Raw genomic sequence first — 72089 nt, 5'->3', positions numbered from 1 at the left:
GCTCCCCAGTGCCGGTGTATAATGATTCAAAGCATATTGCAAAAGCAAACCAGGAGTTTCTCAAGACAAATAAACTGAATGTTCTTCATTTTCACCTGATCTCAACAAAACAGAACATGCTTTCAGTTGTTAAATGCAAAACAGCTTGCAGAAAAACCCTCAAACAAGCATGGGAATCAATGACTGAAAATAATTTTCAAATGGAGTTTCAAAAATTATAATCCTTTTATTTAAATTTGTTCGTTTGTACCTTTTGAGCCTCTGAAATGAGGCAATATAAATGTCTTTCATTCCAGAACAGTTATTGCAATGCTTTTTTTCTTTTTTTTAAATACCACTTGAAGTAAAGTCTACACTTTTTTACAATTTCACTATGGGGTGATACGACACAAAATTAGAATAACTGTCTCAGTGACATGACACTAGTTCTATTTGAATATTGGTTTCAAGATTGCTGGAGTACCTGGAAAAGAGCTCCAGCCACATTCCTGATAGAGTGATGAAGAGGTCAGAGGACACAAAGAAAATAGGGGAAAGAACCAGTGTTCCCTTCCCCCGAGTCATATACACATTTTAAACACCTTTATATGTTCCAGGATATCTGTATTTCCCTTTATGTGCCACCTTGTTTCTTTGTAATTTCTGTGGATTGCATCTTCCACATGCCCTGGATGAGACTACAAATGTGTCTGATGAGAAAACATCTCAGATAATTTAGTCAAATGTCTCATCTCACACATGCACATGCTTAGTCTTATCGCAAGGAAAGGGTGGCAAAGCAGGATACCACACACATATTATAGACAGTGCCCAATCAAATTTGTAAAGGAGATTTTAGTGCCAGATATAAGTTATTGCAAAAGTTTCATATACAGTGGCTCGCAAAAGTATTTGTGAACTTTTCCACATTTTGTCACATTACAGCCACAAATATGAATCAATTTTATTGGAATTCCACGTGTAAGACCAACACAAAGTGGTGCACACGTGAGAAGTGGAACGAAAATCATACATGATTCCAAACATTTATTTTATTTTATTTTTTTTACAAAGAAATAACTGAAAAGTGGGGTGTGCATAATTATTCAGCCCCCTGAGTCAATACTTGGTAGAACCACCTTTTGCTGCAATTACAGCTGCCAGTCTTTTAGGGTATGTCTCTACCAGCTTTGCACATCTAGCGACTGAAATTCTTGCCCATTCTTGTTTGCAAAACAGCTCCAGCTCAGTCAGATTAGATGGACAGCGTTTGTAAACAGCAGTTTTCAGATCTTGCCACAGATTCTCGATTGGATTTAGATCTGGACTTTGACTGGGCCATTCTAACACATGGATGTGTTTTGTTTTAAACCATTCCATTGTTGCCCTGGCTTTATGTTTAGGGTCGTTGTCCTGCTGGAAGGTGAACCTCCAACCCAGTCTCAAGTCTTTAGCAGACTCCAAGAGGTTTTCTTCCAAGACTGCCCTGTATTTGGCTCCATCCATCTTCCCCTCAACTCTGACCAGCTTCCCTGTCCCCGCTGAAGAGAAGCACCCCCAGAGCATGATGCTGCCACCACCATATTTGACAGTGGGGATGGTGTGTTCAGAGTGATGTGCAGTGTTAGTTTTCCGCCACACATAGCGTTTTGCATTTTGGCCAAAAAGTTCCATTTTGGTCTCATCTGACCAGAGCACCTTCTTCCACATGTTTGCTGTGTCCCCCACATGGCTTGTGGCAAACTGCAAATGGGACTTCTTATGGTTTTCTGTTAACAATGGCTTTCTTCTTGCCACTCTTCCATAAAGGCCAACTTACTCGTGCACCATAGAGAGCATCCTGGCGGGAAACATCTTAACCTGGTTCGGGAACAGCACCATGCAGGACAGACGAGCTCTACAGAGGGTTGTGCGGTCAGCTGAGCGCACCATCCGCTCCGAGCTCCCTGACCTGCACTCAATCTACAGCAGGCGGTGCTGGACCAAGGCCAGGAAGATCGTGAAGGACCTCAGCCATCCCAACAACAGACTGTTCTCTCTGTTGAGGTCAGGAAAGCGATTCCGCTCCCTGAAGACCAACACAGAGACTGAGGAGGAGCTTCTTCCCGCAGGCGATACGGTCTCTCAGTCACACCACCACACAGTACTGACCCACACATATGGTTCTTACACACACACTGGACTTTCTGGACTTTGGTTTTGCACAACACTGGTCACTATATTCTTCATTTCCGGTTAATACTTGTACAGCTGCTGTTATTGTGTATATATTTATTTATATTTAGATTTATAGTTCTATATTGTGTATTGTGTATTTTGTTGTACAGTTATTTTATTTTCAACTTTAATTTATATATTTTATCTTATTCTTCCCAGTTAAATTTACCCTTCATTCTAATTTGTGTTGTACAGTTATTTCATTTTTAACCTTAATTTATATTTTATTCCTTCCTAGTTAAATTTACCCTTTTTAATTTTTCATATTTATTTCCTTTCTTATTCATAGCCTTTTCCTTTTTTGTTTTCTTTAGGTCACGAGCAGTTGTCCAAGCATTTCACTACATATCGTACTGTGTATGACTGTGTACGTGACAAATAAAAATTTGAATTTGAATTTGAATTTGAACTTTGTGCAGTGCACAGCTAATAGTTGTCCTATGGACAGATTCCCCCACCTGAGCTGTAGATCTATGCAGCTTGTCCAGAGTCACCATGGCCTCTTGGCTGCATTTCTGATCAGCGCTCTCCTTGTTCGGCCTGTGAGTTTAGGTGGACGGCCTTGTCTTGGTAGGTTTACAGTTGTGCCATACTCCTTCCATTTCTGAATGATCGCTTGAACAGTGCTCTTCGGGATGTTCAGGGCTTGGGAAATCTTTTTGTAGCCTAAGCCTGCTTTAAATTTCTCAATAACTTTATCCCTGACCTGTCTGGTGTGTTCTTTGGACTTTATGGCGTTGTTGCTCCCAATAAGCTCCTAGACAACCTCTGAGGCCGTCACAGAGCAGCTGTATTTGTACTGACATTAGATTACACACAGGTGCACTTTATTTAGTCATTGGCACAGATCAGGCAATGTCTATGGGCAACTGACTGCACTCAGACCAAAGGGGGCTGGTAGCTGGTAGAGCTGGTAGAGACATACCCTTAAAAGACTGGCAGCTGTAATTGCAGAAAAAGGTGGTTCTACAAAGTATTGACTCAGGGGGCTGAATAATTACGCACACCCCACTTTTCAGTTATTTATTTGTAAAAAAAAAATGTTTGGAATCATGTATGATTTTCGTTCCACTTCTCACGTGTACACCACTTTGTATCGGTCTTTCACGTGGAATTCCAATAAAATTGATTCATATTTGTGGCTGTAATGTGACAAAATGTGGGAAAGTTCAAGGGGGCCGAATACTTTTGCAAGCCACTGTAAGTAGAAATAAATGTACTTTTCACCTTTTAAAAAAGTTAACAGTTGTATCCATGCATACGGGGTGTTTTAACAGCTTGTTATTCTTGTTTTACATGATAATTCTGTTTAGTTTATATAGTTTACGTATCTTACGAAAGATTGGGGCTTAACGCTTAAATTTTTGTCCAGGACAGATACACACCCACACATACACCATAACAGACACCATCCTCCCAGGAAATGTATTGCTGATGGGTATGATAACATGAGGACCATATTCCTTCTTTGACAGATTGCAGACTAGGAATCAACTCAAACAGGATTTCAAATGAGAGAATAAAGGAGACACAGTGAGGAGGAGAGATAAAATGGAGAACATAAAGAAGCAGAAAATAGAATGTAGAAGAGAGAAAGAAAGAAAACTGAAAAAGAGCCATGGACTGGAGATCTGGAGTGATAGAGACATTAAGCCAGGGTTAGGTGAAAACAAACATTCTGTTCTCAATCACAACAGGACGTTTTTGTTTGTCCTCTTCTTTTCTGCTTTGTCATAGTACATATCCTTTGCACGTCATCCAGTTTCTGAACTGCTTAACACTGTGTAATGATAAAGAACATTGAGCAGCAAAGGCTGCCAGAGCTTCTCAAGCTGCTTGTAGGTTTGGAATTCTTCTCCTTCTTCTTCTTCTTTCATGCACTTATTTTTACCAAATTACCCTTCCATCTATTTACACAGCATTCCTTTCCACGAATACACATTGTTACACTTTGTTCTGCTTTGAAGAGTTTAACTCTTGGCAAATTACATAACAATTTACCACTCCATTAGATGCAGCCTTCCCTAGGTAACTTACTATGTCTTTGCAACATTTAATTTTCCAGTAAGTATTAAGCCAGATATCAGTTTTTTGATAGCAATTGAGCTATTTTTGACTACTTAAGTACAGTAAGACTTTTGGATAACCAAATCTACACCAGCTGGCTTAACAAGGTCCATGTCAAGTGTAGGGAACCAGGATATACTAATGAGAAATAATCTAATGGAGCAAGCTATACATAGACAAGGACTAACAATTGATGGAATAGTACTGTCCTGACCAACCCAACCCAAGGAGAGAATTATGGAACACATGTGGGAATTATGAATGAGCAGAAAGCCAACATCTACCCTGACCAAGAAGCACCTGGTAGCGTATTACAATAACTTTAATAGAAGACAGCTACTATCGAAGCTGGAGATCCAGAGGCTACAGCATCGTGGGAACAATACTGAAAAGTATGGACATAATGACCCAACCCTGGTAGAAAAGAGCAATGTAACTGAACTAGATCATGCTCAGCCACCTCCAATCACAGATGCATCTACTGAGCTGATGATGGAGATTCTAACCAAACTCCCTCAGCTCACTGACAAAGTCCCATCAGCGAAGATGCTTGCAAATGTGAACACTGCTCTGTGCACAATCCCCACAACCCATATCGCTGAATTCAGTGAGTGCATATACAACACTACCACAGTAATACTAGAATCACTTGGGTATAATTTCAAGGATGCATGCAGAAGAAGGCCACCACAGAGAAGAAGCCTAAACAACAAGATCAGGGAATCCTGGAAGGATCTTAGCTGGTTAACTAAGATACAGAAGAGCATCATGGCATTCATGTGTTACAAAGAACACCAGTCCATCAGTTACTTAGGTATTACTTAAGTTACTTAAATACTTTCTTAAGTACTTTCTCTCTGTCTTACAGAGTGTTTTGTGGATTTACTAAGGTTCTGAAATATTAAGTATTGCAGAAATTTGCTGAAAACGTTAAGTTTTCAGTGTAGTGGTCCTAGACCAATTCACATGCAGTTACTTACACAACATACATAATGCTGCAAAGATAAGTAAATGTAACTTTACCCGAAATATGTCTGTTTAAGTTTATAACTTGCTTTCAGTGTTAATTCGGTTCCTTTAAAAAAAACCATCTGGGGCTAGTCGAGTTTAGATTGGCATAAAATGCCAGTCACTGGTGTAAAAGTCCTTAGCAAATGTAAACTATATTGTACAAACATACTTACACACTCACATGCCTGAATGAATCCATTTGTGTACACTCCTGCCACATTTACATCCAACGTAAATATTCACACAAACAAACAGAGCTGCACTGTTACCCCTTGAGGAGAACCTCATACTATATTATAAGTCACATGCAAAGGGTATATTGGAATCACTCCTTTTATTATTATTTACACCAGTTAATCTTTTCAAAGGCAAAATCATGAAAAACTCAAGTGGGAGAAACATTTTATGGGTCTTGCCCCACTTCTATGTTTCTGGCTCATATGTGAAATTAGATACACCCAGTTAAATTTCAAGACAAGACAAAAGAGCCTCTTGAAGCCATGTCCTAAACCCAGTCCAACCTGAGTCGAAGAATTTCATCTTGAGACATCATTTGATTCAGTTTTGGATTTAAATCAATGTCATGTGTGAGGAGTCTTTGCCAAAAATCTTGTTGATGTTAAATTGCAAAGCTTAGGTTTCCTATGTTTCCATGTTTTCTTTATTTAGCCATGATATTTTAGGCTTGAATGTTTTGATATACGTTCATATCTGAACACATCTCAATCCCAATATTATTACCTGATGAGCATGTGCAGGCTGATTGACCATAGCCATCTAAAATGTGTTAAGGACGGTCTTAATTGATTTTGATGCTGCTTTGAAAATCATGAACATCATGAATTTACATCAACTCAGGCTTACAAATCACTGAATTCAGTGAAGCTGAAATATAAGATTTTTGCAACCACATTCCACATATCAGGACACATGAGGTGATGTAACTTGTTTGTGCCAAATAGATGTGCCAGATGTCAAATAAGGTCCAGGCCTTAAAACCACCACATGGTTGCAGGAAATGCCTTGGCCTAATCTTTGCTGTTTGGATCATTAATACATTTTGAGTTACTTCATCAGTCTTGTAAAAGGCCTCCTCTCTGGTCTTTTGTTCCTGGTTTGATTCACTTACATTTCTTTGTAAAGCGAATGCAGATACTTTGTGAAATACTCATAGCATCAGTGTGAATGTAGTAAGAATATAAACTGACATTTGAGCTCAGTATTACTGAGCTCAGACTTCAAACTCACTTTGCTCACTATGTTTTCTGTATGTCTATAACATTAATGTGAATTTAGGAACAGTGATAGGAGTGCACACACCTTTGGTGAAAATTTAAGAACAAACAAAGAACAAATGTTGGCTAAATTGCATGTAAATGTCATAAAATACAGACATAGAAATATACCGAATGGAAAGAATTGTTGTCCTGTCCCATAGGTGCAGACCAGTGTACCTCAGTTTAAGTGATTTTCCAGCTTATGTTCAAAAGTTACTTCATGTGTAGACCAACACTGTGCCTATTTTTAAACATGAACTCCCAGAAGGATCTATATCAGATTTTTATGGTCTGCATGTCTGGAAGTATGTGCACATGCTTGTCTGCTTGTGTACAGTATGTGTATGTTTCTTTGCTCTTGAGATTTTTTTAAAATTAAAACAAGACATATACTTAAGAAAGTAAAGAAATTAAGAAAACTAATTTCTTGTTCTCAAGGTATACAGAAAGTACGGATGACTTTAAGAGCTACTTAACCCAAGGCAAAACAACCCAAAAACCTAATTTTAAGCTGAAAGCTATTTGTCTTCTATTTGATAACTGGTTTATCACACAGCCGGAAGGCCACAGATCAGTTATGAATTAACATTCTATTAGATAGAATATATATTCTATTGAACATTTACTCTTTTGTTGGTTTTAAACCTGGACTATCAGAAATGTTTACTGTACCAGGAATTTTGAAAAGTAACTATATGTAACCATATCTTAAGTGGGAATCAGATTTTGACGTCTATTAGATTTATGTCTCCTTTTTCTTGGAAGACAGGAAACAGGCACTACTCATTTTAATGGAAAATTTTGCTTCTAAGAATAATAAAAATGGATGGGCTTAAACTACAAAAGTGGAGGAGAGGGTCACATAAATTTTAGAGTTATCTCATTCTTTGGAAAGCAATTTCGATATAGTCCAGGGTTTTGGGGGGTTTTTTGGTACAAAGCTGATGGGGGGCCCCAAGAAATAAACAGGAAATACATCATCCAGAGAAGTGTGCCCTTGGGAGGAGAGGAGTTTCCTGAGGTATGCTGTCCATTGTGCTATGCCCATGCTTGCTCTGTGATTTCTGAATCTCCAATTCAGCTGTGTGATTAAAGACTTCCAAGCACTTAAGTGACTATTACTGTCTGTCATTTTTGTTACAGACACAATATTACAAGTGTTGGACAGAACTAAAAAAATAAAAAAGGTTTAAATTAATGTAATAATCAAATTTGGCACCCAATAATGGAAAATAGCTAATGGGGCATTCTTTTCATTAAAAAAAAATGCCACATGCTAAAGAACCGGGAAATGTTGTTAAAGCTCAAACAGTAAAAGATTATTTTTCTCACAGCTGGAGGTCATGATGGAAAAGTTCATTGCTTGGTGAGTTTCCTTTATTTCCAAGAAAAACAAGGCATTTTTGCTGCACTAAGGGGAGGAACTGATGTCTGGCATTCTGTTTAACCTTCAACGTCCACAGTAACTGTTAACCTAAGACTTTATCCATCAACACAAATAAGGTTTTCTTCAAACTGTATGCATCAAACATGTGTGAACAAATAAGAACTCTTAACTTTAAATAGGTTTCTGCATGATTGCCAAGCTAATGTGACACAAAAAAGGGTTGACATTATTAACACTATCTGAAGTCAGACATATTACTGTTTCTGTATTATTATTAATTTAATATTAGCACTTCTTAGCTGTAGAAAACAAAGGTTTTCTAATCTGAACCGATGATCTTATAGTGTTTTTGTAGCAGCACAGTCAATGCTCTACTTGTGTCTCCTTTTTTGAGTTGTCTCCAGGAAACAGAACACTTTCCCTCCAACCAAAAAAGGATTTTACTGCTCAGTCATATGGATTATTTCAAGACAATTGGATTGTGAACATAGAACAAGTCCTCTGTTTGAAGAGCTGGATTAAAAAATGACCCTCCTTTGCTCAAATCCTATTAGTGCTGTACACAGCTGACAATTAAGAAGCAGTCTATGTTGGTCTGGCCTGACTTTTATTAGCTTAACAAATTTGATGAAAGTTTGTGGTTTTGACCTTTTTGCTGCATTAAGGTAGAACTAAAACTATTCAAGCCCATCATCAAAAAATGATCAATTATAAAATGTTAATCATTAAATTATGTCATTCTGAAGCAGAAAACAGTATTTTCTTAGTCAGTGAAATTATGTAATTTCCATTTTGCAAGTATGTTTTCCATTCATCACTACAGTCAAACAAATCCAGAAATTGTATGCACCTTCTAAATGTGTTTGTGAAGTAATTTTTGTTAACATAAACATTGCCATACTGTTGATGCCATTTATTGAATTATCACTGTTAGCCTAAGTATGCAAAAGTAAGCCTTTTGTTGTTGTTCTTGTTGGGGGAGGGGGTTGTTTTTTTTTACTACACCCCCAAATTCATTCATCTATTAAAAAATGTCCTTTCCATTTTTTTTTCATATCATTGAAATAATAATAAGAAAACAAAACAGTGATCTTTTCTCTGTGACCGAGCCAAAGCAGCTTTTGCATAGTTTTGTTACTGAAAAGGCCTTTATAACATATAATCAGACAGCATGTCAAAGAAAAGCATTAAGGACTTTAAAGATCCATCAAATGAAATAAAATATTTTGCAACTCCATTTTAACCTTTTGATGTTCCTTTAATCTTTTTATTCTAGATGTTTAATGTCTCGTCTGGTTATGGAAATATAGAAATGTATCCCAGGGCATGTCAGTACGCTGTGCAGACAACAGATGGGTTGCATTCAGACTTCATGCAAATGGAAGGTAGAACAGACTCTTGCAGTTCTTAGCCAGAGAGATCAGTGAAAGACTGCTTTTCAGCCTGATGTTAATGGTTATGAGTTCCAGCTTACGCACAGTGCTGTGTCGCTTGTTTAAAATAATACTTAAAGAAAAAAAAAAGTTCCAATTTTTATTTTAAAAATCTGCATTCTACTAGAACTTTTCTATGAGCACTTTTTACACAACTCATTCACACAATGAAGCTACGCCTTTTAAAATCTCAATGTAGCTGATGATCTCCTGAAGAGCAATATATTCAAGCTAGTGAAAAGATGAATCACTGTTTGATGAATAACAGTCACTTCAAAATGGAGAGTGAGGTTAGTATCATCTTTTCTCTTGATAACACACAAATCAAACCAAACAATATAAACAAACTCACCATGGATATTATGTAATGGATATTAATTTGGGATCATAAATTGCCCTTTGAAGGTTTTGGTTTCTTTGCTTTTATTGAAAATGCACTATTTAGGACGGTACCTACATTTGCCACCTGCCTCCATGACTAGTTGGAACACTGGCACCCCAGTGCTGTGATCCAGTTCAATTAAACTTAAATTTAATTCAGATCATTTTTATATTTATAGTGCCAAATCACCGCAACAGTTGCTTCAAGGCTATTTATATTGTAAGGTAAAGACCCTGCAATATAGAAAACAGAGAAAATCTAATCCAGATGCCATCACTGTACCTGCTATAAACACATAGTGGTTATTTTGTCATATATTGAACACTTAGCACTGTTTCTATTTGTTCTGCGTTTACTTATCAGTGTTGTTAATAGTTTGTAACAAGTCTTGTGTTTGTAAAATTGGCAATCGTTTGTTTGGTATACTTTGGTTCTTTGTGATTGGACCTGCACATGTAAGTGGTAGCTTCTTTAAGTAATGAACTGCAGTTTCCTTTAGCTTTGCTGCAATATGTGAACCTTGCACCTTGAGACTAGGTCATACTCTAGATTACTGCCTCTTGGCACATTGCATACATTCTTTAAATAAAAGTGTTTTTATTCATTTTGTCTGCTTCATTTACATTTTATATTATGACTGATAGCATTCCTGTCAAGTCAGAGCTGATGTTGGATATTCATAAATGAATAACACAATAACCACTCCATTTATTTAACCATTTATTTTATTTAATATTTGTTTATTGTCTATATAATAATAACATTAGTTTTCCTTTGCATATTTCATGTTAGGAGATGTAAAACATTTTCCTTAAAGGTTCAAGGTTCTTTATTTGTCACATGCATAGTTATACAAGTATAACACACAGTGAAATGTAGCCTGACACACTCCTCGACATGTGCAAAAAAAAAAAAAAAAAAAAAAAAAAAAAAAAAAATATATATATATATATATATATATATATATATATATATATATATATATACACATTGGGTATATATATATATATATATATATATATATATATAGTATATACATAAGGATTTATAAGCCTGAATGGATTCACATGAAAATATATACAATTCTTCCATCCATCTGGCTATGAATCACTGTGACTGACTAAATCATGTAGACTCTCCTTACATCACCCCAGGCCTATCACCCAGGTCCTTTTGGTTGATTCTAAATTGTTTGGAGACCTCATGTGACATTCAAATAGTACTCCTTAAGACAAAAAAAGGCGACTATTACCGTATCTGCCAATACATGCTGCCCCCCAAGCTCTATACAGCAATTAAGAGCTAAACAATATTAGAACCTTCTGTTTCACCGTGATTCTCATTAACCTATGTGCTACTGAGCCTGTGAATTATCTTAGTGGCCTGCAAGATAATAGGGTAAGGGTGCTGGATGTCCTCCAGCCATGCTTTTACCTATGAATTGAAACTGGTCAAGCTAAGGAGTTCCTTAAAAGTAAGATATCTTTATGTCTGTTTCCATATCAACTTTTGAACAAGTGGGTGCCAGTCACAGGGTTAATGTATAGACAGAACCAATTATAGCTATGGACTCTATGGCGTTGCAGTCCAAACACACGAGTAAAGGTAAAGGTAACTGTGCCTTATTCATGTCTACAAATAAAAAAAAAATCAGCCATGTATTTCTGCTAATTATCTTGTGCAGCTGATTGAAAGGGTATGTACTATTCAGCCCAGTTATGTGTGTGACACAATGGCCAAAGAGGGTTTTTTTAAATTTACCTGTATGTACCTCTGTGTACTATGTACTATTATTTATTCAGGTATTTTTAGTGACCTGAAAAAGATTACTGACCTGATACCTCCTGTGCAGACACAATTAGACCAGTATCAGACTTATTAGAGCATCCTTATTCATACATGGTGTATGTTTGGTGGGCAATGAAATACTGAAAATAGTAGTTATGGAAGTGATGGCTTGCTTACTCACTGGAATCTTTCTTAAGCTTTAGCATCACCTTTCCATCAAATTAAATAAGGTTAAATGTAGACCTTGTCATTTGCAGTATGATTGTGCTAGTATTGGAAACAAACCTCTAGAGTACTGTCGTACTGCTGGATGTAATATTATCCTATAAATACTCTGGTTGATTTTACTTAAACCACTCATAATCATCCTGGGCAGTGCTCAGGAAGCCTAGAAAGCGATGCCTGATCCATTCTAAAATAGTATTTAGAAGTATCTTTTTTTCAATGAAACCACAGAGATAGCAGAGGGAAGTGTTCTTTTTAAACTCATCATGTTGAAAAAAAAAACCTGGTGTGTATTGCAGATTATCACTGTAATTTACTAACTTTGTATTATAGTTTCAGAGTTTCTTTTAGAGTAACTGATGAACATGAAAATGATACCACCTTAAGGATACTGAACTTTAGTAAGCATTAACTAAAAAACAGAGTTAGTAGCATGAGTACAAAGGCACAGTGAACCAGTATTAGAAGTGCTTATCCAACAGTAAAACTAACTGTGTTCATAATGTCTATGACAAACAGATGAAGTTAGCAATAGCTGAATGCTTAAAAACTAAAACAAAAGGAAATAAAGAAAGAAAAAGCAATGTTAAACTGTATAGAAGAAATTCTTTATTATCATCGTGTTGATACTTCAGAATTCTTCATAGACATTTGTCACTCACGATCAATAGGACATTGGTGTTGTACATAGCATTACTCTAAACGTAGTCCAGTAAAGCCAGGGTGGGTTTTTTTTTCACATTCATATGTGACAAAGTAGCCCAAGGTTACATGGAATATAATTTTTTTTCTTAGCTATACATCAAACACTATATTATGACTATGGACAGTTACGTTTAAAATACTTTACATTCACGGTTTGCTATAAACAAGTTGATAAATACAATATTAGCTATAACAAAAGAATATATTCATATATTTCTATATCTTCTTATATATTCCACATATATTTGTTTTTTTCTTTGTGGCTTTATTCCTTTTTCTGTTATGATTCAAGGTTAGACTCCTTCAACTTCATCCCAATAAAAAAACAAAACAAAAAAAAAACAAAAAACAGGAGAAGATAAAAAATATCACTAATACAAATTGTTGGCACTTCTATGATGATGAAAACAGGAACACTACAAGTCGTGTTTCAAATGAAAATATAAGTGTTATAATCAAATAACATAATCATTAATATACAGCACAAGAAAACGAAGCATTTGATTGTTGTATTCTGTGTAATGTGCGCTAACAGCATATAGCATGGTTTGCAACATAATCCCAATACACAACTCACACACACACACCCTCACACACACACACACACACACACATGCTCTCACTGTCCTTTCTCTCATTGTCTCCTTGAAGGAAAAGCTACAGAGATTCTTTAGAAGCACTAAACAGACAAAAAAATGGAAGATAAAAGTCACACAACACAAATACAAAGCTGTTTGTAACAGTTACGCCATTTGTTTTGGTGAATTTTTTCCCCTGCACCTTAAGTGAGCAGCCAGAGACTAACCAGGTTATAAATTAGCCATTCTTTGAGGCTAAGATTTAATTATAAGTTTTCCTTATGCTTCTGAAAGCGTAAGAGCTGAACGAAGCCTGCCACTGTTCTTTGAAGCTTTGGAGTAATACATGCATTATTCCCTTTACTATAACACAGTGTGACACAAAAGGATTGTTTCTTCTTGGTTTTTCATTTGATAAAGAGCTTGACCTTGATGCACTGTTGACTCCCAGCTCTTTGAAATTTGTGTCAAAGGACTAGGAGATTGCCATCCACAAAGCGGTTGGATTGTAGTGGGTTCCTGAGTCGACACAGTGTATTTTATTTCTTTGTCTGTGAACTGTAAGAAACATAGAGTGTCTTGCTTGATAAGGCACTGACATTGATAAGTCACTGTGCACACAGAATGGTAAGAATAAAGACTTTCTTCCAATAACAACGCAATAATAAAGAATCTTTAAAACAAGTTTCAAAATTATAACATTTTTAGTCCCCTGTTTAGTAGTATACAGGGAAATGGGATTGCTTCTGTTTTAAGTTTTATACCTTCCAAGAGATAATGAAAAGTGTACAAAATGAAAACTAAGGTGTATAAAAATCATGAGCAAATAACTGTAAATTTTTCCCACAGTGTGATCCTCCCTTGGTAGTGGAAGCTTGTAGAATGATTTCCAAATGTTAGCAGGCAGGCTCTTGAATCAAAATGCTTGAAGCCACTGTTGACAACAAAGGCCTTGGGTGGTAAATGCAGAGAGAAGAGGGAGGCTGCTGAGAGAGGTTGGAGCCTACTGTTCTTCTTGTCTGTCTGACCACAGGTGGCACACAGGAACTTCAGACACCAGATGTGAGGATGGATGATAGCATTCTGGGTACTGTATTTGTGATCAGATGGCCAACCAGTGTCTGAGCTGTAACACAATAGATATACTCATCCATACTTCATTGCTTACTCACAAGGGTCTGTTTTATCAACATGCTAAAAGTACCTTATTATATTTTGATATTGTTCTCTGTTCAGTAAAATGACATTACATTACATTTGTAAGTCTACCATACATTTTGTTTGCCTCTCATGCACACTTTGAGACAATAGTCAATAGTCAATAGTTAGTAGACACACCTGTGTTCAAATCCAAATTAATTACAGCCATTTAGCCAGTTCATATTTAAACAAAAAAATGTGAGCCTTACTTTGAACTGCCGGACTTTTCCTTCAGCAACCATGTGATGTTCATGTTCTGGAGTGATGCAGTAAGCTATCCTCTGCAAAACAAGTAATTACGACAAATCAGTTCTAACAGAAGCATGTCCTCTATTAAGTACACACACACAGATAGATAGATAGATAGATAGATAGATAGATAGATAGATAGATAGATAGATAGATAGATAGATAGATAGATAGATAGATAGATAGATAGATAGATAGATAGATAGATAGATAGATAGATTTTTTGAATGAGTTCTTCTAAAGAACATGCAAAATACTTTATCATGAGGAAACTTCAGCCAAAAAAATGAATAGGCATCATAATAGTTTTCAGCACATGCCCTGAGAAACCTGAGAATAATATTTATCACTGAGGATCAATGGGAAATGCCAGAAGGATGAAGGAATTGTTACAATGGAGTGGCGTTAACAATAGTTAACTGCTAAGTGTTCAATATAGGTCTCAAGAGTTTAACAAAAGCAAATTCACACAGCATTAGTGTACACCAATGGAAGTGACTGAATCTAGCTACTCTTATGTAAGATTAATTTTCACTGTGTTTGATGCTCTATTTTATGTGTATTGTATACGTATGAAGAGTGATGCTTTTTTCACCAACTACTTATTTATACTTCTAGTTGCTCTTTGCACTAAAAAAGAAATAATAATTCTGAGCGATGATCCTTCAAATCAAAAACAGGTTAATCTAAGCAAAAAATGATGTTTGCTTTGGGTGCGAGATTGAAGTCCATGGTGAAATATTGGACTAGCAAATGATCAGAATGAATGTTTTTTTTTCCAGTGACAGATGAGACCCATGAGAAAATATCCATCAAAGAATATAGATAAATTAGATTTTTGTTTTAAAATGTTTCTAACAAAGTGCTTCCTACAGTGAAAACGTCTTTTATATTTGCTTCTTTTCAATGATCAGCCTGCTGAAAACCTTAGTCAATATATATATATATGTCTTGATACACACTTAATCATCCAGGTAAGGAAATTCAAGAAAGTTGAACCTGTTTATCTGGAAATTGTGTTTTCAGTGGGAGAGACAAACTGAAGAAGTCACTTGGATGAGTCACGAAATTAATACAGTTACTTTTAAACGTTGTGTGCTGAACATATCCTGATACAAACCTCTCGGAAGGTTCCTGATAGACTGCAGAACTTATACATCGCATAAGAAGGAACCATCAGCATGGAGGACAATGCCACACCCCAGCCGATTTGGTTGGCCCATTCAGGGAAGACGTAGTTATCATAGCTCAGGTCTGATGATGTCAGACTGGCTATTACCACAAACTGTTGAAAATAGAACAGAAAAGAGAAGAAAAAGAGAATAATAGACACAATATAAAGGTAAGATCTATTTGGAGTGATAATGGTCTTAATGTCTGAAATAAAACATGCATAGAATTGTAAAACAGGCAACAAAGGCAAAAAAAAAGGAAAAGAATAAAAGGCAGGAATGTAAACAGAAGAGTGAAATAAAAGCTCAGCCAGGTGAATGGGGAGTTGAAGGAGCTTAACATGTAACTGCTGACTAATGTTTTTACACAGGGTTACAGCTTGGCGGGAGAGTGTTTTGGAGAGGATGTGTAAGGTTCTTGTGCAGTTTGCAGTAGGGAGATTGCAAATACAACTAGAACTATTAATTGAGACTAATTAAAACTAACCTGAAACTGAGGAGGTTTTAGATAAGGAAGAATTAAAACGGATATAAAATGCATCTGGTCTTTAATTGCAGGTGTAACCATGAAGATTTTTGGTACATATTGCAGGTTGTTGCTCATTATAGAATTGTGCTCATGTTCATAAAAGCAAAAAGCTATACAAGGGGTCTATGATTTCGTTTGTGTTTTAATAATTTAGGTATGGTAAAATTAAAGGTTTCTAGACAATTTAGAGAACCAGTGAGAAGCATAATTAGATGATCAGAAACTGAGTACTACATTTAAATCACCAATAGGGATGGGAATTGAGAATTGATCTGATCAGTTCTTCAAAATTGTTAAATTGCTTGCCTGTTGATTCCCCTTTTCATTTCCACTTAGCACTTGCACTGCTACAATCAGCTGATTTCATTTCTTGTGGAGTGTAGAGTGTGGATATGACCATTACTTTTAAAAGGACGAGAGCACGATGGTAAAGTGAAAACCAGGACAGAAACAACTGCATTATGTTGTTAACCCTAGCTTTTTGCAACCATCTGCACAGACACTGTGCTAATGCTAAGCTAGCCAAAAACCCAGACTGATGTTAAAGCTGAGTGCTCAAAGCTGGCAGCCCAGCAGCCAGACCCAAAATTTCAAAAGGTAGCAAACAGATGAGCAATCAGGCTGCAGCCTCCACTTATACCTGTCCATGTTTCTAAAGTAGAATCACTGCAGCGATCACTTTAAAGTCTCTTTGTGTCCATCTTTGCTTTGTGTTGTTGGGTTTGTGGTCATATCTCAATACTACGATAAAGATCATATACTGTATGTGTCATTAGGATAGAGATTTGTGTTGGTGTATGGGACTATAGCCCATAGATTTACATTGTTAAATTGTAATTTAAGACAATGTGTTTTGGGTCATTTTACAGAGAAATGCAAAAGTAATGTAACAAGTAATATAATGAATTACTTTCTCCTCAAATTAATTATGCAAAATACTCCATTACACATATTACACATATTACACAAATTTGTAATTTGTGTAATAAATAACTTTTTTTGAGTAACAACCCCAATACTGATTACAGTAAAAACAGTAAAGTTCTCCCCCATGCACAAACATTTGCCCACACAATAGGCAATTAATTTGCATTAATGGAATGCCTTTGAAATGTTGCCTAGTGATGGTGGTGACACCAACAGAGCCAATAACAACCCAGTGAAAAACAAAAAGAAAATCAGTAAGGAATTAAAGCAATAAGACATTGATAATAGAATTGGAATCACTAACTCCTTATCAATTCTTATCCCTAACAAGCAACACACATGTGCAGAACATGATTGAAAAATGATATTTATGAAACTAATTTAATCTGTTTAACTGTTTATGCTTCAATAAACTGTTCTCCATCTCTCGTGTACTAATATATGAGAGGAAAGCATGTGATTGATCCCAAATTCTTTCAGCATTCATTGAGACAGTATTTTCCCAAGTCTTGTGAATGAATGAATGCATTCAGATTCTTTAATGAAGTTGGCTGTAAAAAAAACAGCAATGCTTCTAATGGCCACAAGAGTTTGTTGCCTTGTAAGACATTTTTGCCTGTAAATCTAAATTGTAGTCCAGAACAAATTATTACTTCACACAGAGAAACACATGGACACTTAAGTGTATTCACTGACTTAAAAAGTAAACACTGAATTCACTGCCATATCGCTGCCATATTACTTATCTCCTAGCTTACTAACAAATTAAACTTTTTAGTTTTCAGGAAGGATATGTATTCTGTTGGTGTACAAAAGCATGTAACCCGGGGAATTCCCTGTATACGAAAATGTATACATAAACAATGGTAACTTGTTATTATTCATTACAATATGTAATTTTACTAATTTCTGCAAACCACCACGCATATATATTAAAGGAAGCACATGGCTGTCTACACCCACTTTTGCATAACAGTGAATCGAGCAATGCGCTTCCTCTAATGCACGTGGAATAGCGCACTGCTAAATCCACCTGCCAGTGAGGAACTCGCCAGGAGGCACGCTAAGGTTCAAACAATTCTCCCTTATCCCACCCTCCTTCTGTGCTTATGTGCATATGTGCTCTCTCTGGTGTAGTAAATGTTTTTGTTTTTTTTAAGTTCTCTATTCTTTCTCTGTTTTTTATTATTTCTCATGTTACATCTTGCATGAGCTAACCAGTACTGTATCACTGAGAAGGAAACTTAATGCTGGAATGAAATGGACCTGCTGGATTATCGTAGGGTCTTTACCTAGCAATATAAAGCACCTTGAGGCAGCTATTGTTGTGCTTTGGTGCTATATGGCAGCCTCGCCTCTGTCAGTGCGCCCCAGGGCAGCTGTAGCTACAATGTAGCTTGCCATCACCAGTGTGTGAATGTGTGTGTGAATGGGTGGATGACTGGTTGTGTAAAGCGCTTTGGGGTCCTTAGGGACTAGTAAAAGCGCTATACAAATACAGGCCATCTAAATAAATAAAACTGAATTTAATTAAATTGAATTGAACTGGACCTCAATGCAGCTTTCAAACATTAAGAATGCAAGATATTCAAATAAATTAAATAAATAAATACATAAAGTAAATAATAATTCCAAGAAATCCAGTCACTGATTCTTGAAACATTTTAGTTTTATCTGGCCTTGCTGAGTTTGTGTCTTGGTCTGAGCTCAGATACTATGCCTGTCCCAGAGTATCGGACTACAATCTTTCTTGTTGTTGCCGCTCTCACCAACAGAAAAGCAGGGCTGACATATTTCCAGCACAGCCTCCAGTAGAGTCCTGGCTTGAAGCCCATCATTCGCTCAATATCTTCACTGAAGCGATCCACACCTGGGGCGAGCATAAAAAGTTAAACAGCGAAGGTTACTAATCAGTGTAGGCTTCAGCCAGCTCATTGTGCCAAGCATGTAGTCTCACTGGACACAAGGAGAAAATGCAACATGGTTTACACCCTCATAGTCCACTATTATTTTTCATGAGTGACCTGAGATAATCTAAACCTGACATAACCCATCAAGCATCTTATTCATATCATTATTTCAAAGAAATGACCATGTTGTTATCAACATTTCTTTCTGCCTCCTAGATATTTTAATCTATCTATATCTATCCAGTTTTGCTTGTCTACAGATGACTTAAAAGATTAGATAGGTGTGATGTGCCAAAAAGTATTCTGTCTTGGACTTGGTTTATTCACTTTTCTCTCTCTCTCTCTCTCTGCCTCTGTACAACTCTCTTAATGACACTTTTAAGTCAAGTATGTTATCTTGTTCATCCCTGTGCTGCAATAGTGCAAAATACAAACAAATGCAAACTGGATATGTGTTCCACTAAGGCAAAACTCATCACTAAACTTAATTTTCTGCTTGTTGGTCTTCCCTTGCTTAACCTATGACAGACTGTCTGCTTTTTTCCACCATTTAAATTTCTGTCTTATCTATCCATTTTCTTCTGCTAATCCAATTCAGGTTCACAGGACAGAGAACAACTAAGTTTTGCACTGATTTGCAGAGATCTTTCCCTCAAAGGAGACAAGTGGACCAATTCCATACCAGTAAAATCCTAACAGGATTTTAATGGGATAAATGTTCATCCTCTCACTTTAATTGGATACCTATCTGTATAATATAGATACATATACAGATATACAGATAAATAACTTAACAGAATATTAAATAATAAAGAACACCATGGGCATACCTACCATAAAACCACGACACTCCAATGGCCTCGATCAACACACCAAAGAGTATTGAAGTCCCTGCTGCATGCCTATCTAACAAGGTCAGGACATACATTCCACCCTACAAAGCAGGAAAGAACCATCATTTAGTGTGTGTGCCATATATAACTGTTTTACTTTGAAGATAATGCAGCTGGTGAAATCAACCAACAAGTCTCTCTCAACGTAAATGAACTAATAGACGTCATATACAAATTTTGTTCTAAAAGATTATTTAAAATTGAGTTTGTGGAGTTGGCATCTCAGGATGATATGCCATGCACATTTGACGTAAGTAAATCTTTGATTTGGTCTGTTTCCTTTCTCAAGAATACGCCAAAAGAAAGGCATCATTCACTTTACTAATAATTTTACTGATCTGATAAAGGGAATAAACCATGTGATTCACTAACACAATTTCATCCTGTCTCCAAAGTTTATATTTCCACAGTCAGCATGAATTTTACCTTGCTGGTGATACCATGTGAATGAAAACTGAATATTGGCTTTAATTAAATTATGATTTGTTATCAGAGCTGGTCTTTTTCTTTGAAAGAGTTTGTTTCGTGATGGCATCAAGTCATGAGACTGAGTCCCTTGCATTTTAAATGTCAGCTGTGTTTTACAAAGCAAAAGTATATTACAAAAGTAAAATATTTAAAACAATATTTACTAATTAGATATTCATGAATAAGTAAATAAGCAGATAAACATCCAGTCATACTGACGTTGGTAACGCAGAGCAGAGCAAACAGGAAGGTTCCAAAAGCTGTAGCGAAGGTGAAAAGCTTTCGGTTTCTTTTGAGAATCTTAAAGTCATCTGACAGGCCTGTGATGACTGCCTCCATGCCACCCATCTGGGAGGGGACACACAAAAAGACACAAGACACTCAGAACTGAATCTGAGCCATAAGTGAACTCCAATGGCAATCATACAACTGCAACTTTGCAATTTCAGTCAATACTGTTATGGCAGTGTTTTAGCTACAAGAGGAGAAAAACCTTAGTGAAATATCTACATATCACACAAAATGGCGATAGATATGGTATATTATAAAATAATTGGAAATCCTCAAATCTGTACAATATTTTATGAAATAATAATAATTGTGAAATAGTTATTACTCTGTCCTAAGATTAGAGTGGGATACAGGGATGCAGATCATCTTTAAATATGTTAATAATATCCAAAATACAAACTTTAGGTATTTGGCATGACTGACAGTCTAGATGACTTATGATATAAGAGCTTTTTCATGCAAAAATTCATTTGGTTATAGTGTAACAATATTTCTATTAATATTTATGTTTGTAGTTGTCAATTATCTGTTTATTTTATTCATTCATTTTATTATTATTATATTTCTGTTCTTTTACTGGCATGTTGTTCGCTAATCATTTGATGACACCTGAAGCCACACATACATTATGCTAGTTTCCTTTTGTTTAAATGTACCAACATTTTTCATGTTTTGTGCCAATAAAGAGTCTAATGAAATAAATACCGTTATACTGTTTAATATTTTTATTACACACCCCAATCTGTTCTATGCAATAAGTGATTGGATCGATAAGTTAATTTTTTATCTATCTATCTTATCTATCCTGTTGTTGTAGTTTAACTTGACAATGTTAACTTAACTGTCAAGTCGACAATACTGCCAAGCAACATACGACATGTCACACTGAAAGAGAATTGTGTACACATTAAGGTCAAACCATTGTGGACACTTTTGTGTAGACAGTGCTAAAGGAACTTGGCCATATGTGACCTCTGAGTATGGTGTGAGTGGAGCTCTATTGCTCCTCAATGTCTTTTTGCTGCATTTACAACTGTGCTTGGAGGTGTCTACTTTTGTTGCATCATTTGTGAACCACAGTAACACATTTTTCTCAGAGTGCACATTATTATTTACACTTTTGTCTCTCTTAATAAAATTATTTCTTGTTGTGCATACATAATAATGTATTTCAGCTGTAACATTCACCACACAACTGCTGCCTTATTTTTGTCTTTGGGCTTTTATATATTTTTACAACTTAACATATTTATTTTCCACTTGCATAATGTGTGAGCAGTGTTGGGAAGGTTACTTTTAAAATGTATTCCACTACAGATTACAGAATACATGCCCCAAAATGTATTTTGTAACGTATTCCGTTACGTTACTCAATGAGAGTAACGTATTCTGAATACCTTGGATTACTTAACAACTAGATTTTTAAATCTTAATATAAAATGAGTAACAGTAGGGTGGACATTAGGTAAGGCTGCACTTTTTGCAGCGATCTATAGAAAACTATTCCGCACGTATATAAAACAGGTCCGCGGCTCCGAACCGTAATAAAGGGACCTCTGGCTAATACATCGGGTTCGTGTCGGGCTCGTAGCCGAAAACTAGCTTTAGTTTGTTGTCTGGGTCAACTTTGCTAACGAGAGACAGAGAGAAGCGTTGAAAGGCTGCTCCAAAGGAACTTATTGTTTCGGAAGAAAACACGAACACAGTGTACAGTCCAGTCTTAATAGCTTACTTACAACTGGACTACACTGCCCATGAGGCTACATTCTTTAGAGCTATGATTGTAAACACTCTGCCTATTGCCTTCATATTAAATAATTTTTTGAACAATAATTTTTAATAATATTTCTTCACGTCATTATGCGGGCTGCAAGTAGAGGTGACATGGGCCGTGAGATTGAGACACAGGCAATAGAGCCTCTTAATGCGTGTTTTGTCTGGGCGTTGAAACCAAAAATAGAGAGGGCATAGTCTAACATATGAAACAGGAAAAGACCGCCATGTAATCCCTTTATTTCAGCAAAGTAACTATATTATGAATACCACCTTTTTAAATGGTAACTGTAACAGAATACAGTTACTCATATTTTGTATTTTAAATACGTAATGGCGGTACATGTATTCCGTTACTCCCCAACAGTGTGTGTGAGTAATTATATATTTATATATAAAATATAGAGATAATTGGAAAATAACTGTTTATAAATAAGCGGTCCACTTTCAGTTGTAAGGATATGAGTTTAGTTTAAGGAGCTGCTGTAATAGTCTGTAGTACTTACTGCACTGTCAATGCCTAAAGTCAGCAACATGATGAAGAACACAATGGCCCAAAATGTTGAGCCCGGAAGTGTTGAAATTGCTTCAGGGTAGATTATAAACACCAGACCTGCACCTGTATATACAATGAACAATTCAGCGTTCCTGTATGTATCTATGTGTATTCAGTATTAAGTACAGATGATCGAATACTGTATCAATCGTTCCAAAGTTAAAAATCACATATAAAATGCATTACAGCAACATAGGTTAGTGAGTGATGTCAGTCTTACGAATGCTTTTGCTGCTATGTGAAAACTTACCCTCTGTTGCCACATTTTCTACTTTCACCCCATGTTTTTTAGCCATATAGCCGAGCACAGAGAAGATGGCAAACCCTGAGAAGAAACTGGTAACGCAGTTCACAGTGCTGGTCAAGAGAGCATCCCTAGATTAAGAAAGCACATGCAAAAATAAAAAGTTAAGAAGGAACAGTTTTCTTTTTTTCGGTATACCTTCTATTTTTAAAAGTGCCAACTATCCGACCTTTTCGATCTTTATAGTACACAATAGTTCCAATGAGCTAGTATCATTCGTTCACATTCTATGGCATCAAACATTGTTAAATCACTGCTAATATAAGTGCTTCTCTTTTATGGTAATCTGCATCACAGTTTGTACTGGGTCAAGAAGGCAAAAAAGCTAAAATGAAGCCGAATGTTACTTGTTATCTTTCAAATGTTTCATGGATTGATTTACATATAATACATAATGAGAAACTTTTGTCCCTTGCTTCTAGTAGGTGGCTGGAAAGGCGATTATGGTGCTTGGTCACTAACTTGCTGCTGTTAGACCAAAAGAACAAATCCAACTTGACCTTGACATCTTTATTGGTTTAGTGAGTGACTCATCTCAACAACAAAAAAATTTCTACCCCCTAACACCACCCCTTTCGACATTTATTTTTAGTTTATAGGCTGTGAAAAATGTATTTTTATTCAATTATTTGTATTCATTTCACTTCTGTAAATGTATTTAATGTCAGGATCCTGGGTCTCTCGACCCAGCATTTTGAGTTGTTTGTGTCTTTGTGATTTTGCATTATGATTAATGTTTCAGGTTATTTTTGTTAATCTTAGTTTATTCCTTAGTGTCCAGTGTTCTAGTTTAGGTTGCAGGTTTTAGATATCACCCTGGGTGAACATTGGGCGATTGTGGCTCAAGAGTTGGCAGTTCGTCTTGTAGTCGGAAGGTTGCCGGTTCGAGCCCTGGCTCGGACAGTCTCGGTTGTTGTGTCCTTGGGCAAGACACTTCACCCGTTGCCTACTGGTGGTGGTCAGAGGGCCCGGTGGCGCCAGTATTCGGCAGCCTCGCCTCTGTCAGTGCGCCCCAGGGCAGCTGTGGCTACAATGTAGCTTGCCGTCACCAGTGTCTGAATGGGTGGGTGACTGATTGTGTAAAGCGCTTTGGGGTCCTTAGGGACTAGTAAAGCGCTATACATTTACCATACCTGAATCAAATGATTAGTTTATTACCAGGCCTCTGGAGAACTTCAAGACATGTTGAGGAGGTAATTTAGGCATTTAAATCAGCTGTGTTGGATCAAGGACACATCTAAAACTAGCAGGACACCGGCTCTCGAGGCCTGGAGTTCGACACCTGTGCTGTATTCTCTGTTTAGTTCCCTGTGTATTCAGTAGGTTCCCCTCGTGTACTTGCCCTCTGTGTATCTGTGTTTACATTGTGATGTTAGTTCTGGTGCCGTGTTCCCACTCCTTGTGTTCTGTTTCCTTATCCCGTCATGTGCTTCTTCATGTTCTCTTTCTTCCTCCAGGCTGTCTCTGTATGCTTCCTGTTTTAATTTGAAGGTCTGTGTCTCATGTTAGTGTATTCTGCTTTGCTTCTTTGTCTTGTCAGCACTGATTTCTCCAAGCTTTGTTCCCCTCCTGTCCCCCATTGCCTGATATCTCCTGTGACTATGTAAGCCCTGTGTTTTCTCGTGCTTGTTGCTGGTTTGTCTGTGTTGTCTCCCTGAGTCTCCCTGTGTTCCTCTGCATGTCATCCTGTGAGTTTTGGCTTCAGTTTCATTTGTTAGGTTTTTCCAGTTTAGGTTATTTCTTAGTTGCTGTCCTCAACACCTCCACTTTTGTCTGTAGTATCTCTACTTATAAAGAAAAGCTCACTCATCTCATCAAAGTCAGTGCCCGCATTTGGGTCCTCTCTTATCACAATCCCGGGGAAATCATTTACATCTGTCTCGTTAAACAGGTCTCTGTATGTGATCCCCTACAATTTTCATTTAATAAGACGAATTAACATAGTTTATTAATAGTTTAATGATTACACAAACATGATTAGATTTTAACTGGAATCTGGTGTGTTTTGATATTAGACTTCCTGTTATTTTAAGCTGTTTTTCTTTGTCATAATAACTTCCTTTTCCATTTGTTAATTGAAAATTATTAGGCTAAGTTTTAATTAGTAGGACTTTTATTTCATTATTTAATTATCATTATTTTCACTATTTAGCTGGTGTTCTGTCTCTGTTGGTATTCAAACAAAACTCTTTCCAACTTTGCTTGTTCTTCCAGGCTGCTGCCTTTCAAATAGTTCAAATCTGCTCATTTGCCACTAAGGGCATAATGCAAATTCCACCTGCCAGCAGTCCACTCACATTTCTAAATGGGACATGAGAGGAGGAAGGCAAAAGAGGCCTAGTTTGGGGTTTAGCAAACGTGAATAAATGAGAGAGGACAGGACAGCAGGTTCCATAATGCATATATCAGAGTGTAGTTAAGATTTAGCTTGGAGGCCTCTGTTATGACTATTATTTATTATCTACTTATTTGACAATATAAGCAGTTAATAATAATATTCACTTATTTAAGCTATTTTTAAGCAAGCGTTGTCTGCCTGTTGCACAAAGCAGACAACTTTCTCTCTTTCTCACTCTACACACACACACACACACACACACACACACACACACACACACACACACACACACACACACTCACATTCTCTACCATCCTAGAGGGCGTCTCATATATATATGTACATATATATATATACATATATATATGTATATACATATAGATATGTATATACATATATATCTATATGTATATACATATAGATATATATGTATATACATATAGATATATATGTATATACATATATATATGTATATATATATGTATATACATATATATATGTATATACATATATATATGTATATACATATATATCTATATGTATATACATATATATCTATATGTATATACATATATATACCATAGGTCAAACTCAAAGTGTTTTGCCAACAACATTTCCCTGTAAGAGGACAACTGCAACCTAATTATGTGGAAAAGATTAGTCAAGTCTCCAACCACATTTCCTACGTTTCCTGAGGAAAAGCAGCATTTAAACAGACCGGTGAACATACAGCCTTTGGCTATTATTTGGCAGCTCTTCCTGGCCTGTACTTTATCTGCTCTGCTAACACCTGTTCATTGGGGTAAGTTAGACAGATTAAGATCACCTCTGCAGCATAATCCAATTAAAAGCTGAAAAAACAGGGCAGCTTAAAAGCAGCAGGATAAATTTTGCAGTGGGCTTATTTCAGATTATCACAAATATAATGCAAACTTTTACCTGTAACAGTTGTTGTCAAATTTGTTGTAACTAGAAAATGCAATGAGCACACCAAATCCTGCACCCAGCGAGTAGAATATCTGTGTTGCAGCATCAGTCCACACCTATGCCAAAAGTAACAAGAAAATGTATCAATTCCTAAAGAGAGGGTTCCCACCTAAAATGCCACACAGCCATAGGCTGACGTGAATACACTAACTTTCATTACTTCCCTGAATATCATCTTTGAGAAAACAAATCATTGTCTACCTGCACCTTTTTTTAATCAGCCAGGAACACCAGGCTCTATTTTACAAAACATGTCAGGTATATTATTTATGGATGTTGTGCAAATGTTTTGCAAAACATGAATATCAACCCTTACACACATACATGAGCTCAGACAGTGGAAGACTGTGTCTCAAGATTGTGTGTATAGAGCACATTCATTCATATACTGTACATTCATTCAGTCTGGGAGGCACTAATGAAATTTAGCATTTAACCCTAAGCATGACATACTCCACCCACTACATAACAGTAACTCAGAAAGTGGGCTGTGTAAATCGACTTAGACACTGACATGACTGTTTTTTTGCAGCAGCAGGTTAAGTAATGCACCTGAGGGTTTCATGACCTAACTCCTAACAACAACTCAATAACAACTCAGCATCTGAAAAAAGCACAAAAGTGTAAATCTGCATAGCACTGAAACAGGGAATTTCATAGTCTGTCTCTGACCTCTAAAGTTTTTAGTCGCTTGAAGTCAATAGAGAGGTAAGCTTTGATGCCATCCATAGACCCATCTAAAGTTATGCCTCGGATCAGCAGCACAAAAAGGACCACATAGGGCATTGTAGCTGTAATGTACACCACCTGAGTAGGGAACAAACAGAAAACAAAAAGGAAATCATACTTTCCTTTTTTTTCAGTGAACCGTTTTTTCAGTGAAAACGTGCAATACAATGAACTGTGGATATGAACAATCATCCCACTTGGTATAAAACGATTGAGAAAAAACTAAGAAAACTGTTTGTTGATCCATGGCTGTACCTTGCCGGACGACTTGACACCTTTCCACAGGCTGAAGTACAGGATGAAGACTACCACGACCAGGCACAAAACCAACTGCCAGCGAGGCCAGCCCAGGTCCTCGATACCACTACTTTCATGAAGATTCAACACACCCCGTCTGCAAAAGATGATAAATAGCATTATATCATGACACCAAGAGGGTTTATCTTGCCCTTTTCATGCAGTGTATACTTCCATTCAAACAATTTTTAGTATTTCACAAGCTATTTTTGAAGAATTACACAGCATTGTTGGTAAATAACAAAGCCATAAATCATATATCTATTAAAAATTATACAAAAAACAAGTGCTATATATCAATTTAAACTGTCGTGTAACACTGCTTTTAGCATAGGTTGTCACAGATAAAGCATCTTAAATTCATTTATGTATTTATTTTACACTGAAGCTATATCTTACCAGACATGCTTTTTGATGAATAAGCTCATTCATTTTCTACAACAGTTCGGGTAGTCTTAAAAATAGTAAGTTAACAAGTGTCCTGGGTAAAAACAACTTGTGGGACAAATGTGTCCCAACATTTCCAACTAGTAGCTGATGGTTTCCTTAGTTTGTCACTTAACATTGTTGGCTTGTAAATGTAAGGGGGCTTGATCTGTGTCCCAGCATTTTGAGTTTATTTTGTATTTTTGATTCAGATTCATTTGTGTCAGCTGCGTTTTCCCAGGTGTTTCCACTTCCCTCATTACCCTTCTGTGTATTTAAGTCCTCTGTCTCCCTCTGTTCAGCGTTGTTTCGTCTGTTCGCCTTAGATCATGTCACATCAGGTCCCAGGATTATTTTATGCTTCTGTTCAGTTTAATGTTAATGTTTTCTTGTCATGGTTTTCATTGTTAAACCTAGTTTATCCCAGTTTAGGTTTTAGTTTAATTTTTTCTAAGCTCTCTTTGCCTTGTTTTTTGTTTTGATATCAGCATTAAAAAACAGCTTGCTTTTTGTTATACTTAGTTTTTCTCTCCAGTGTCTGCTTTTGGGTCCACACCTCAAACACTTAGGCCTGCCCGGCTCTGACAGTAAATTTAAGGGATGAAAGTTGTTTGAAATTGGATGAAAACGCATCTAGCTTCCAGGCTTTCGAAGTGAATTAACTGCTTTCCTTTGTCACCCAACTGCACACAAATGCTTTGAAACTGTCAATAAAGACCTATGGCATTGTTCTACTTTTATAAGGCTATTCCTCAAGCAAAATGCTACTGTAAGATTAAAGGTCGTGGTTCAAAGATTCAAGTGCAGTGTTATGACATAATGAAACAAAGACAGACAAATGGTATCTCTTCCTTCCCTATCTACAGTAAATATTGTTTTCATCTGCTAGGCCATTCTTTGAATGTTTGCTCTAGAGTAATGGGAAGGAAGTTCACAGCGTCCAATGCTTAGAAAAACCTGTACACATATTGTATGGTGAAAAGTTCATCTTTCAGGTTACTTAATATGTCATCCTAAAATATTAGTATGTCTTCCAGCACATCAAAAAATCACTTTTCTTTCATAACACATTTAGAAGCAATACAAAATTGGCAAATTTAAGTTATAGAGGAATTAAATGAGATAACAATGTCTTCATGAGTGCATTTTCTTCTGAATCTTTACAGTGACTTTTCTTGATGATCAAATTAATTTTGGGCAAAGATTATAAGACTACACACTGGTCATAGATGGATAAACTCATGAGATCTTTCTTTTATTGTTAACCAAATAGAAATTTTTACTTTTAAAAGTTTCAAAGTGCCACATAATGTTGGATTGATTATGAATGTCTTCTAAGGAGCTTGAAAAGAAAGTGAGTGAATTTTTTTTAAAGATCTTTAGGTAAAGAAGTCCAGTCGCTTTCTTCCAAGCTCCTTAGACTACCATGACCTGAATGAATGAGAACCAACACAGACATAATGAATATCTGTTTTTATACAGTTATTCATTACTATTACTAAGAAATATCTACAGTTTGGCTGAAGAGTATAGAAAATAGTATGATTTTCTCTTTAGATTAAGATAACAGATAAATGAAATGCTGGTTTTGCTGTTTTTAGGTGTGGTTGCAACATCTGGAATTTATTTAAAATAATAGTAATAATAATAATAATAATTATAAAATAATAATAATAAAATGGGCAGCACGGTGGCACGGTGGTTAGCACTGTTGCCGCACAGCAAGAAGGTCCTGAGTTCAATTCCACCATCAGGCCGGGGTCTTTCTGTGTGGAGTTTGCATGTTCTCCCCGTGTTTGCGTGGGTTCTCTCCGGGTACTCCGGCTTCCTCCCACCGTCCAAAGACATGCAACTTGTGGGGATAGGTTAATTGGATAATCCAAATTGCCACTAGGTGTGAATGTGTGAGTGAATGTGAGTGCGAATGGTTGTCTGTCCCTATGTGTTAGCCCTGCGACAGACTGGCGACCTGTCCAGGGTGTACCCTGCCTCTCGCCCTATGACAGCTGGGATAGGCTCCAGCGCCCCCCGCGACCCTGAAAAGGACAAGCGGAAGCGACCATCTCCGAGGCAAGCTTTCCCAGATGAATGTGCCTGATCCCATCTGCCGGTGGATCACTGACTTCCTGACGGACAGGAAGCAGCATGTGAGGCTGGGAAAGAATGTCTCGGACTCCCGGACCATCAGCACCGGCTCCCCTCAGGGCTGTGTTCTTTCTCCTCTGCTCTTCTCCCTGTACACCAACTGCTGCACCTCCACCCACCAGTCTGTCAAGCTAATCAAGTTTGCAGATGACACCACCGTTATTGGACTCATCTCGGACGGGGATGAGTCTGCCTACAGGAGGGAGGTTGAACGTCTGGTGTCTTGGTGCAGCCACAACAACCTGGTGCTGAATGCCCAGAAGACAGTGGAGATTATTGTGGACTTCAGGAAGCACACAGCCCCACTCCCCCCCATCATCCTGACTGACACCCCCATCACCTCTGTGGACTCATTCCGCTTCCTGGGTACCACCATCACCCAGGACCTGAAGTGGGAGCCCACCATCACCTCCGTCATCAAGAAAGCCCAGCAGAGGATGTACTTCCTGAGGCAGCTGAAGAAATTCAACCTGCCAACACGGACGATGATGCAGTTCTACACTGCAATCATCGAGTCCATCCTCACCTCCTCCATCACCGTGTGGTACGCTGGAGCCACTATCAGGGACAAACAGAGACTGCAGCGTGTTGTGCGCTCTGCTGAGAAGGTGATTGGCTGCAGACTCCCATCTCTGCAGGACCTGTACACCTCCAGGACACTGCGGCGTGCAGCTCGGATCTCAGCTGACCCTTCTCACCCTGGACACAGTCTGTTTGACCTGCTCCCCTCAGGCAGGAGGCTCCGGTCCATTCGCACCAGAACCTCTCGCCATAAGAACAGTTTCTTCCCCTCTGCTGTTGGTCACATGAACAATAACCATATGACTGTCCCCGCCACCAACACATGACCCTACGCTGTGTCACTGCATCATTTCATGTTTGGCACTGATCACCACCTGCACTCATGTATATATCTTTCTACGTAGCACTCTATTCTTATTCTCATGTATATATCTCATGTATATCTCATGCACATATCTTTCTACATAGCACTTTTAATTCTTATTCTTACTTTTATTTTTTTTTTTTTCATGTCTATTTAAGTGCTATTTATGACACTATGTTTGCACTGAAGCACCGCAGCAATTTCCTAATGTTGTAAACCTCAACATCTGGCAATAAACCCCATTCTGATTCTGATTCTGATTCTGAATGGATGGATGGATGGATAATAATAAAATGTTTAGATCTACTCAAAAGCACTGTGAAAGGAGGCGGTTGTTGGAATGCATGAAAAATGCTTTCCAAAGCATCAATTTAGGATTCTGCATCCATGGACCCCAAGAGATCAGCCTGTCCCAATGAGCGCTTGTGATGGGCAACAACCCAAAAACAAGCCAGGTCATGATATTATAAATTGTTAGATGTTGCTCCAGAGCTGATAAGTACTGGGAGTTGGTTTGATTTTAATTGGATATCATTATCGTGCAGTTAAACATTTAAAAGCACTTTTGTTCCTTTCACATTTGCCCTAAGACTTTCCTCAAGAAAGATAAAATTCAATTGGCATGCAATGTTATGGGCTGATAAGCAGTGGAACTGGATTTGGATCTGATATTCAGGTTGCTTACACAACAGCCCGACACAAGTATCCTCAAGGACATGCAAACTGAAGACTGTTCAGAGACAGACATTTGCTGATCTTTTTCAGATAATGTATTCAAAGCTATATGGTCTTTGGGGAAGAAGATGCTCGTGTGAAGACATCAGTTTATTTGAGGAGAGGAGCTGAGAGTCTCTGCTCTGGCCTGTAGGCCTCGTCTTAGTGTTATGCTGTAATGCCCCAGAGCCTCCTTGCTCATCTGATAGCATTGCTAAAGCACTGCCAGTACATGCGCACTATAACATAAATCCAGGCCCCTTTGGCCGAGTTACTCTAAACACATTTAGTCTAATCGTCACTCGCTAAGCCAGTTGTTCTGCTATCCCAACACTCACTGTTACCATTACTCATCTCTGTATATTTGAAGCTAGCACACTACTTTACATTCAGCCTGGTTTTCAAGTTGCTTAAAAAATTTGAAAAAGCACATGTAAAACTCAGGACCAAAGTCCTGAGTGTCAAGTTACACCTCTATGTAATTTTAATCTGCTTTATTTAATAAATTACATGTGATTGGAACAATTATTTCAACAAATGTTAAATTCATGTGTGCGGCAGAAGCAAAGGCAGTTTCTTCAAGTGTCTGTGAAATTAGATATTTTAGTTCAAATGAGAGCTATTTATCAAGTCTAGTTATCCTTGACATAACATCAGATGTGATTGCTTTCAGGCTAGATCCGTAGAGAATAGATATTGTGTACGATAATGAAAGGAGTTAGTGTTGCTGACTTAAAAAAATATTTCTAGTTGTAACTTTGGTTGATAAGCTCATCATTTATGTTAATAATATACTCTGACAGGAGGAAAACATGGAACATGTTTTTTTACAGAATCTGTCTTTAATCAGATCTAATGAATCATGTCTGATTACACTTGTCATCAGGGAGACTTAAGGATGGAGCCTAGTGTGTGCCCAAAGCTTTAGTACCTGGGAACAACAAATATAAGACAAAAAAACAAAAGTGAATTAAGAAGAAAACTGGATTGTGTGAAGTAGTGTAGACACACAACATACAATGTATCATTGGATGCTGGCTCTTATTTTAAATCAACTGAAAGAATCCACTAATTTTTCAGCTCTGTTTCATTTTATTACTTTGGTTCACTTTTCACAGTTAGTATTATATAGCTAGCAAAAAAGTATAGAATCACATCTAATGTGTCAGATATTTGTTTCAGGAGTTGGTAGAGACCAGAAATTGTTGTTATAAGAGGAATCATACTGTAATATTACTGAAAGCTTAAAAAACCAAATTACAGCACAGACCAGATGGAAAAGAGTTTTATATTTCTTACAAGTTTGTTTTTTGTAAACAAAGCCTAGTCATTATGTTATTTTATTAAGAAATTACAGAAATACAATTTAGAATTGTGTAAGGTTTCCCAAAGCAGTTTAGCCATTTCAAAAGTACTTTGAAGCAAACTATTAGACTAAATATTAAGTGAAAGCCGGTGGTTTTTTGACATGTATGGCTTTAAGCAATGAGACAGCAAAGATACTATGTTTCATGGTAATTGAAATGATTCAGTGATCTGGGTATTTAACGTTTGGAAGGTTTCTTTGATCTGATACTGTAAAAGTTATCATATTAATCACAGAGGAGTGCCCAGCAAATCTCTTTTCCCCAGGTCAGATTTTTTGGCAGAGATCATGTTTTTGGCTGTCCTTACGTGACTCCTGCAGCTGACGTCTTCCAAGCTAAACCCTTTTACATGATTTAAAATTTACTTTGATATCACCTATATAAGGCCAGGTCAGCCATAGTGTATGTTTGCTGTATATGTAATGTAAAAGCTCTTCCTCTCAACTGACTTGATATAAAAGAAGTGGAAAAAGATTTTTTTTTAAAAAGGACATCATCAGGGACATCATTCAAAATAATACAAATCTATGAGAAAACTGCAATCCATGCAACAGAATTGGTTGTCTCACCTCTATCTATAAAGAGCCAATCAAAAGCCAAAAGAGGAAATTCTTGTTGATCGACTGATGCAATAGAGGTTCACCACATTTTCACTTATGTAGTTACAGAAACCTAGCTCTATTTTTTAACATACTAAGAATGTACGCAAGTATACTTTCTTTTCTCCTTTTTTTGCTTTAGTAACATAACATGAATCACATGGTCTTGGTTCAATGATCTCATAAGCCAGATAGTTTAATTGTGTCCACAATCTGATTTGAGCCATTGGCAAGATAGCTGTCAAATGGAAAGACTTGGTTCTAGAAGAATTCAGTGGAATAAACTTCCATTGAATAAAATTCCATTGAATTTTATTCAAAATTAACAATAGTTAGAAATCATTATTTTATGCTATAATAAAATCCCATCAGATGTTTGCAGGAAAGGTAACAGTGAGGTGAAAAACCTCAAATGAGTTATTATTAAACACTTTTTAGGTCTTTGTCAGATATTTTAGTGTTACTCTGAGGGTACAAAGGCTGTATCAATAATCAGGCTTTTTTTAATTTTGGTTGAAAACAACCAATAAACAAGCTGGTATAGGATCATTAGACCCTACACCAAAGAATAATCAACTGACAGCTACTTCCTAAAATATTTGTCATATCAGTTTAATTGGTTGACAATATGTGTACACGCTTGCTGTCTTCTGCCTATAATGTACTGCACTGAAATGCTGTATTTGGCACTTAGGTTGGTAAACCATGTAAAGTACAACCCGTTTTTTGAAGGCATTATATTTTACAGTTTGTTTTACTGTTGAACTTTGATACACACTAACTTCGTGTTACAAACTAAGCTCAAAAGGTGAAGCAAGAGAACTGTTGACTCAGTTGGCCTTCCTCATGCTGTGCTTTGGCATTGCTCCTGTGTTCAAAGCTAGCTGTAAGCAGGAGGATTTATTGTCCCCTGCAGTGCGAGATCTGTCTTAAAGTACCCCATTGTTGTCTGTGAATGAAGCTCAATAATACATGAGGAATATATATTCTGAGATGTGGTTTTATGGATCCTGTCTATGCTTTAAGTAATATTGCATCACTTCTTTGAGGATCTGACGTAATCCAAAAGGTTAGAGCCTGCATGTGAATACTGACCTCTTTGTGTTAAATAAAAAGTATTTGGTACCTAAAACAAATCAAGTTTAAGGGTTCCTGAAGTTTGAAAGATAACTATATATACTGATTAAATAAACATACATGCTCAGCCGAATGGGAGTGAAAAATCTTGAAAAGCTCATTGGCTGTGGTGCACTGTCAATGTATTCTGTGCGTCATGCTTAGCATGTGTCCCTTGTATTGTCCAAATCATTTCACAGACTTCCTCTGGACTGCACAGTCAGTCTTCACAGAAGCTGGGGAAGAACTGGCTGTCTTTGAAGTATAAACAGATGGAGTGTTTTCATTCACTTCAAAGAGTGCATTTCAACTTTTTATGTTTAAGCCTTTTACAGTGAAAACATTTATAGCTGAAAATCCAGTACTCTAAATAGTTTATTGTCTGACAAATTAATTTCAGAAATCACTTACTCATAGTATTCTGCTGCCGGTGTATTCTTGTTCTTGGCGTATGATGTGCTATTATCAGGAAGAGATCCATTGAATTCAGTGCAGTTCACACTATTCCAGCTGTTCCCACATTTGAGCCATGGCAGCTCAGTAGTCATGGAGGAGAACAGGTAGTGGAGTGACCAAGCAATGATGACATTGTAGTAGAAGCCAACATACAGGGCTATGAGAATCACAGTGTAGCCCACACCTAAGGAACATTGGGTTATTAATGAGAAAGAAATTACGGCTTATTCTCACAATATGGAATTCATGCAGTTGTCAAGTTCTTTTTAAAAAACACTCCAATGTGGTTTTTTTCAAGATAATTTGTAAAAATAAGTGTATAAAGCTGGAGGTATAATAAATAAACTATGGAAAATGAGGTGGAGTTCACCCATTACTCAAGAGAAAGCGATATAATCAACAAACAATGGGTAACACAGGCAAATAAGCACTATAGGTTGCAGACATGGGAACAAGTTTTTGTTTTATCGTTTCGCCATTACCATGACCTGCACCTATATTTTTTCATTGGGACTGTAGTAAATGGTAAATACACATATCTGAAAATTTACCAGTATTTTGAAAACAGAAATACTGTCCACACACACACACACACACACACACACACACACACACACACACACACACACACACAAATATATCCACTATATTTTCATGGATTCTGGGTGGGTTATTTTGCCTACTCTGGAATGTAATGTCCTTGCATGAAGCAGAGAAGCCCATAAACCCATCACCCACTCATTCTACGCAGGAAAAAAAACAAATCCGCCTTAGCACAAAAGCCAACAAAAGCAGTGACTGGTGCTGTTTTAACAGTGGAGACAGAGGGACTTCTCTGGCGTTTTTTTAAGATACACGTTGTAATACCTCCTTTATTGTTAAACTTTTCAAGTTTTTATACTAACTTTTTTTGTACATTTTGTCAAATGAAGTTTAAACAGTTATTGGTTGCATAAGTCGTGATTAAAAAAAGATTAGGTTTCTTCTCAGTTGATTAGTTTTATTCTCCTACATATTTCATTGTCTAAGTCAGGGGTCCCCAATCTCAGTCCACGAGGGCCGGTGTCCCTGCAGGTTTTAGATCTCACCCTGGGTCAACACACCTGAATCACATGATTAGCTCATTACCAGGCCTCTGGAGAACTTCAAGACATGTTGAGGAGGTAATTTATCCATTTAAATCAGCTGTGATGGATCAAGGACACATCTAAAACCTGCAGGGACACTGGCCCTCGTGGACTGGGATTGGGGACCCCTGGTCTAAGTCATCAGGTGCACACTAGTCTACTAATATTTAAAGTCTGCCAGGAGCACAAGTGTAAGTCATGTGTATGAGTATTGTAAAACAAAGTTCTAAAGCTTCTGACACTAGAGTTACAACAATATATGAACATGGAGTAGCTTGTATAAACATTATATGAAAGCAACAACCTACCTCACTGAACAGTAAGATACATAATAACATGTGGCAGAGTAGCAACATGTTGCTACCCTGAGTTGTTGCTATGAAGATGCAGAAGATAATTTATTGATGCAGGTAATAGTGATGGACTTAGCCTAACAGTGGTTCTTTCACTGTTAGATTGCAAAAGAGAGCATACAAACTTTAGTACAAGGCCTATAATCTATGAAAATGTGTGGCCAAACAGTGTCCACTAGCTATTCAGACTATAGCATTCTATTGCACGCTGTAGATCTGTTTTGTTTTTAGGTAGTAACTATCCACATGTTTTCTGCACTCCTGCTGATTTTTTTTAACTGTGTTGTAATACCATTGCAGAATTTTGCTTTGCAAAGAGCTGTTGAAATCAGCATCTGAAGATTTTGGCACATATTGGCAGTCAGTTATCCTCATAAAGATAACAGTAGGGAATCAGTGCCAGCGAAAATATGGAGGGCAAGACTTTGGGAAAAAAAATACAAGGAGAGAAAAACAATTCACTCTTATTCTGACAAAATATCTAAATATTCTGAGCGTCTACAGTTGGTTTACATAATATGAAAAGCACTTGTCATTTTGGTGGTAATAAATTAAAGGTTTTAAGCTAGCTGCAAACTCCAGTGAGGTCACTGTCCTTTTCTGTAAATCTAAAATAGACTGGGTTTTATTGGAGTTGTTTCAGTGTTCTTCTGTCGAATATGAGTGATTAAATTGTAATCATCTATTTTCCTTAGCGTACTGTTAACATTGGCCTAGTGTGGTTTTGTTTCACTCGTGGAAAGTTGACATTTGCAGAAGGCTGCAAGGTTGGAAGTACAATAGGTGAGGGATTAAAGAAAATACAGAGAGATGAAAGAGCCAATGTGACAGACACTAGTTTAAAGTGACACTATGCACCTCTGAGGGCGAAAGGACAAGAACAGATGGACAAAATTAAAGGGCAAGACACTGAACAGAAGCAAAAACAACATGACCAAAGCAGGTACACAGATTAGGAGATCAGTGAAGGGTGAAGTATATAGACATACATGGCTGTGCAGGTAAATGTAGAGTGTCTCTGTGTTTGGGTGTGTCACAGTTCACCTTTAAAGACGGGGCATATTTTCCAAACCGTAGCTGCTCCTTCTCTGTTATATTGGCCTAAGGCAAGCTCCATGTAGAACAATGGCATCCCGGCAATGAACAGGAAAAGAATATAGGGAATCAAAAAGGCACCTGGAAGGAGAGAAATAATATCAATTAAATATAAAAAAAAAAAACCTAACAAGGGTGCCTGATAGTGAAATAAGTGCCAAACAAAACACAATATTCAAAAAGAAAGATAAGATAAGATAAGATAACTCTTTATTGTCATTGCACAGTCATACATAGTACAGTAGTACAATGAAATTGGAAAAGGAGAAAGGAAGTGGTAGGGGCCACAAACCATAACATACTTGTAAAAGCAGCACACTATAACATAGAAGTGGGATGGCTCATGGCTATTTTCATGCTGTGCCTCAGTAGCACACCCACCAAAATGGAAACAACCTCTCACAATTGAATTGTTCTTGACATTGTCCATCACAACTGACACATTATTCACAGTAATGAATACATTTTGCTGAGGGCCTATATGATTGACAGGTTGGCGGTAGAGGTGACCACTGTGAACACAGACCACAACATGTTTTTGTGAATGCATATGCAGACAAACATATAGGGCGCACCTTCTAGTGAGCACTCTGTTGTCATTAGTGTTGAAAGTAAAACACCACTTTGTTTTAAATTCCTTTGTTTATTTAACCACACACTGTACTTTTTTTCTCTCACTGCTGTATAGCATCAATGCAGTGTTTGGTAGTTTTGTAAACAATCCATAGTCCATTAAAGTCCAGTTTACATACATTGGCTAAAGCTATTAAGTACATTTGAAAAAATATATATTTTAAGTTGATTATCTTGTCCCCAGAATTTATGAGGAGCCACAAGCCACTTTAATTTTTCGTCACTTTCCATTATTTATCTGACAGTTTCAAATCATTAATTTCATGTCTTGTCATCAGCTCATTTAGTTAATTAAAGGATATTTACTTTATTTGCTTAGGAAATAAACATAAATTTATTTTTATAAATAATAAAATAAAATAAAATAAAAACAGATTTACACACACTTTACACACACGTCTCATCATCATCCTCATCCTCATCAATAAAGGAACACCAGTACAGAAGAAAATTTTACTAAGGGCACCTAGGGTAATTTGTAGTTCATTTTCGCTGTCCGCTATCTTTGCCGTTACATTACGACTATTTAGTGACAGAATCAGTCTGGTAATTAAAAAAATAAATAAGCATCTTTATATACACTCGTATTAGAAACAGAGGCCACATACTCACCCCCTCCATTTTTGTAGCACAAGTAAGGAAATCTCCAGACATTAGCCAGGTCCACCGCGAAGCCAATAACCGACAGGAGAAAGTCTATTTTCTTGCCCCAAGTTTCTCGGTTGTCCTCGGAGGAGGATCCGGGTGGACCTACGCGACAACCATTGGTGGGAATGATCGAGGAATTTGTGTACTGGACGCCGTTCTGATCCTTCACTAGAATCAGTTCTACCTCTTTTTTCTCCACATTGCACTGTTTCATTGGGGCAACCGATGAGAGCTTGTGCTCTGGCATAACCTGGATATTCATCTTCTCTGCAGTGAGTACGAAGCACACGCTGGCGCGGCGCTCTCACGGCCCCCTGCGGGTTCTGGTGGAGTTAACGGTCTGGGTCGGTGCGCTTGAATAAGGACCGCTATCCCGCCGGCAAAAAGCGGATACGCAAGTGTTCTCCGCCGACACTACAGGTGATACTCCCGTGTACATGGGCTGAAAAGAAGGGAAAAGAAAAAAAAGAGTTTAGAGAGATTTGATGTTTGTGCGTAAAGTTTCAGTTACGCACAGCGGGAAACTTCTTAGAACTGCGAAGATGGAAAAAGCGACGTTATTCGTCCTGTAGGAAACAGACCTACTGAATCCGAGTTACTATTATTAGTAAACCATTAAGGAAAATGCCTGTGGAATCTGATGTAGTGAGGAATACGAGGCGACAAGTGAAGCATACTTCAGAGTAAAATCCTCTCTACGTCACAGCGCGCACTGAGCGCATTGTGCGCTGAACAATCTACTTAACAATTACCTAAAACATTAATCATAAGGATAATTTAAAAAAAGATAAATGGTTGAATGCCATTGTTGCTAACGCAATTTAAAGTCCTGCAAATAAAAGGCTTCCCCCCATACTTGGTAAAGTTAAGGACACGACTCTATGACCCGATACTGTTGTTGTCCAGATGCTTCTGAGGGAAGACTGCCCATTCTGAAGGAACTTTAAGGCTCGCCTTCTCCAGCAGAGACCATATAAAATGCGAGCTTTTAAATCGCTTTCCCCTCTCCCTTCCACGTGATATTTCATAATTGAACGCTTTCTCTCCAGTTTGATGTCGACTTTTTTTTTTTTTTTTGGCTTGTCATAGCTCAAGTTTCCATAAATCTGCACGCCTACATCCGACTGTACAGTCGTGGTAAGATTGTTCCACCTGGAACGAAACTTGTACGAACTTATACGAAGCATTGCTTTTTCTATAAATCAAGTATGTGAGAAAAACAAACACACAAAACGTACACAGCACAAACTTGTTAGAATATGTTGATTTATTTGATGTTTAAGTTTTCCGTGTCAAGAATGGGGTAAAACGATAGCGCATGTAGGCCTATGTGCATTTCTACTTGGTGTTTGGATTTAACGTTGTCCAAGAGACATATGATCGCTTTACCTTCATGTTTTTATAGCACGTAAATTTCACATACACCAAAACTTTTTTTAATGTTTTCATTTGGACTTTATCTGTTTCTTCTCTGCACTAAACAGATTGAATTACAGTTTTCTAAGAAGCCATAAAAGCATTGTGTCCCATGTGTAATTCAATTCTAAAGCAGCTTTTGCCAGGGGCAATGATTTCTATTAGATATGGTTGATCAGTTCATCCCATTAAAGTCAATGAATGTCCTCTTTGCTCTCCAGTGCTTGTTTTAAAAACCCTAACAGGGCTGGTTGGAGGCGTTTTGTTTGTGAAGATTGAATAACTGCAGTGATGGTAAGACAAAGGACCAGGTAACAAGGTAGGATAATGTGTTATTACTGCCCTTTTCTTCTGAATTACTTCTATTCTTTTGCACTTTATTTTGCAGTGCCAGTTACATTTGAAAATGGCATCTCTAGGTAAGAATAAAATTGACCATAATCAGCTAAATTGCATGTACTGCGTTTTGTTATGATGTACCTTCAACAAGTGTGTTCCTTCAAATTTTCAGTCATCTTAAATATTATACAATAGCACATTTATTTTAAAGGTAATAGTCCTCACAGTTTTTTGCTGTGCAGGTGCATAATGCAGGTCAAATACTGGGAATGGGCAAATCAGTCTATAACCCTAATCATGCTGTATCCATGGAGTTTTTAAGTCCTCTTCTATCCTCCACTTTTTCCTCAGTCTTCTTTTTCTCTTAAGATTTGGATTCTTCCTGATTGACCTTAGGCTTAAACTGTAATAAACGGAGAGGCAATCTCTCAGCTGCCACAGCATGACCCTCTAGAATTAACCTGAACATTTAGTTAGGGGCAAAGCAAAGACTTTTCCCTTCTAATGCCCTTTAAAACCACACAAACATTTCTTTCCATACAATGCCATATGCACCTATTCTACTTAATAGTTTCAGTCTTGGTAATATTATAAATATAATGACAAATATATACCTTTCTGTCTTACCTTATAATTAAGTTCAAAACAGACACATATGACACAGCTTAAATGAGACTTTCAGGCTATTCTGTAAATCCATAGGCCACAATTTTAACGTAAAGGACCTTTGCCCTTACACATAAAAACAAAAATGCAATTCTTACGTGGTCATTCCGCAGACTTAACTTACCAGGTCTTTACTACATGGCAATCAGTTCATGGTATTAGTACTGAGTGGGTTTGTTTTGTTCTGCTGCCCCTTTAAAGCTCTCTGTTTTAAATCTCTCCAGGCCTCACTAAGGGAGGAGTGTCATTAAATTTTCCCCTCTAGGCTTTAGTAGTATCTGCAAAGATTTAACTACTTCAGCAATGTTAAGTCTTTTTCCTTCTTGCTGTATACATTTGGTGAGTGAAACAGCAGTTTGAGTCAGATGTCTGGGGACAGAGAGCCATGTTCCGAGCAGCACACAGCACATCCTTAAAATATGCCTAAGACAATCCAAACTTGCAGACTAGTAAAGAGAGCTTCAGCCAACACGTACACATAAAAGAAAATCTGTAAGAATGCCATTGTCTCTAAAAAGTCCTCCATCAGTCCTCATCAGTATATCAAAAAGACTTTTATCTTTCAGTTGGTCACATCCTTTCAACCCTTCAGTTGTGGGTAGTAATCATTGGCCTGAAAGGGGAAGCCTAATAGCATGCTGATTGACATGATTATGGTTTGAAAAAAGGCTACAGTTGATCAGGAAGTCTTACATAAAATTTCAAATTATAGATTAGAATCAGACTGCACTAACATCTCCTCTAAGAGACACATTTCAATTTCCATCCTCCAACTTCTACTTTTCTATGATGTAACCATAAATACATATTGTGAAACTGTTGTAAACACTGTAACGCATGATCAAGTTTTGTTGGCAATAGGAATCAAGTAGGAAAAAGAGGAAGAAAATGAGTGTCTAGGCCAGTGGTTCTTAACCTTGTTGGAGGCACCGAACCCCACCAGTTTCATATGCGCATTCACTGAACCCCTCTTTAGTGAAAAATAAAAAAATGATTTTTTTCAAATTCAAGACATAGATATGTTTTTTTATTGGTGCACAAAATGAGCCGTGCATGTCACGGTGGAGGCTCTGCTGAACCCCTGAGACTGACTCACCGAACCCCTAGGGTTCGATCGAACCCGGGTTAAGAACCACTGATCTAGGCATTATTTGGGGTTTGTTTGAAAAATAGAAACACTTTCACACCTTTGTTGGCCAGTCTCACTGGCAAATAAAAGACACATTTCTTTATTTCAACCTCATGCTGACCCATCCTCGACTATTACGCAGGAAAAGTTGTTGCCCTTCATTCACAGAACCATCTGGAAATCAGACAGAGATGTAAAACACCCTAAACACTGAGCAAGAAAACAAACTTTCACTGCAGATACTGGCGCTGGATAACTGATGTTTTATAAGGTTCCCCGAACCTTGCCCTCACCGAGCCCTTCACTGTTTCTATAAACCACTACACAGGAAATGAGGCGCAATCACTTTTCTGAGAGAATAATAGGAGAATGAAAATCAACAAGGTGTCATCTGGTGTGATAAGGAAATGTAACAATGAAATTTGGAGGAACTCCCTGAAGAGCTGTAGGAGAAAGACTGCTAAGCTTAAGCTAGCAAAAGTCAAGGGTGGTCCAACATGTGAGCTGTGAAGGTGTGTACTAATGAGTGCACCGATCGCAGTAAAAATGTATTAAATCAAAATACCAGCGTCTAGAGAGGAAACCATCCAAAAGAATTAAATTAAACATTTACACTGAGCTACAGTTGAACCCAGCACCTGTATCACGTTCAGCCTTTCCAGCTGGCTTTAGTACAGCTGAACTGACAGCAGATTAAACAGTGGGTTCATCTTTACAGAGGGCCATAATGCTGCCAAACATTCATAGACTGTTTTTTTTTTTTTTGTAAACTATGCAGCACATCTCAAAGTGAAAGCCCATTATGCCATGCCAAATCAGTGGAAAAGATCTCCACTTTACAATTGATACAACCAGGAAGAACAAAGCATTTGTAGTGGACCAGAGATCAAAGCCTTTATCATTTTTCTTACATGTTATCTTTTTAAGGCCTAATTTCAAGCTTGGGTGGGGTAAAAGCGTTAATACCTTTTACGTACTTTCATCCAAACATTTCCAGCATTTCAGCTTGCCAACCTCTTCTTGCCAGAACTTTTGTGCACTCCTCTGACCTGTAAGCTAACGTTAATACTGTGTTTTTGAAACCTTATGTCCATGTTCGTCACTCATAGGAAGGAGGGTCAGACGACTATGTATACACACACCCAGGTATCCTGTTTTTATAATCAGGAAAGTCGATTCTATAGGAACATGAAGTTATTTTGATTTCTTCCTCTTATGTAAGATTCCTAAAACATCCTTGCAATAACAAAGCTGGGGACTTTTCATGTTTGTTTGTTTTTTTTTATTAAGACTTCTTAAAGAAGTCCAGACACTTTTCTTTGCAAGCTCCTTTGACTACGATGACCTGGATGACTGAGAACCTTCACAGACATATTTTTTTTATTAATATTACATAAAAGCAGATGAATTAGACTATTCTGTTGTTTCTGGAGTTACATGAGCAAAATGTGGATTTGGATATGGTCAGCATTTGTAGATGTTAAAACATGATATTTGGGATTGCTTGGACTAGAGTGTTTGCCTTGTATACTGAAAGTCAAACCTGTCAGCGCAACATAAAAATCATCCTTAAACTTTTTGAAATACACTAAATGGATTTCAGATGGATTTCAGTTTGCAGAGTGGAACTCCGCCAAGACTGATTCCTGGTTCTGATTTTGCCTGAGAAGGCAGCTCGGTTAAATTGAGGCCCAAAGTTGAGTCACATTAATTTAGGAGTGAGGCCTGTCGGGTTTGACCTTTCCTTCCAGCTTGGCACGGTGAGTCCCCAATCCGTATGAGGCCTGTGTCCAGCTCGCATCCACAGAGGCTGATCACTCACTCAGGTCCTGAGGAGACCAAATCAGATTACCAACACATCTCTCCCACAATCTACTGCGACAGGATTGCCCTGCAGGCATGGCTCAAATGGATACAGCAATATACAAGAACCATCCAGAGGAAAGTGTGAGGATGGAGGGAGATGTGGCCAAAGAGAAGAGCAGAAGCTGGGGGTAGGGAGGGAGTCACACTGTTGTAAGCGCGGCGACAATGTGATTTAATTGATTCCATGCCACCTCATCAATTTTGATTAAAATTAAATGAGCGTCTGTATGTTTGAAAAGGTTAAAACAAATTGAAGGTGGAAATCACAGCTGGTAATCACAGTTTGTGTAACAGCGGGCTTTCAATGAAGAGGCCGCTCTCCATCGCTCATTTCTGCCTTGTCTGTGCATATAAAGCAAGACTGTGCGTTTTTGTGTTTCTGTAGATGTGAGAACAAAGTAACCAAAATTGTATTAAGACTAAAGTTGCATTTAGTGGTTGTTCTCTGCTGAGATCAGGTGAGGAGGATCACACAGTTGTGCTAAAACGTAAGGTAAACGTAAAAGCAACAGTTTCACCAATCAGTTGACAGATCAATATGTACCAAATGATAAGTGATTATAATCTTTTTTTTTTTAGAAATTGAAAATTCCACAAATTCTTAAATGATAAAAGTGGACACATTCTTTCAAGACATGCAAGGATGTTATTTTATTTGCATAAATATTTCTCTGATTCAAATAATTTTAACATTTAAATCCATAGCAAGTGTAATCAGAAAAAACCCCTGAATCATGCTATAGATATCCATAGCTTAAAAAAATCATCCATGTTGGCCAGTAATGAGGTAAATCTTACAAACATGCACAACAACATTTATCCAATTTTATCAGTACATGCCTGCCTTTAATTCCTCCCCCAGTTTAAACCTCATTGTCTAGCGCCAACATCAAAGTAAGGTACAGTCAAAATAGACACAAGGTATTTTAACTCACATTGGCAAGTGGGTGAAGAAAAAAGGCACACACAACAGAACTGCAATGGGTAACTACTGACACCTTGTGGTGATTTTGGAAAAACAGCAGTTCAGCTGTAGCCTGTTTATTGCACTTATGCCTTAATAGAAACAAAGTCTATGAAAGTCATTACAAGTTTCCTCTGTGATGAATAAAAAAAAAATGGCAAAGAGGATTGTGTTCTTGTTTTATTTTAAAAATAACATTTTGCAGTGTTAACAAAAAGCAAAACATAATTGCAATACAACCCACTAAATAAATAACAATGCCTCTAGTTAATCGGGTCTGAAAGCATACCCCACTGGAATATGCTGTTGTGTAGAAGCACCGTTGCCTTTTTGCTCACAAATTGCCCTATTTTCAGTGGTTGATTTGCTTTAGTAAACTTAAAGCTGCACAGACGTGGTGCTGTCTCAGCAACAACAATCTTCAGTAGAAATGCAAATAGATACACATGCAAAGCAAACTTCTGGCTAATTATACAGCTGAGTTACAAGTTCTGTGTCCCTGAGCACCGAGGGTGGGAAAAGTGTAATGCACAGCATCTATGCTCACTGTAGACAAAATTTTAAAACAGAACATATCTGGGTTGCTCACAGTACTCTAATTATACTGTAATAAAGAAGCACAAGGACTCTTTGCTTACATTTAAAATTTGTGTTGATTTGGCAAGATTTCCCACTCTGTTAAAGAAAAATTACAAAGACAAAGGATAAGGTGCACAAGGCTGTGCTCATCTCCGTCAGTAAAAACCCAGCAAAAACCACAGTGATGACTGAAGAATAGGTGTAAACCTTATTTAAAACAATGACCAGTTTTCAGACATATTGTCCTGCTATGACGCACCCCATCTGTGTTTCGTGTCATAGCAAAGCATACACAAAAATACACTGACAGAAAAAATTTGGGGGTAAGTTGCTTTTTATCTATAAGGCACTAAAATCGAAAATCAAAGCTTTCTAAAACTATAAAAATGCAAGCGCTTCACCATATATGACCATTTCTGCTGCAGTGACTTGAATATGCTGACAAGACTGCAACAGCCTTGTATTCATTTCTCTTTTCAGTGAAGTCAAATAAAAGTCACAGTTATGGTCTGTCTTAGTCATCTTTTTTGTCAGATGTGCTCTCCTCTGGTTCTTCCCCTGAACTGGGCTGACCAGCAAGTTCCAGATCACCTGGGTTTGCTTCTTGGATAGCTTGATATCTCTGAAGTTCCAGATAGGTGGTGAAGAGCTTGGCATACTCAGGATGGGTTGCAGCAAATTCTTGAAATTCATCTAAAGAATCAGAACAGAGAAAAACTACAGAGTGCTGTACACACAATAATAATGAACTATTTTTTGAACAATTTAGTCAGTCTGACCCAGGGCAGCTGTGGCTACAACTGTAGCTTGCCTCCACCAGTGTGTGAATGTGAGAGTGAATGAATAGTGGAATTGTAAAGCGCTTTGAGGGTCTCGAAAAGCGCTATATAAATGCAATCCATTATTATTGTTATTATTATTTTATTTATTTAACATTTTCTTGACAAAATATCACCAGGAATCAAATAAGAGGCCACAAGACATAACGGGAGCTTTGCATTAGGCTTTTCTCTTCAATTAGATTCTACTTACTGAAGGTAATGAAACCAGAGCCGTCGGCATCAATCGCTTCAAAAAGTTTGGTCATGTCTACATCTGACACACCCAAAGCAGAGCACAGCAGAGCAGTAAACTCGTCATGGGTGACTTTCTCATCTTCATCTGTGTCAAAAAGCTGCATGAAAGATAATAAAAAGTGAGAAATGAGTAACGACTTTCAAGAAAAAGGTTTCAAAATGATCTTGGACGTTGCACGAAGCAGGAGAAAGTAAGTTTTGATTAGTAAGTTCAAATTGCATCTGACTTTATGGCCAGCAAAATGTTCACAGCAGACACACATTGTTAGCCTGACATTATGCAACCTTCTGTGAATTGTATGCTGCCTTTGTTCTTGCTATACTAAAGCTGCTGCTGTGCACAGACAGTAAGGGCTGGGCTGGTTGATTTTATCTTAACATTGGTCATTTTTTGCATTTAACTTATTCCTTTTGCAAAGTGTATATGCTTTTTATATTTTGGGGTATATATTTCATATATAAACATCATATATATTCATATTCATAACAGTTGCACTGTTTATACTTCTCACAAATTGTCACAGATTACAGTTTAAGCATCTCAGATATATCCTTCATAGCTACTAGTTTATCATGATAGAGTGATAAAACTACTATCAGCAGGAAATGCATGATGCAATAGAAGTAACATATTAGGTGTACAGAAGGGTATTTATACAGAAATGTATAAATACCCTTGAAGGTCATTTGCCTTGCAAAAACCATAGTAGTGCTACCTTGGGCGAGTCAATAAAGGAGCTGTTGTAATTTTTCTTGCTTCACTCCAAGAGATTTGCATAATATTCAGCCCCCAATATGAACACATCAGTATGAGAAATGTATGGTCTCACCTGGAAAGCCATTTTGAGAACATCCTCAGTGTTAGATGGCCTACACAGGATATTCACACCGATAACATATTCTCTGAAGTCTATAGTGCCATCTCCATTCTAGAGAGAGAGGTCAATTAGAACAGATGAGCTGTTAAATGTAAAGATTATTATGATCGACAGCATTTAATCATTTATGGTGCAAGCGCTTGTTGTCTGCTGTTATTCGGTGTCTGGTAATAGTGATAATACTATTTGATTAAGTCTTTACTACTATAGTGATTTGATAACAAGTTTATGAATGCACATGATACAAGGTAACATTCAGTTTTTAGTAAACACATGCTCTCTGACTCATGTTGAAAGTGATGAACACAGATAAGAGAACAGAAAGTATGAAACTCAGTAGCTTTCCCCCTCCAACTGGTGCAGCACTGTGACACAGAAATGTATTGGATTTTCACTTCATTTCACATACCCTATTAGAGCTTTATAAAAATAAATATAAAAGGTGTTTTATTTTTTAAGGGTTTGCAAGCGAAGTTTTTCTAAAGTGCCTAAACTTACATAAATACTACAGCTATCAGTAAAATGAACTTCACTATTTTACTGATCATTCACATTCAAATGTGTCCATCTAATAAATGTCATTCGCTTGGCCAGGCCAAATACTGGCTGTTTTAAAACCTTGTGAAGTGGTGCCACGCCACGGCGATATTTGAAAAGGGTAATGTTCAGTTGATTTCAACATATAATGTTTAACAAATATTTAACATACAAGTTTCTCACCCTGTCAAACAGTCTAAACAGATCCTCGAGGACTGGGCTGACAGGAAGCTTTAAGAAACTGGCAAATTCCTCAATAGTTATGCGTCCCCCCTTACAGGTGCTGGCCATGGTTGCAAAACCGTCAAGTTCCTTCCTTATATTGTCCCACTTCAGACTAGTTGAGCCAAACATAATGGTGACAGGTTATATCATAATCAACATTAACAACAATAAGAACCCTTTGAAGCTGCATTGGTCAGTACTAACTGCAATTTTTGGTAACGCTCATATTACATGTTCTTACTTGAGTTTGCGACTAATTTTAGTGAACTCAACCAAGCCAGCCTCCATCGGAAGTGTGAGTTCACCAGCTGAGATCATTAAGCGGCAATCTTCATATGTGTGGTCTGTCACAGGAACGCCCAAAGCCCTAAAAATAGAAGGTTTGCAGACATTTAATCAACTCACTATAGTAGTCAAAGGAGGCACACAAAGATTATAGCAAAGCAATAGCCAGATTCACTGTGCATGGATATAGACCTAAAGACAGTAAAAAATGCAAATTTAGTTTGACAAATTGCACTCACTCTCCAATACTGACCACTTGTTTATTTTCTTATCAGCTTAGTAGCCTTGCATGTGCATAACACTATATTTATGACTTATTTAAACATTTATACAGTACTTTTACTTTCTATAGCAAATTGTTCCACTTTGCATTTGAGCAATATGCAGTGCAATGTGGTTTTGCACAGAACCTCTTTACGAAAAGGCAACATAAATTGCTTTACATAATACATTATACGCTTAAGACTAATGAACACTTACTTGGCCATAGTTTCTCGTACTCTGCTGGCAAACAGAGCGGGGCTTTTCTTCTCTTCCTCTGTGGGGATATGAGGTGGGAGGAACTGGGAAGCATGTAAACAGATGAGAAGTGTATGAGAACAGTCAAACAAAAAGTACACTTAAACCAAAAAGGAAAATAAAAACTTCTGCTAGCCTTAGTTTAAAAGAGTCCTTTTGAGTACATCATATATCCAAAACAACTAAAACTCTTTAAACGACTTCATGAGATAATGTTATTATACAAACACTACGAGAAATCAGAAAATCTCTTACCTCAATTTCTACTGTTGTGTAGAGCTGGCACAGTGTCAAAAGCAGAAGTGTTTTCCTGCATAATCAAAAAAACTGTTATACATTCTCATTCATTAGAACTACAGTGTTGTAAAAATAAGGCAGCCATATAATTGTGCAATAATTATGTTTATTTTCTGGGAAAAAGTGACAGTTTACAAATGCATGCAATTTATAAATATGCATATTTAGACATGCATACTTATAGATCGAGTGATGTATACTGGACGAGGCAAAACTCTATAAAGCATACTCACGACTTAAATCCTTGCCATGTCCAAGTCACTGTATCCTACAGAGAAAAAACACAAGTATATTATTCATTCATTCCTGAATCTTTAACATTGGTATAAGACAGTCTGCACATAGGACTGTGTCATATTATATTATCCACTACAACACTGGTATAAATTTTAAAATCATTTACAAATATATAGGAATGTCATGCTTTTAGATTTCCTAGTGAACACAATGATGAGACAAGCCCACAATCCTCACGAAAATCTGGAGGGAATTGAAGCTTTGAACTGCCGAGCCACAACCAAAAAAAGGTAAAAGATTTAGAAAGTAAGTCGTTCTCCAATAAAATGAAACTATCATAAAAAATACGACTGTTCATTTGTTTGTGAGCAAATCTACAAATCCAACAGGGAATCCAATATATACACTATTCCTATAGTTTTGCACTACATCACTGAACAGATATTACTGGCTGTGTATGTATATGTACGAAAAATGAAAATCTATTACTGTCACAACCCTACTTACCAGTTTGTTAGGATACCTCAGAAGCACAGGCTGCACAGGAACACCAGGAATGAAGGCACCTAAAAGTGGCGTGGGGAACAGTAGGTATTAAAATTAAAAAAAAAACCACACAGCGTGTAGTTAAACATGAAGTGCATAGCTGTAAAACTATATGATTTTACTCTGACTTCTCCATTCTCTCACCACATACAGAACCACTCTTATAGGCATCAGTTAACCAAAAGTTAAAACACAAACCACATCAAATATTGATTAAATGGAATAACGTACGAAGAAGCACTCTCTGTTATGAAATCGATGTATTAAATGGATTTGATTTATGTTAAGAGAAAATACTAAATGTTCTATAATACAGTAGTAGATCTAAGTTTTGTATAGTAAAATGTTGTTATCTTTTTTAAATGCATTTGACATGCTGATAGAAATTAAACTAATGATTACACTACACAAAATGTACATTTTATATCTTACCTTGTTTGAACGTGATAAGACATGAGCGATTTGTACATGTTCCTTCTGGAAATATAAGAACCTGAAAAAAAAAGCATCCTTGCTGAATGGTAAAATAATACCCCTCAAAATTGCAAAGATTGCTTTTAAAATAATCTGAGTCAACACTGAATACAGTTTTTCTCCTTTGGAAACAACGAATAAATTCATATAAAAGTCATTTTTATTGAGAATGACTGCAGTGCCAGACCTGTGGCCACTGGCCTCCTGACTTGGCTCTCTTGTTAATCTCGTTGATTGTGTTCTTCCGGGAGTCTGGGTCTGTTCTAGATACCAGCACTGGCTGGAGACTCCGAAGGAACCCTAAAGAGAGAACAAAAGATTAATGGTAATGAACATACAAAAGAATAGAGTAATCTTGATCATATTTTCCACTAATCTGGTGCACAGGCTTTAGTTATTTGCATTCGTTTGTAAGCGTTAAATAAGACAGAGTGATATCACTGTTTAACAAATCACATGTGACAGATATGAAATGAGTTATGTGTTGTTATTACTTTTAAAAAGATGGATGAAAAGGCTTATATTAATCAATGTCTTAGCTCGTGTTTACTTCATAGAGTGCATTTGTAAATTTTACTTACTATAACAAGGATTTATGTCAATGACAACTCCAAAGTACTGGACTAATTGATACCCAGTACAGGCAGCAAGTAATGACATTCCATTGTATATATATTACAAACTCTCCCACGTTTCATAGAGAGTGGGAAACTGTGCATTCAGGTGAAGGCAGATGGAAATGGACTATAACAAACACAGTTTGTCCCTACTTTCCTGTTCGAAACAATCATGCAAAAAGTATCTTACTGCCAAAGATGGGTGTGGCGAGGTTCTCGACACGGGAGACAGTGGAGGGCAGGCCAGCTACAACGCAGACAATCCCATCAAAAAAGGTGGAGTGGGGGGCCACAGCCAGGATGGGTGCGTCATGGCTGCTGGCCTGCTTACCCTTGACCACCACTCGAAAACCCATGCTGAAGAAGTAAGCCCTCCCCAAGGCAGCCATCACTCTTTGACACAAAAATCTGGAGATAAAAAAATTTTTTTTTAAATTGCTGAATTTTTGTGAATGAAAAAAAATGTGAACGGGAAGTGACTGTCTATTCTACACAACAGTGCAAGAAGCTTTGCATGAGAAAATCCTAAATTCTTTACATAAAAAGGGCTGGTATAATATTTTTAATGGGTCTATTTAGACCTTCTTTGTTTATCGGTTCAGTATATTGACTGATGTGTTGTGGTAACAGGATGCGTTTCACAATTTCGTGCTTTTCTTTAACCTTAAAGCGCAAAGTATGTTACTGTTGCCAATTGCTTCCTCAAAAACTGTAGAAAGGAAGGAAGGGGTGTTGCTATGGAGTCAGAGATACAAAATGATGAATGACATTATGAACTTAGTTTCACATACTTAATATGAAACAAATTAAAGAGAATACAAACATGAATATTTAAAGATACATTAATCAATCGGCTCTTACAGTAAAACGTTTTAACGTATGCTATCAGTCAAGTTATTATGGTTAAGTTTCACTTCCTTCATTATGCAGTGTGGGCTTATGCCCTGCTTTAAACTATCATGTCACACTTTCTGTGCTTCTGAGCAATTTGTCACAGGCTCCGAAAATAGTATACAGCCTTTAAGCTGAAGGATGGTTCATCATTTTACTAATGCAAACAAACTATCAAGGTTAAAAAAACCTGTGGTTCGACAAAGCAGGGTGGCGATTTTCACTGGTATCTGCAATACAACACAAATTCATTGATATAAAGCTTTGTAGTAACAGCCTAACCTGTCTGTCAAAAAAAGACAAGACACAAGATTACAAGATTTCAATAGTTTAAACTTATGTTTTTTTTTCTGTCAGTCATCTGCAAAATGTATGAAAAATGTTGTAGTCTAAGATCACAAGAACTGTTTACACTGTGAACAAGTGTGAAGAAGCCAACACACACCCAAGTAAAATATAGACTACAAAACTAATTGTCATTTTCAGACTATATGTACAGACATACTGTTTAATAAGTCCAGTGGAATGAGTCCTTTTCATACAAGATATAAACAGATATAGAAAATTATTATAATTATAATGTCTGTTATTACTTTTGGACATCAGAGGTGAACAAAGTGGCTAAAACATCATTTCCAGTTCCCCTTAACCCCCCACCGACTAGTTCCTTTCTGAAGGAAACTGAGGTGAGGTATTGCTTGTGAAGAGGATATGATCTAGAAAAGCATGAGTCGACATGAACACAAGTAGCTGCTAATTCATTATTACAGGAACTATTATTTTTTTGGCATGTTTTGCTTCTGTAAAGCATATGAGCGAAAACTGACTTTTTATCCTTCTTCTCACCTCAGTACAATTCATTACTTTTGCAAAACTTAAAGTTCAATATGTTTATTGTTTGATAGATATGTTCAAAGCGTTTAGTAGTAGTAGTTCAATTCACTTTGACAGATGGTGATAAGATGGCGTGCAAGGTGAATGCAGTTGCTTAGCAAACAAAATGTCTGCAGTAAAAAAGGCAAATGGGTTATTGATGTCCCAGATTAGCCAAACAGTTTTTCTGGGCAACCAAGTTTTGAAAAAATAAATAAGCAAAAGATCATTTGCAAGTAAACAAAACTGATGTCAAGAATAAGCTAAATATATTATTATTGTTTTGCTTTAGGTGTGATAAAGTCGTGGCCAACTCTGAGAAAGACTGGATATTACTGGTATCCATAGTTACCTTCTCCATCCTGTGCTTGGCTCCACAGCTCCTTTCAGAGGCAGCTTGAAGGTGACAATGACAGACACTGGCCATAACACCATCAGAACCAGGGTTATAAAGATAGCTCGAAGAGGGACCAAGAAAATTCCCAACAAGACACACTGCAGGCAGAGGAGTACATTTATGCATATTAATTACAGGCCCAAACCTCCCTGGTGTTCAAGTCACTTGCTGCCTGGCTGAAAACTGACCTCCCACCTAGCAGAAATATGCACGAGCCTAGAAATCCACATTGCTGGAAAGCTTTCTAGAAAGCTCCCAATGGCTCAGTCTGTTGTGCTGCATAGGAGGCTTTACAAGCTGATTGTCAAAGCCGTGTTGGAGAAGATTACAGGCCCTGGATACAGCAGCCTGAGTGCACTATGTCACACTATGAAACACTGTTACCAAACGAGCATTCTTCAAAATCCTGCCTTTGTGCAATCTCTTAAAAAAGCAGAAGAAGAAGAAAAAGAAAAAGAAGAAGAAATACTCACTTTAATTATAGCAGCGTTGCTTAGTTTGGTGTCTTGGACAAACGGGTTGATGACCGCAGGCAAAAGCAGAGATTGTTGCCTCGGCAAGGCACCTACTCGCTGCGGTGGCATCGTAGTCCAGTGAGCGAAATGACGGCTGAAGTTCTAATTTGTAGCCCCGTGATGTTACCATCTCACTTCCTCAACAGAGAACCTGTTCTCATTTGTTGCTGAGCCAAACGGTATCAAGCGCGAGTTACGAGTACAAAACTCAAGCACGCGAGAGCAAAACCGGTAGCTTCAAGCTCCACCTCCGCTGTGCAGTGGGGAATTAAGACTGTTAAGTGAATGTTTGTACACTGTCACTAAATTTTGCAAGGTACTGACTTTAGACAGTACCCTTTCGACAGTATCTAAAATATAGTGGTATCCCATTTAGATGCCTCGAAAAAAATTGGTTCAGATAGGAAAAGATTAAAATTATCTCGTAGGTTGTGTGCTTTGATAAAATAACACTGGTTAGGACTCCCGGGGGAGTAAATGCTAAAGAAAGTTAGGACGATCGCGGTGTCACGAGCAAATAACTGATTTTATGCAAAGGCTACACATTTATCATAAATGTCCACAAGATGGCACAGTTTCATAACAAATTATAGTCTTTGCAGGGGTTTAGATAAAGTCCGTTTGCTCTATTCAATGAATTTTATATCTGATTATTTTAAAGTTAGCCCGCTTGTTACTTATAGAACCTTAAAATTTAAAGAAGTGCCAGCATTACTATATATCATAAAGATGAACTCTATGACAAAGCAACACTGGTGTAAGTTCATAACACAAGCATTATAGATCTACTTTTACCACTAATGTGTTGCAAGAGTATGTATACAGTGCACTAAGGTATATGATCTCCCACTTTTTTTTTGGTACCTAGCGGATAAGGATCACATATCATGGCTAATCATTCACAATTTTGTAGATTTATTATATTGACCATCTTTATTGATGACAGTGCAAAAAGCATAAACAAACCATCACAAGGAAAAAACATGTAAAAAAAGATAATTAAGCAATACTACTGCGGTACTCTTGTCATGGTTCCATTATGCATGAAACCTATACAGCCTCTAGAGGCAACCTGTGCCATTAATCTTTCTGTACCATTAGTGTAGGGAAATGTAACATGGAGTTGACACGGAAATAATTTGGTCTTCCTATTGTGCCACTCCCTTGTATAGTCCTAAACAAAGTGCTAATCAAATGAAGGATAATGTGTCTGGGAATACTACTTTTATACATCCAGAGGATACTAAGTAGTCCGATCAGACATAGTTATACAGAATATAATGTATATATATGACTATATGCAAAAAGCGATCTCTAAAAGCACCATTTTCGGTCACATTGTGCAAATTCATTCTTTCAAATGTAGCGCACAACAATGAAAAACGTAATTAAACAGATACAATTATTAAACTGCACTTATTACACTGAAATAATTCTAAGCCAACATGATTTCCTCTTATGGTGTTAAAGAAATCAAATTTGTATAAAAAGGCAATATTGACCAGCACAGTATAGCACTGCATTTTAAAGCAGTGTGGACATACCTGATGTCTGACTTGGGAAAAAAAATCTATAAAATAATAAAAGATGGGGTGCATATTGTAATAAATCTGCATAACAGCATAACAAATAAAATGTCAAAGTCACACAGAAATGTAGCAAATATCCAGTTGCATATGTTCAGCCTACGAAGAAGGTTCAGGGGTGGCGTTCTACAAATCTGGAGACCGGTTATACAGGCTGCAGGAAAGCGTGCAGAGTTGCCATGATAGAAAAATTACAACAGTTTTCACTGCAGCGACCTTAAGTTGTGTTCAATACTACAATAATGTCCTCATGAGGCTCAAGAGGTCACCATTACACAAGTTAGTTGTGAGGCATTTTGGAAATGTTCAACATCCGAGCCAGTCCTTTGTGATTTCACCCAACTTCACGATCTTCAAGCTGCTGTCTTCTAGTTTGAAATAGTGGTTGCCTTTGAAGAAGTAGCTGTAGTCTGTGAAAGACAAGCAGAATACACATTGTGTTTAAAACATTTACTAAGCTGAGAATTTTCTTTATTAAATTTGCTCGAGTCAAACAAACTACCACGCAATAACAGTGAAATAAACAAGCTTCTGTACAAGCGTACAAGAATTAAAATACCCAATCAGAAGCCAAAGTCAAGCCTCGCGTTCTCTGAATTATGCTAAGGAGGAGGTACACAGAGGCGCCTCTGTAGAGGGTGAAAGACCTTCTTTATATAAATATGTTTGTTTACGGTGTGGGGAAGGGGCTATGTGACACTTACAGCACTGTCTGTATGTTAGGAGAGAAGCAATGAAAAAGTCCCTGGTTGCTTGCCATAGGCAAAAATTTGCTAACCACCTCTGACCTCAAGTATACATGGCTGACAGTGAGAATCTCAAAAGATATTTACTGGTGGTCTCACATTAAAAATTCACCATTTACTTCTTACAGTGGCTGCAATGCACTTTGCACCAGCAGTAAAAGTAAGTGTCAACTAACCTGTGATATTCACTCACAAAAAATACAACAATTCTGTCATTATAAAACCACTGATCACTCCCTGACTTCAGAAATACTCCTTATGGTCTATTTGCCTTCCTGACATTCTTTGTGTAGCCAACTCCTCTAAACACTTTTTTTTTTTGCCTAGAAGGCGTCACTGTTTGCTCAATTCTGGTATATGAGGAGTTTTACTGACAAAGGCAGAGTGCCAGACTCACTGATAGAGCTGACTGGATTTTCCTGCAATTTTACCAGAAGGAATGCTGCTGTGCAGACAGTAATCACACACACATAAAAACACTAGTGTCGTTATCAGAGCATAGCAACAGTTGTGTGGCATATTCTTGGCATATTGGAGCCATGGCTCTAGAAGCGGTAGAGTCAGGAAGTTTCCCATTTGCTCAGGACTCCAATATTTCAACAGCTATTGAAGGCTTTCTATATTATCTGGTACAAACATTCACAATTCCCAGAAAATAAGACCTTTTGGGGAACCTGTGACTTTTCCTACCATAGTGAGGTTGATTCATATTTTCCAGTCAAATGTCTTGACATTCCTTTGGCATGGGCTGCCATGAAATGTGGCGGAATCAAACTTCTCCTGCTTAGTTTGAGCTGTTCTTTTTGTTTAGTACTAATTAAAATATGACAGTGTTCTAAAATGATATACCTATGAAACCTTATACTCATATATTGTTTTCAGTGGAAAGAACTACAATGCTCTGTAACTAACAAAGTTGCAGGTGTAGCTTTTTATCCTTTTCCCTAAATACTGCCATATCTTGAAAACTTGAAATCACTTTTTCTTGGAAAATAGAGTACAGCAATGGCACAATGGTATGAATCGTGCAACAAATTCATTCACATACTAATAACTGTTCCTGCCATATTTTGGTCAAATTTACTTGTTAAAAGTATTATTTTACCAATGCCATTAAGACTGAAGGCAGAGTCAATGCCATCTGGGATGCCATTCCAGGAATCCGCAATAAGTTTTGGGAAGCCAGAGTCCATTGTCTTGCTGGTCTCATCATATCTGTAAACACACAACAATGAAATCACATCTGAGGTTTTACATATGACATGTATTACATTAATAGCATTAATTTAGCACCGAACAACTCTATGCTGTGCCAAAAATATGTAGTGTATTGACATTTTTGTCAGAGGATGCCTTCAGAGCTTTAGTAGCTAATCTGACCATCAGTTTCATAAACTGTTGTTCCTTTCTTGCATCATTTAGAGAAGAGAATAAAAGTAAAAGAAGTAGAGTAACAATCCAGACTGTTAACTAGGTCGCTCCCATACCCAAAGAATTTAAAAAATGTTTTTTTTATAATGCACAGTCCTTTTATCAAAGTACAGTTGCTGCTTTGCTTTGCTCTCTGTTTTAGCCTGTTAAAAATTGGGTGTGTGCACATCAGCCAGATAATGACTAATATCATTGCTATTTAATAACATAGGACGTTAGTTAGGGCAAACTGTTCTGGCTGCATTGTTATTATGATTTACTCTCAGTTACTCAAGGTTTGTGGCTGTAAATGCACCAAAAAGTCGATTTACAATTGGACAGGGACTGTGGACATGGCCAGCATGCTGTACCTGTTTGTTTAGGCCAAAGAGCCTGCAGACCAGTGCAATATGCACAATAGAAGTGAGATAGCCATGATTTCACTTTTTTTTTTTAAAGACCCTCTGTTGTTGAATGACATTCGTTGGTTTGCATCTGATAAAGTGCATCAGAAACACATATGATGGCACTTTCCCAGATAAAACAAACACTACGGCTTCATATGTGCAAAAACTACAAGCTGTTGAGTTACTGTACCGTTTAGGTCACACCAAACACTAACTCAGTTCAGATATAGCACACAACTGCAACAGTTTATGACCTCAATTGCAAGAGCTAGGTCAAGTCACACAGGGCTTTTAATTACATTAAATGCAAATCTTTGCACAAACTTTAACTCTCCTTACCTCCAGAATTTGTCTCCAGCAAAGAAGTAAGTCTTCCTGTTCTTCCTAAAGTTGAAGGCAGCATCGATTTGCTGCAGGTCAGTGGGGAGGCCAAGGCTGGACAACCTTTTCGGGTAGCCTGTCTCCAACTGATCAGCTCTATAAATCCAAATTTCATTGCCTGGGAGAGAAGAGTAAGATAAAAAGAGAACTCACTTTTAGGATACATACAATATGTTATTCTAATGAAAATCACTAAACTTTTAAATCAACATTTAATCATTTATTCTTGTGTTGTCCTCGGGATTCCCATATACTTGTTTGCCATTCACCTAGGGGTCAATTTTGACCCGAGGACAACACAAGGGTTAACTCTATGAACCAATTTTGCAGTGAGATAATAAGTCGAACATTTACCAAACCATCTTAATGTCTTTAGAGTTGATGGATATATCATGTAAGTCTCATCAGTATTCAGGAAAGTTGTCATATTTGTAAAATGCTGTGAATATTTCATAAACCACTAATAAGTATGCTGGAAGAGTCCACACTGCACTTAAGAGTGTTTGGCCTACATTCTGGTGCCTCCTAAAGTTTCAGGTAATAGAAATGGCTGACCATTAGGGGAAATACATCCAAGTGGTAAAATGGGGAAGACACATCTTCATTACTCATTAAAAGTAATGCATCTGTTTCCTTCATCACCTTATAAGTGCGGGGTTATGTCAATATTAAAACAGATCTAAATGTGCATTTTTCAAAGTCTCTTGCTTTCCTCAGAATACCTGCAAAGAAGACTGTTTTTTCCTCTGGATTTTCATAGGCAGCATCTATCTTGGCGGGCAGGTCAGGCCAGTAGGTGGCCACTAGCATTGGTCCATTGGGTTTGCTTCTAAAGTTGACTGACCTGAACAGGAACCTGCAGAGAGAGTGGGTGGATGAGCAATCATGAGTTAGACAGGCTAGGGAAGAAATAAGAGTGAAGAAGTAAGAGTGAAAGGACCAGAGGGGGCTGATGAGGAGGTGGGGAGAGAAAGAGAGAGAAAAAGCATGTGTGTCTGTGTGTATAAGAGATCGGGGTTTTAGTGCAAGTGCTTCGCTGGCCGAGCCAGCCACAATGGTCTGATTCATGAGCATCTGGTTCTCGTTAGGACTAAGGCTGCAGACGCCAGCGGAACAAGACCCATCTTGCCCGGATTTCCAATACACAGCTGCGCAACAATAGCAGCTTACCATACTCTTTTCCACTGACCTATTTTTTAGACAGACAAAGATTTGCCAAAAACAAAGATCAGTTGTCATAATGATAAAGTGAAGATGAGAATAAAACTTTACAAACAAGCATAAATAGAAGTGTGCATACATAACACTTGCCCAAAGTTACATTTGTCAGGATGAAAGATGAGACATATTCCAGTCTGAACCAACCATCTACGAATGTCATTATTTTATTTGTGTTCTTGCAGATCAGTTTGCTGTTCGTGCACTAACAATATCCAGAGGGTTTTCAGTCTGTAGCAGAGCTTTAATTTTATCCTTTCCTCCCTCTCTTTTCTTCCAGTATGCACTCAATAAAAGGAAAAACAAGATCTGCCTAGGGGTGGTAAGGGGAATACGTGTACAGAAAATATTCAAGTGATTTTTCTAAAGCACTCCTGTTGTTTTAGATCTCTGAGTCTGTTTTATTCTTTTTTTATTTACCTGTATTTTCATACAGGTAATTACTAATAACCCGAACATCTGAAGTAGATAATCCATTGATCTTGGATTTGTTCTTAACAAAGTCCTGTTTGAACTGTGTAAAAATACAGGTTGATGATTATGACAATGCAACTGAGCTTTGTGAGAAATATAAGTTTTTAACACATTGATTTAAATGGCTCAATGTACTGACCCACATTATAAGTTTGCCTAAAATGCATTGTGGAAAAGGCACTAAAATTGTATAACAGAGCAAAAACAAAAAAGAAGATAGAAAGAATTTCACAACTGAAGAAAGAGTAACAATAGTATCTGTCAGGGAAGCAAAAAGTTTGGTTTGTGGGGTTTAACGCTACATCCTCTCAGACATGGATTGTGGTGTACATAAAAAAGGAAAACATTCGACATTCACAAACCAGAAGAAAAAGAATAAAGTAGATGGAGAACAGATCTTTATCATTTTTGAGTCTAAATATGTTTAAAGTGCACCAAAAAAGTCAGAAAATAATGAAACATTCAAAAGCAAAGTTCAGTCACAGGTATTTGGCAGTGTTTGTGAGGCCTATTGTATTTTTATACTGTCATTATCTTTAACTACTACCATTCAACAAAAGTGCTTCTATAAAACAGCAGTCTTTCTTAACAGTTTTTCACCAGCCTCTGCACAACAGTCACAACAATCTCTACTGGTTTTACGCTTCAGAACAGACCTAACCAGCAGGTTGGTCAAACATTTTCTATAAGTCAGACTTTCTAAGTACCTTCTCCTTAAGCCTTGAGACAGACAGACCCACTTATATGCTGAGCTCAGGGAGTGCTGCAAGTATTACTCATTGCATCACGTTAAGATTTGTCTCACAACATAAATATGCTGAGCTAACAGAATGAGAGATTCCACTTTTACAGTGGGAGAGTCAAGTGAGCTTAGCCCCAGAGCCCAGAGGGTACAGCTCTTTCTGTAAAGCTATAAAACTTAGCATGTACCAGAACTCTGCAGCATACAACTCTGACATGCCCTTCAGGCAACTTATGAAGTTGGACCAACAGGCCTGTACTAAAACTTTACCGATCCCAGATTTCAGTGAGATATACTGTTTGTTCACTACAGTAACTTCATAATACTATGTCCTCATTTTCCCACCCTGATCTTCAGAATAACTTTTAAACTTTGCTTGATTAAATTTTCACATAGCAACCTAAAATTCACGTCATATTGAATTAAATGTGTTTGAAAACATCACACAACAGCTTAGATTAGTGCACAATGGTGCTAAAAAATCTGGCAAACAGGAAAATGTCTAAATATGTTACAGCTCAGCTAAATTTCAGTGTAACATATGTATATGGAACTTTTAGCCACCTTAAACTGAACCAGTTTGCTCTGAATACCATCTCTCTGCAAAATGACAGTTTAATCATCTGTTACATTCCACCCAGGTAGGTGATGCTTAGCACTGCTGTCATCCTATCATTTAGACACAATGTCATTTCTTTTTTAAGATATTATTTTTCCATGGCTTCATTTAAACAACGGTGACCTGAGAGCCGAGGTATGTCGGAAACTTGTTCTTGCCTTTACATTAATGTGACTGTGTGCATTTTCAGACTTCAACAATGCTTAAAGTGAAAATAAAATTTTCACTTTAAAAAAAAATTGTCCCAACAGTTAAATAAGATATATAATGTTTCAGATGGAAGAAAAAGATCATTTCAGCTGACTTGATGACCAACAACTGATCCAAAGTTTCATGGTTCGCTGCACACTCTCTGCTAGAGCCACAGCAAGGTGAAAAATATTGTAACTCAGTGAAAAAAGCCAAGCTAACTGACTCTTGAGCATTTTGCTGATGCATCTACTCTTAGCTGATTTCCAAATGATTGTGACAGGATATGCAGCTCTTAACGTTGAAATTATAGTGTTTGTGTCAACAATGTCAACAGCTAACCCATCATTTGTTTGTCCTAACAGTTCCTTTTTGTAACATGCCACTGGGGTAAGCTCTTTGTAACAAACTTCAGCTGTTGCAATGAAACTGTTCATCTTTCTACGGGAAGTACCCTGACTCACGAAGACTGTTGACCGAACCACAGGACTTTATGCAACTTCTTTTCTACAGAGTCAGCCAGCAGACACATAGTAAAGCTACATGACTTTGGATTCACTGGCGCCGGTGGAGAAGAGGAGTGTAGACTGTTTATGAATGATGACTACTTTGGTTGTCACTGCGTGAGTAGAGGGATAGCTTGTTTTCAACCAGAGGTGGGACCAAGTCATTGTTTTGCAAGTCTCAAGTAAGTCTCAAGTCTTTATCCTCAAGTCTCAAGTCAAGTCTCAAGTAATGTCAGGCAAGTCAGAGTCGAGTCTCAAGTCACTGGTGTAAAAGTCCGAGTCAAGTCTCAAGTCTGAAACTTTGAATTTCAAGTCCTTTCGAGTCTTTAAAAAAAAAAAAAAAAAAAAGCATGTTGCAGTTATGCTAAATGTAAATATTAGACCATGTAATTTTAAAATCTGTGTTTTTCTCAACACATGACAAAATAGTGAACTTAGAAAATATACACAAATTGTAAAATTGCACCTCTTTAAAATGCAGCTCAATTAAACTTAGCTCCAAGAATAATTTTCACCGACGGTTCTGAGATAAGCTGCATGTTATTCTTGGATGCGGTTGTAGGACCAGCTTTAAAATCGCATGACAAAAATATCATACACATTAAAAAAAACTGCATCACCAACGTAGCCTGGACAACATTTGCTAGTTAGATGAAGTCAGCTATCTCATCTTAGCATATTTATATGCATATTTATAATCATACGGTTCTTGGAGTGAGTGCATACACTCATGAAGTTTAGTAACTTCAGGTCACTGCAACAAGCCCAGGTACAGTTTACCGACGGATGGGTGCAGGACCTTGAAACGCACCGTGTAGAACGAAAGACCATCGTACGTATCATAAGTTTACCAGTCTCACAAATTGTCGTCATAAATACACATTCCTTAACCGTTTATTAATAGGACCTTTGAGCTCAATGGTAATTAATTAGTAGTGGAAATAATTTCTGGTAGCATCACAGAAATGTAGCAGTGACAACAATATTGTATGCTGTAATCGTACTGGGCAATTAGTGATACAAAACAACTGTTTTATCCTGTGAATAAAAGTATATGTTTTTGTCAATGTACCATAATAACAGAAGCGAAACGCAATATTGTGTCAGGACAATTCACTATTTATGCACAATAAATAAAGGAGCATAGCGCGACAATTTCTGTTCAGTGCCAGACTTGCTTGTAACCTATATCACCAATTATGTTATGAAAATGACGCATTAACTACAACAGCAGACTGACCTTTGTGTAAATGCTTGGAGCAGACTAACCTGTGAGCTGGAGTGTTCTGGGACGTTATATTTGGTCTTAGAATGGCTGCAATCCAGGACACCCGTCGCCTCTTTGTTACTTCGGAAACATGGCTCGAACAATTTCTCTTCAACGACGTAATCCGATAACAACCGATCTCTTTACCCGTCGGCTTCCCGTGGCTGTCATGTGACCGGCTATTGCAGTTAATAATACAACAGCTTCTTGACATTTTTGTGTTTCTTTTTATCGCTGTATAACTGATTTTTATTGAAAGCCTAGTACCGCTTGCCACGAGTTCCCAGAATCCTTTGCGGTTCTACCCGTGAATGACGTCACATTTTCAATCTCTATATAATATGCATGTTAAATTTTATATTTGGGGTAAAATATCAAGTCTTTTCAAGTAAACCGGTTCAAGTCCAATTCAAGTCCCAAGTCATTGGTGTAAAAGTCCAAGTCAAGTCACAAGTCTTAGAACATTTTTTCAAGTCAAGTCTAAAGTCATAAAATTAATGACTCGAGTCTGACTCGAGTCCAAGTCATGTGACTCGAGTCCACACCTCTGTTTTCAACTCTTACTAATTGTCATATCACAAAACAACAATATGCTCACAATCTTCAAGTGGCACAAGACTGTAAAAAGAGAAACCATAATTAACAAGAAACCTCATGTTAAACTGCTCATTGTTTGCAGTGATGTGATTGTGAAATCCAGTTGGTGCAGGCTGCTGTGTTTCAGTCACGCGATACAGCCTGAAGCAGGCAATTTCGTTTTCTTTATCGCTCTTCGCACAGATCACAGACAGGAAATTTAACAGGACTTTGGCAGTGCTTTCAGTGTTCACAAACTCAGCCTTTACATCACATTTAAGACTCAAAAGAGCAACTGGGAACATTACAGCTTGCATATCTAGAACACTTTGCCTGGGCTTCAGACTTTTCTTACATTGAAGTCTTTTTTTTTTTTAAAGATACATCAAGTTGCTAACTGAGATGATTACCTGTCTTTGAAGAAGAATGTTTCTCCTCTGATCTGTGCTACAGCATCAAAGATCACTGGCTCATTACAGATATCCATTGGAGTGACAGGACCCTGGGTTGGAGGCAAAGGCTTGTCTGTTGGCACACCTGTTGTCAGATTTACCACAGTATTTATTATTTAAAGGGGTCTGCAAATTATCCACTGACAACACAATCATTTTCCCAGGCACTTATTGGTATTAGACTCTATGTGGCATTTTCTCTCACCATACAACTCCTGGATGCCTTTGATGTCATCATTGGAGAGCCTGAAGTCTTTAGTAAAAGTGTAAACAGGGGCCATCAGTGCACCGGGGTCCTGAGAGTGCTCCAAACCAAGAGCATGACCAAATTCATGGGCTGCTACCAGGAAAAGGCTGTAGCCTAGAAACAAGTTAGTTTAAACAAATATCTATTATCTTTCCACAGTAAAAAAAAGAAAAAAAAGAAAAAGATAGATTCAGTGTCTTCCAATCCACTGGCTCTTGGGAAAAATATCCCCAAATACCACTGGCAAATTCTTTTACCTTGATCAGGACAGAAACCCCATTTGCGGTCATCATCGTAACTCTTGGTGGTAGCGCACCACATTTTGCCATCGCTGCGTCCAGAGGTGGTGCAAGATTCATAAGTGTCTCCCAGGAAGGTGAAAGGGAAGGCACAGGGGCTTCCATCTGCATTGCCTCCCACTGTTGACATTGCTGGTAACAGCAACAAAATGCAAAACAGTAAATGCAAAATAAGCACTGAATTCAGTTGCTTAATTATCTTATAAATTCACTATGCAAAGTGATTTTTTTTTCTTTCTGGAAAAGTTTGGGTTATTATGAAATGAGTGCAGATGATGTTCAGAAATAGCACGATGAAAGCAGCTGGCACAACACACACGACATCAATAACTAATCCATTAGGCACACAACCAAAATGCACCCATCCAAATTGATTTTCTTTCAAAGAGAGATCATTTTCAGTCTGGCAAGAGTGGTTTTGTGTTAAAAAAAAGAAAGAAAGAAAGAAAGAAAGAAAGAAAGAAAGAAAGAAAGAAAGAAAGAAAGAAAGAAAGAAAGAAAGAAAGAAAGAAAGAAAGAAAGAAAGAAAGAAAGAAAGAAAGAAAGAAAGAAAGAAAGAAAGAAAGAAAGAAAGAAAGAGTAAAACAAAAAAACAGTATAATTTCTTATTCGGTACAAGTTCTCACACAGGACTCTACAGCAAAGCTTCATCCCTAATCAAATAAAATCAGATGAAAGCACCAACGGTAGTACCTCTCCCTGTATGCCTTTCTCCCTACCCCAGTACCTCAACCCTAAAACAAGCCCCACTGACAGAATGGAAAATAGGCCCTGCTACTGCACATTAAAATACTTTTATAGCTATTCAGCCCACCACGAGCATAACCAAAAACCGCAGCTGCAGAATTCCTGTAGCCCAACATATGGCAAGGCACTATGCACTGCTCATCAAAAAAAGCACCGCTAGTGAAATATTTATTTATTTAAGTGTTATTGCATAATGAAGGCCGTGACCACTATGCACACCTAAGTGGACATCAACTTGATGTGATTATCTTTCATTTTACTATATGTTATGTGAATAAGAGACAACACATGACACACCACTTACCAGTTTCAGGACAAAAGCCATACGTTTTGTCGCGGTCATAATCCTCAGTAGTGGCACACCAGCGGTAACCATCATCTCTGCCCTGAGTGGTGCATCCATCATACTTTTCCCCCTGAAAGTTGAAGGGGAATTTACATGGAGCCCCTTCTGCATTTCCACCCAGGGTGAAAAGTACTGCAAATCACAAACCAAATGAAGTTACAGATGGCCTAATAAATTTAAAAACAGTATTTGTTTTTACATTCTTCTAACTAAAATAAGAAATTCAATTGTAATACAAAACCCTTGATCACTAAGTAGTGATATAACACAAGGGAACACAATAAACTTGAATTAACAAAATAGGTACATTGGAACTGTTTGGGTTTTTTTTACTTCAAAACTAAAGTTTAACAAAATAGAAAACTCCAGTGCAAACAGGCCTTACTCGTGTTTTTATCACATAAAATGACTTTGAACATGTGTATTTTGGCAGTTAGTTGTAATAGCATCTGATCATGTTAGTACCATGGACAGCAACATAACAGAGATAAACAAAATGTTTGACAAAGCCTCATGTTGTAAAGTGGGGCAGTAACTTGGAGAAGAAATGTTCCATAATTCACTCCAAATAAAACAAATTTAAAGAAAAAAAAAAGCATTTTCCTGGCCAACCTACTTTCTTCATGTTCAAAAACAACAGAACAGCTTTGAGTATAGCTATGATGTGATATTAAGTATTGCTTTACCAGTACTGAAAGACTAATTAAATGTTTTGTCTGGTTCAATAAGATCCAAGTAGGGCACATCACGCCTAAGGTCATGTGGGGCCACAAAAATCACAAGTTTCAAAAGCAAAATGTCCAAACAGACATCACAGCTGCATGTCAAACATATAGTATATGCTTTAACAAAAAAGGGACCCACTGGGTAAGCTTACATTCATGAGGGCAGAAGCCATATTTGCCATCTTCATCAAAGTTGTAAGTGGTGGAACACCATAGGAAACCGTCATCACGACCCTGAGCTGTGCAGCTGTTGTACTCAGTGCCCATGAACAGGAAAGGGAATTTACAAAACTCGCCATCAGCATTGCCAAATTTCACCTTCACCACTGTAAAACAAAGAATGCATACATAGAAAGGAGTGAAGATATATGAATATTTGCTCTATGGTGTTTGATTTCATATGATGGTTTCTCAATTCACTATAAAACTTTGTAGCATTAGTTTCACACATGTTTAGAAGGTAACTTTTGTTACAATAATAGCAAGCAAGCTAACATAACATAGCAAGCTTCAACTTCCTGGAAGTTAAAGCAAATATTGTTGTCTAGAATTTGGAAAGCAGTTTCAAAGTAGGCTTTGAAAAATGTCCAACCAAACTGTATAATGCAGGGTACAAATGATTTGTATGTAACAGTATGAACAACAAACACATATTGAGAAAATAAAAATTCATCCAAGAGATCCTCATCTGTTCATCTGTTTAAGACTAGCACCAAGAGAAATGGAAAATAGGTTTATAGATTATTTCCACACAAATTAAATATCCAGACATAAGGATGTTAAAAAGGGGAAGTACTTGGGAGTAAAACTATCTGGGTCAATGGATGCGAATACAAATGTGTGCAATAGAGATTTTTTTTTTTAATTTAGCTTCCAGATGGCTGTAGTTTGATATGATGTCAGGTGCCAGAAAAAGATGCTTGGAAAATAGCATCTGAAAGTTATATTAGTTTCTACAATTTCAAATTCTCACCTGACAAAGTTTTAAATTAACTTTACATAACAGTCTAAGCAAAAAAATGAAGAACTAAATAAATTTAAGAAATCATCACTGGTGGTTTTGCTGCATGCACTTTTTGTAACTCTTGCATTACCTTGCCCCTCTCCAAGTGTCCACTGCTCATCATCATCAAAGTGAGAGTCTCCACCAATTCCTGGGCCTGGAGCAAAGGCATGAGCCAGGAGGCCATCCTTGCCATCAAAGGGGTAACCATCTCCATGCTCTATTGATGACATCATTAACCAATCAAAACATGTATACTGACTGCTTAAGACATGATGTGACATTTGTCCATGTATTCAAAGATTTCTGTTTCTGAAACAACAATTCCATGTCTTCTTCAGCGGCCGATTTTCAGTTGCGTTTCCCTATAATTACTAGATTCTTTCTGAATATAGTCAGCTGTGACCAGACAGAATGCGGGTAAATATCAAGTGGTTATTTTAGCTGGAATGTTTGGAATGAACTGGGTTAATACCATAATCCCCACTGTCTTTAAAGAATTCCTAAAATACAGGATGGCGGGATGTAGAGTCACTTTGAAAAGAATGTTACTTTAAAAAGATGTATGTTTTTGCTCCTTCAGCATTAGTCTAGAACTCGGTGAGCTTCTGTTTAAATATTGACTTGTGCTAATTATTATAGGAACATTCTTAGAATTTTATCCTGTGGTACAATCTCTTTATTCTATTACAAAGATGTGGCAGATCCAATAAAAGGAGGATTTTGAGGGCTTACAATTGTATTATTATAAAACAAACTGATACATTTCTTTATTAATTGTGATTCTCGTAAACCCACCTGAGTACAGATGTACAATAGTTTTCAAATAACAAATGGAATATCTATATAGTGTGATGTTTATACACATAGTATACCATTGCGGCCAAAATTAATCATGATGTCAGCTTCTCCATCCATGATGCGAGTAAAAGTGAGTGGCGTGACATCACTCCATACTTTGAAGGCCCTGAAGAAAGCATCATTTATGACTTCTTCATCCAGATCGGGAGTGTAACCCAGGATTCTACAAATTGAGTAGAACAAAAAAAACAAGCATGACTTGAATTGTCCAATCAGGACAATCTGTGAGTGTTGCAAATTCTCCTTTCATTACTAAAGATCATGGAAAATAAAGAGGCCAATATGAGTAATCTGTAAAAGCACCTCCTGAAACAATGTTCAGCCGCAAACCCATTTGTATGCCTGTCTACACAGTCCTTTTCCTGAAAACAGTCTAAGATCTCATAGTTGTTATTGTCTTTGGCTTCCAGTCTTTCTTATAAACACACAGACAGAGAGGCTGGAATGATCAGAACATGCAAAACCGCTGATATAAATAAACTACATCCACATCATAGTAAACCTCAAACAGAATGAAAACAAAGGACCTGACACATACTGTGTAGGAATGCTGGTGTTAGCGAGACATAAAGATGCAAGCACTTCAAGACTGTGTGGATGGGGGTAGTGTGGAATGGAGGCTGTGGAGAGGGTGGGGTCGGTTTTAGAGGGTTAGACAGGGGCAAATATGTCTCAGTACAACAACTTTGATTTATGGGCAATTGTTAAAGCAACAGATTTTTAAAATAGTGCTGTGCAGTAAACGGTTTCCTAAAGTGCAGCATGCCAAGTAACTCAAAAACTATTAGATCACACCCAGTGGTAATGCCATAACCATTTTGCAGGCAAAGCTGATTAAAACCTCCGCAATTGTTTGAGAACTAATTTGGAGTCACAGTGGATTGGCACTCACTCCCATTATAGCATAATCCATAGCCTCTCTAATCATGTGTGTTATTGTTAATTCTCTGACCTGTAGGTGACGTCCTTGTTCTGCCATTTGGGTTTTCTGTGGAAGAAGTTATAATTGGCCACATCTGGGACACCGCAGCGGGGTTTTTTCATGATCTCTACAGTTTTGGCATCAATCTCTCCAGTTTCTTGCAGAGAAAAAAACTTTTGCATTTTCTTCAGGGTATCCTTGAGCACCATAAGATTACATCTGTCTTGTGGGCATCCATAAAACTTGTTTAGATAATGCTAAAGTTTGGATAAAAACATAAAATAATAGGTTAGCGTTCTTATGGTATCTTTATATAAAATTAGAGCAATAAGAAATAAATAATGTGAAAACTACTCCTGTTCATTTCTGGTACTCCAGGGGTAAAAACAGTTCATTGCTGCCTGACCTACTTAGACATATCCTGAGGAAGGAAGAAAAAAAAAAAGACAGAAACTTACCAAAGCAACTTCTTTGTCTGTTCTGGGGGTATCGTCTCCAGGAAACCTGATAATAGGAGAAGGACGAGCATTTACTGTTTGGAACACGATGAACTGAAGCAAAAACAATTTGAGAAGACTCCGACGACAACTAAATATCGTCGGAAAGCCCATTTTCTCTGGTTAACAGTATATCTTGTGCGGTAAGTGCCGTTCGCAGTCCTTGCAGCCCGTCAGCTTGTGTTGCTTCTGCTCCTCAGCAGGATTTTTTTTTCTCCTTAACGGGACATCCTGCACCTCGGGTCTGCGAACTTTCTTAGTTCTGCTTGCACATGCACTTTTCCCCCGACGCCTTCTGCGCAGTCTCCAGGTTGGGAAAGAAATGGGGACGAACCAGCAAATCAAATGCTGAATGATTCACCGACTACAGTTCTTAGTCACTCGCTTTTACCAGAAAACGTCTACAAACAAATAAAAATGTTCTTTTTTTTAATTGTTTCTTTTATCTTTTTTTTTAAAGAGTAGGATAATCATCTAGAGGCGAAATTAACCAATTTTGGGCCAAGCTGACCAATTAAACCAATGAAGACCTGCTTTTTAAGTGTGCATTTCTTAAATTAATATGTGCAGATTCCAAGATAAACTATAACCTGCATGCCAAGAGGTTTCAGCATGTTGTTTGACTTTTTTGTTTGTTTGGGAATGATCTTCATGATTTTTCTTTCCAGACTTAAAATCACCTATTTGTTTACTAAAGTAAGTTCTGCCAACCAATTCAGCCAATAACCTTATAACTGGTAGAAGTGGGCGACTTTTTTGGTACTTTTTTTGCACTGTTCACTGCTGTCTGAGAGCATCACCACACCTCCCTTCTAACTTTCTGACTTCCAGCGACCGATTTTCTATCCCTATTCATGAATTTCTAAATAATCATTCGCGATGCGGTGGGTAGGGGGAGAGGGAGGAAATCATTATACTGGATTAATTTGGAATTCATTGACGCAAAGCTGCTGAGCGTCACCACACAATATATTACCTTGCCAGGAGAGAAAAACAGCGACACCCAGTTGCAGAAAGGCCAGAAGTTATTCAAAGTGGTAGATTGACATCTACTGGTAGGATGCGAAACTGGTCTCAATATTTGGAAGCTAGAAAGAGCCAAGTGAACCATATGTATTGTACCCATGAAAACTAATAAGGGTGAGAGTGTGTGTGTGTGCCGGGGGGAGATTTGCTAATGCTGACTTATCCCAGTATACATGTTATAGAAAATAAATACACGGTAAAAAAAACAAAAAAAACAAAAACAAAACAATAAATAAATACACTGCTGCTTACCATGAGTGGACTTCAAACCTCATGAGAC

At 37.4% G+C, this 72089-nt stretch overlaps 3 protein-coding genes across 4 annotated transcripts; all 3 read right to left on the bottom strand.

Moving 5' to 3' along the window:
* Positions 1–12356: 12356 nt before the first annotated feature.
* On the bottom strand, positions 12357–40241 carry slc6a2 (solute carrier family 6 member 2). 2 transcript variants are annotated; one of them, XM_085254821.1, is made up of 15 exons: positions 40094–40241; positions 39202–39679; positions 37906–38037; positions 35337–35565; positions 27631–27769; positions 27319–27453; positions 26599–26702; positions 23268–23392; positions 22968–23080; positions 20617–20745; positions 19871–19970; positions 18896–18996; positions 15619–15783; positions 14459–14530; positions 12357–14175 (listed from the first exon to the last, which is right to left on the bottom strand). In XM_085254821.1, exons 2-15 carry the CDS (start codon positions 39497–39499, stop codon positions 14152–14154), a joined length of 1866 nt encoding a protein of 621 aa, XP_085110947.1. In that variant the 5' UTR covers positions 39500–39679; positions 40094–40241; the 3' UTR covers positions 12357–14151. The 2 variants fall into 2 exon arrangements, with proteins under 2 accessions (XP_085110947.1, XP_085111031.1); XM_085254905.1 differs by lacking the exon at positions 40094–40241 and having other exon boundaries at positions 39202–40078.
* A 5035-nt stretch (positions 40242–45276) lies between these two features.
* On the bottom strand, positions 45277–54764 carry lpcat2 (lysophosphatidylcholine acyltransferase 2). Its single transcript, XM_085254700.1, has 14 exons — positions 54522–54764; positions 54004–54146; positions 52078–52295; positions 51458–51570; positions 51229–51289; positions 50758–50816; positions 50247–50281; positions 49972–50026; positions 49678–49760; positions 49154–49279; positions 48871–49024; positions 48103–48201; positions 47229–47370; positions 45277–46889 (listed from the first exon to the last, which is right to left on the bottom strand). The coding sequence occupies exons 1-14, from the start codon at positions 54630–54632 to the stop codon at positions 46711–46713; spliced, it is 1578 nt and encodes a 525-aa protein (XP_085110826.1). The 5' UTR covers positions 54633–54764; the 3' UTR covers positions 45277–46710.
* A 704-nt stretch (positions 54765–55468) lies between these two features.
* mmp2 (matrix metallopeptidase 2) lies at positions 55469–71086 on the bottom strand. Its single transcript, XM_085254586.1, has 13 exons — positions 70745–71086; positions 70317–70543; positions 69379–69527; positions 68595–68723; positions 67653–67826; positions 66734–66907; positions 65641–65814; positions 65342–65497; positions 65095–65221; positions 59816–59949; positions 59052–59211; positions 58001–58110; positions 55469–56559 (listed from the first exon to the last, which is right to left on the bottom strand). The coding sequence occupies exons 1-13, from the start codon at positions 70895–70897 to the stop codon at positions 56456–56458; spliced, it is 1971 nt and encodes a 656-aa protein (XP_085110712.1). The 5' UTR covers positions 70898–71086; the 3' UTR covers positions 55469–56455.
* Between the last annotated feature and the right edge of the window lie 1003 nt (positions 71087–72089).

This window comes from Mchenga conophoros, linkage group LG1 (genome assembly GCF_057382185.1).
Source record: "Mchenga conophoros isolate Kocher_MC1m ecotype Shallow Benthic linkage group LG1, M_conophoros_male_GT1.1, whole genome shotgun sequence".
Lineage (NCBI taxonomy): Eukaryota > Metazoa > Chordata > Actinopteri > Cichliformes > Cichlidae > Mchenga > Mchenga conophoros.
Note: the sequence above shows the minus strand (reverse complement) of the source record. Positions and strands in the feature narration are given on the sequence as shown.

Coding starts and splice junctions, on each gene's coding strand:
- slc6a2 (XM_085254821.1), bottom strand. CDS start 39,499: ATGAATATCCAGGTTATGCCAGAGCACAAGCTCTCATCGGTTGCCCCA. Junction 38,038..39,201: donor GTGCTACAAAAATGGAGGGG/GTGAGTATGTGG, acceptor CTCTCCTTCCAG/GTGCCTTTTTGATTCCCTAT. Junction 23,393..26,598: donor TTTGACAACAACTGTTACAG/GTAAAAGTTTGC, acceptor TTCTTAATCTAG/GGATGCTCTCTTGACCAGCA.
- lpcat2 (XM_085254700.1), bottom strand. CDS start 54,632: ATGCCACCGCAGCGAGTAGGTGCCTTGCCGAGGCAACAATCTCTGCTT. Junction 52,296..54,003: donor CCAAGCACAGGATGGAGAAG/GTAACTATGGAT, acceptor TTTTATCTCCAG/ATTTTTGTGTCAAAGAGTGA. Junction 49,761..49,971: donor ACACAACAGTAGAAATTGAG/GTAAGAGATTTT, acceptor CATGCTTCCCAG/TTCCTCCCACCTCATATCCC.
- mmp2 (XM_085254586.1), bottom strand. CDS start 70,897: ATGGGCTTTCCGACGATATTTAGTTGTCGTCGGAGTCTTCTCAAATTG. Junction 65,815..66,733: donor TGGCTTTTGTCCTGAAACTG/GTAAGTGGTGTG, acceptor TGCTGTTACCAG/CAATGTCAACAGTGGGAGGC. Junction 65,498..65,640: donor GGGTTTCTGTCCTGATCAAG/GTAAAAGAATTT, acceptor ACTTGTTTCTAG/GCTACAGCCTTTTCCTGGTA.